The sequence below is a fragment of the Nerophis lumbriciformis genome, linkage group LG14 (genome assembly GCF_033978685.3).
Source record: "Nerophis lumbriciformis linkage group LG14, RoL_Nlum_v2.1, whole genome shotgun sequence".
NCBI lineage: Eukaryota > Metazoa > Chordata > Actinopteri > Syngnathiformes > Syngnathidae > Nerophis > Nerophis lumbriciformis.
Window position 1 is genome coordinate 5524963 of NC_084561.2, and position 63861 is coordinate 5588823.

At 37.5% G+C, this 63861-nt stretch overlaps 2 protein-coding genes across 2 annotated transcripts in view; one reads left to right on the top strand and one right to left on the bottom strand.

The window, feature by feature from the left end:
• hnrnpm (heterogeneous nuclear ribonucleoprotein M) overlaps positions 1 to 5229 on the bottom strand; it is an 18280-nt gene extending 13051 nt beyond the window's left edge. The window contains exons 1-2 of the mRNA XM_061976183.2: positions 5018 to 5229; positions 1221 to 1390 (exon numbers count right to left, since the gene is read on the bottom strand). Coding sequence (XP_061832167.1) covers positions 1221 to 1390; positions 5018 to 5100 — 253 coding nt within the window. The 5' untranslated portion in view covers positions 5101 to 5229. The remainder of the gene's footprint in view (positions 1 to 1220; positions 1391 to 5017) is intronic.
• A 17719-nt stretch (positions 5230 to 22948) lies between these two features.
• Positions 22949 to 60637, top strand: dmap1 (DNA methyltransferase 1 associated protein 1). Its single transcript, XM_061976200.2, has 10 exons — positions 22949 to 23348; positions 27257 to 27348; positions 32514 to 32709; positions 32805 to 32963; positions 34361 to 34528; positions 34726 to 34911; positions 40338 to 40409; positions 45105 to 45177; positions 52480 to 52802; positions 60082 to 60637. The coding sequence occupies exons 1-10, from the start codon at positions 23253 to 23255 to the stop codon at positions 60139 to 60141; spliced, it is 1425 nt and encodes a 474-aa protein (XP_061832184.2). The 5' UTR covers positions 22949 to 23252; the 3' UTR covers positions 60142 to 60637.
• The last annotated feature ends 3224 nt before the right edge of the window (positions 60638 to 63861 follow it).

Below are 63861 nucleotides of genomic sequence, written 5' to 3' on the forward strand. Positions count from 1 at the left end.
AAAAGCAAACAAAATGTACTTCTTACTAAGTCCTTTTTTAGGATTCCCTCAAAAACACCAAAAGCAATGGACTAAGGCCATACACCTTTTCCATAGGCCTTCCCATTTGGAAAAAACACCTTCCACTTGCTAATTGACAAAATTGATTTTAAGTTTGCAAACCTTTAAAAAACCCCATTGCTCACTTCAGTGCAAACCTGTGTGCACTTTGACACCAACGCCGCAATCCCTTTGTCCAACTGCCGAGTCGTCGTGAACACGATGACTACACGGACCACAGCGTAAATAATGTTGTGGGGAAGAGCAAATTAGTCTTTTCCAAACGTGTTGTCTTTGAACTGTTTAAAGTACACAATAATAGGAAGGAATTTAGATAAAAACCACATCTCACTCCTGTTCAGCAAATGGACCAAACCTCTAGAGACAAGGACAATGAGTAGTAAGAAGCAGTTTCATTTTGTAGACCTGTACCCCAGACAACCCCAACACACATCTTTGCTTGGCACAACATGGAGATCTGCTGAGAAAAACAGTTTGCTTGTCAAGGGCACACCTAAAAGAAGAAAATAACATTTAACTCCACAGTCAGATAGCACAAACAAATACCAGACAGACCCTCTAATGTAGTACTCTATGACTGCTTCAGAACATGCTTGTATGAGCTCCAGGAGTTGATCATTACAAAAACATACATATTTTGGAAAAACCCACATTTGGGGAACCCTGCAATCCAATTGATACATTTGAGAGGGGACGTTAAACATAGTCCCAGGCTCTTTCTTTAGTTTCTTCATATTTCTAAAAGTTTTTAAAATGAATTCATGAAAAGTTGAGCAAAAATTGCACGTGTGAGGGAGCAAGACAGATATTCTGTCACAAAACTGTAGAAATCATCGCATTAACACAAACCACTGGGTATTTACTCCTTCGTCAAAAACTTTGACTTCTTCAACACCATGGGCGCTTTAAGCAAAAAACGTGATCGTTCTTCTCTCCGACATCCAAGGCCACAGTCTGCGTGCAAGCCTCCAAATCTTTGGCTGACCAAAAAAGTATGAGGACCCTCCTTTCACTACCACACAAGCTCTCCAACGATGTAAAAATACATCTCAATCGCTCTTTTAAAAGCTGTAGCGATCCAATAAAAAGACTCCGAGGTACCATTGTCTGCTTCAACAATGTGGACTGGGTGAATGAGCCCGCCGATCTAGAAACCTTACCTTTCTCCTTCATCAGGTCTTTAAGGGATTGCCATTTGACATCGTAAGGGATGTTGCTGACAAAAACCCGGTATCGCTTGTTCACGTTTCCATAGGGCTCGAAGCGGCCGCCTCCGCCTCTCTTCTGGGGCCTCTCCTTACGGCTGATGTTGCCCTTGCCGTTCAGTTCTCTGTGTAGGAAAAAACACAACTTTAAAAACACAAGATCCACTATTCTACATTGGTCGCTAGCTGGATATCGGCAGTGGTCAGTCCATCTTACCGGTCTGGTCGCTGATGACCTCAAACAGGTTATCCAGGGTAAAACCCACCTAACCATATCCTTGTCCACACACAATGGTCGTTTAAGACCCCACATACCTGAGCCATCATAAATTAATCAAATCTTTATTGGACATGATAAAAGTAAACAATGTAACAAAGAACACTTGACAACAATCAATCTAGAGATGTAGCTATCTGGTCAGGACACTCCTCACTGTTTTGCCTTCACCTTCATTGTCCATTCCTTTTTGGTGACTTTATATAGTCTGGACCTAGACGTTGAGTCCACGACATACATGGTGGACAATAACCGATAGTCTGCTTTGCCAGTCCAAGACATTGGTCTTAGTGTTTTTTAAATGTAAAGTGTTTTTTAAACTTAAATATAACAAAAAATATATACTTATCGCTGGAATCGTCTTTACACGACCAGTCTGATTATCGTGGCTTCAATTAAATCATTTAATTTTTTAAATTCTACACACATACCTCTTCCAAGTCAGTTATTTTGCACAAGATTACCGTAATCGTTGCGTAACGTTAACCACAAACCTCTTTCAAGTCAGTTATTTTACACACGATTACTGTAATCATTTCGTATAACGTTAACCACAAACCTCTTTCAAGTCAGTTATTTTACACACGATTACTGTAATCATTTCGTATAACGTTAACCACAAACCTCTTTCAAGTCAGTTATTTTACACACGATTGCTGTTATCGTTACGTAACGTTAACCACGAACCTCTTTCAAGTCAGTTATTTTACACACGAGTACCGTAATCGTTACGTAACGTTAACCACAAACCTCTATCAAGTCAGTTACTTTTACACACGATTACCATAATCGTTGCGTAACGTTAACCACAAACCTCTATCAAGTCAGTTATTTTACACACGATTACTGTAATCGTTACGTAACGTTAACCACAAACCTCTTTCAAGTCGGTTACTTTTTTACACACGACTACCGTAATCGTTACGTAACGTTAACCACAAACCTCTTTCAAGTCAGTTATTTTACACATGATTACTGTTATCGTTACGTAACGTTAACCACAAACCTCTTTCAAGTCAGTTACTTTTACACACGATTACCATAATCGTTGCGTAACGTTAACCACAAACCTCTTTCAAGTCAGTTATTTTACACACGATTACTGTAATCATTTCGTATAACGTTAACCACAAACCTCTTTCAAGTCAATTATTTTACACACGATTACTGTTATCGTTACGTAATGTTAACCACAAACCTCTTTCAAGTCAGTTATTTTACACACGATTACTGTAATCGTTACGTAACATTAACCACAAACCTCTTTCAAGTCAGTTATTTTACACACGATTATTGTAATCATTTCGTATAAGGTTAACCACAAACCTCTTTCAAGTCAGTTATTTTACACACGATTACTGTAATCGTTACGTAACGTTAACCACAAACCTCTTTCAAGTCGGTTACTTTTTTACACACGACTACCGTAATTGTTACGTAACGTTAACCACAAACCTCTTTCAAGTCAGTTATTTTACACACGATTACTGTTATCGTTACGTAACGTTAACCACAAACCTCTTTCAAGTCAGTTACTTTTACACACGATTACCATAATCGTTGCGTAACGTTAACCACAAACCTCTTTCAAGTCAGTTATTTTACACACGATTACTGTTATCGTTACGTAACGTTAACCACAAACCTCTTTCAAGTCAGTTATTTTACACACGATTACTGTAATCATTTCGTATAACGTTAACCACAAACCTCTTTCAAGTCAGTTATTTTACACACGATTACTGTAATCATTTCGTATAACGTTAACCACAAACCTCTTTCAAGTCAGTTATTTTACACCCGATTACCATAATTGTTACGTAACGTTAACCGCAAACCTCTATCAAGTCAGTTATTTTACACACGATTACTGTAATCGTTACGTAACGTTAACCACAAACCTCTTTCAAGTCAGTTATATTACACATGATTACCATAATCGTTACGTAACGTTAACCACAAACCTCTTTTAAGTCAGTTATTTTACACACGATTACTGTAATCATTTCGTATAACGTTAACCACAAACCTCTTTCAAGTCAGTTACTTTTACACACGATTACCATAATCGTTGCGTAACGTTAACCACAAACCTCTATCAAGTCAGTTATTTTACACACGATTACCGTAATAGTTACGTAACGTTAACCACAAACCTCTTTTAAGTCAGTTATTTTACACACGATTACTGTAATCGTTACGTAACGTTAACCACAAACCTCTTTCAAGTCAGATATTTTACACACGATTACCGTAATCGTTACGTAACGTTAACCACAAACCTCTATCAAGTCAGTTATTTTACACACGATTATTGTAATCATTTCGTATAACGTTAACCACAAACCTCTTTCAAGTCAGTTATTTTACACACGATTACCATAATCGTTACGTAACGTTAACCACAAACCTCTTTCAAGTCAGTTATTTTACACACGATTACCATAATCGTTACGTAACGTTAACCACAAACCTCTTTCAAGTCAGTTATTTTACACACGATTACTGTTATCGTTACGTAACGTTAACCACAAACCTCTTTCAAGTCAGTTATTTTACACACGATTACTGTAATCGTTACGTATCCTTAACCACAAACCTCTTTCAAGTCAGTTATATTACACATGATTACCATAATCGTTACGTAACGTTAACCACAAACCTCTTTTAAGTCAGTTATTTTACACACGATTACTGTTATCGTTACGTAACGTTAACCACAAACCTCTTTCAAGTCAGATATTTTACACAAGATTACCGTAATCGTAACGTAAACCACAAATCTCTTTCAAGTCAGATATTACACACGATTACCGTAATCGTTGCGTAACGTTAACCACAAACCTCTATCAAGTCAGTTATTTTACACACGATTACGTAATCACTACATAACATTAACCACAAACCTCTATCAAGTCAGATATTTTACACACCATTACTGTAATCGTTGCGTAACGTTAACCACGAACCTCTTTCAAGTCAGTTATTTTACACACGATTACCGTAATCGTTACGTAACGTTAACCACAAACCTCTTTCAAGTCGGTTACTTTTGCACACGATTACCGTAATCGTCACGTGACCTTAACCAAACGCGGCCTGGTATCCGCCTGAGCGTTTAAGGAAAAACACCAGGAAGCTTTAAGTCGTGTAAGAACGTAATAGACGGTGTCTTAATGGAATTGTACACTTAATTGAGGATTACTTATCGGTTTGGCGATAATTACTTACGCAGGGCCAAGTAGCCCCCAAAATGGCGGCGCGACTTTTCTAACGTTAAACGACGACACACAAAGTGAACGAATGTACATTACGTTCATTACAAATGCAGAATTATTGCAAAATGTCACTAAGCACACGAGTAACATTCGTTTTTATAATGTTTAAAACTGCCGCCAAATGGTCACAAGCCCTAGCCGTTAGCTGTTAGCTGCTAACTAGGCTAACAAAGGAAGGTTAATGAATGGACTTTCACCCTTGCAGCTTCGGCTGTTGAACCGGTGCCTGCTGCTCCTCCGATGCCTTCTCGGAGACATGCTCGCTCTGGTCGTTGGACATCTTCTGTTCAAAGTGTTTTAATAACAAGATAATGCGTTTAACGTGTCTTCAAGTAAGCTAATGACCAAACGCTAATAACGAGTGCGCACCACCTCTTGAAAATGGCGGAGGGGAATTCCTTTCTAGACAGGGCGGAAGTAGGGTTTTTGAATGGGGTTTACTTCCGGTTCTTTAAAACAATAAGAGTGTGGCTGCTTGGTCAATTAATTTTCTTGTCATGAATGGAAATCCGAAAAAAATATTTATTTGAATTTGCTCCGTGTACGTTCATTCTATTTCCAATTCTGAAACGCAAATCAAAAAACAAAACTAGGGCCGTTTTCGATTTAAAAAAAAAATATATATGGCAGATTTTAAAACAAACAAAAAAGGGTTGATTTTCATTAAAATATTGCCATAAAATTGGATTTTGTGCGTTTTAATTTTTCCAGATACACACAAAAATCGAAAAAAATGTTCATCCAAAATGCAAAAATGCATGGTTATCTGTGCATACTTGCCAACACTCCCGAATTTTCCGGGAGACTCCCGAAATTCAGTGCCTCTCCCGAAAACCTCCCGGGACAAATATTCTCCCGAAAATCTCCCGATTTTCAGCCGGAGCTGGAGGCCACGCCCCCTACAGCTCCATGCGGACCTGAGTGAGGAGGGAAGTCAACTGGGTGACAAGAAATAAATCATCCAGACTACAGATAAATTGTATTATTATGTTTATCTTACCTACAAATAAATATATTTATTAATAATTTTAAAAAAAAACTAAATACATTTTTACTATATTTTGCTAAAAACATCAAAATTAATTGTATTTTTTCTGACTCCTTATTACATCCAGGCATTAGAATTATACATTAAAATAAACATATTTGAAATAATTAATTTTAAATTATCCTAATAATTCATTTAAAATGACCATATTTAAATATTAAAATAATTGCTTGTTTATCAAAGACTTTATCATTTTATTCATTACATTTTGAAGCTCTCAGAAGCCAAGTTATGTTATATTCCTTAATATTTATTTATGCAAGTTTGAAGTATCAGTTATCTAAGCACAGTTTTGTTTGCATATTTTCAGTATGTAGATATATATATATATATATATATATATATATATATATATATATATATATATATATATATATATATATATATATATATATATATATATATATATATATATATATATATATATATGTGTGTGTGTATATATATATGTATGAAATACTTGACTTGGTGAATTCTAGCTGTCAATATACTCCTCCCCTCTTAACCACGCCCTCAACCACGCCCTGCCCCACCCGCGACCACGCCCCCACCCCCCACCTCCCAAAATCGGAGGTTTCAAGGTTGGCAAGTATGTCTGTGCGATGACAAATTGAACCAAAAGCAGTATTTTAACTTTTCTTTTGCGTTTAGCATGGTTTTAGCATAACGGTAACATATTCGTTTAGCAGGCATCCTATTGTCGTTTAAAAAAAAAGTGTCATTAAATAAATTTTGTTTCAGAAATGAAAATAGAAAAAATGGTCCGAATTTGTTTTTTGGTTTGGATTTTGACTAAACGGAAATTCCTTTCTGGGTAAGGCGGGTTTTTGAAGGATTTTACTTCCGTTTTTTCAAAACAATAAGAGTGTGGCTGCTTGGGTCAATTAATTTTCTTTTCATGAATGGAAATCCGAAAACATTTTTTGTCTGAATTTGGTCCGTGTACTTTCCCTTCATTCTATTTCCAATTCTGAAACGCAAATCAAAAAACAAAACTAAGGCCGTTTTTCGATTTTTATATATATATATATATATATATATATATATATATATATATATATATATATATATATATATATATATATATATATATATATATATATATATATATATATATATATATGTATGACAGATTTTAAAACAAACAAAAAATGGTCGTTTTTCATTAAAATATTGCCATAAAATTGGATTTTGTGCGTTTTAATTTTTCCAGATAAACACAAAAATCGAAAAAAATGTTCGCAGTGCGCACCACTTCTTGAAAATGGCGGAGGGAAATTCCTTTATTGGATAAGGCGGAAGTAGGGTTTTTGAAAGGGGTTTACTTCCGGTTCTTTAAAACAATAAGAGTGTGGCTGCGTGGTCAATGAATTTTCTTTTCATGAATGGAAATCCGAAAAAAACAACCCGATTGGTTTATTTGAAATTGGTCCGTGTACTTTCCGTTCATTTTATTTCCAATTCTGAAAGGGAAATCAACAACAAAATTAGGGGCGTTTCCGTTCTTATATATATATATATATATATATATATATATATATATATATATATATATATATATATATATATATATATATATATATATGTATGTGTGGGAAAAAAATCACAAGACTACTTCATCTCTACAGGCCTGTTTCATGAGGGGGTTCCCTCAATCATCAGGAGATTTTAATGGGAGCATTCACATACCATGGTTTATATAGGGCACAGAGTGGGTGGGTACAGGCTGGTGTATTTTTTGGATAACCTTATTAAGACATATATATATATATATATATATATATATATATATATATATATATATATATATATATATATATATATATATATATATATATATATATATATATATTTATATATATATATATATATATATATATATATATATATATGTTAGATTTTAAGGGTTGATTTTCATTAAAATATTGCCATAAAATTTGATTTTGTGCGTTTTAATTTTTCCAGATAAACACAAAAATTGAAAAAAAATTTCATCCAAAATGCAAAAATGCCTGGTTATCTGTGCGATGACAAATTGAACCAAAACCAGTATTTTAACTTTTCTTTTGCGTTTCGCATGTTTTTAGCATAACGGTAACATATTCGTTTAGCAGGCATCCTATTGTCGCTTTTTTTTTTAAAAAGTGTCATTAAATAAATTTTGTTTCAGAAATGAAAATAGAAAAAAATGGTCCGAATTTGTTTTTTGGTTTAGATTTTGACTAAACTGAAATTCCTTTCTGGGTAAGGCGGAAGTAGGGTTTTTGAAAGGGTTTTACTTCCGTTTCTTTAAAACAATAAGAGTGTGGCTGCTTGTGTCAATTAATTTTCTTTTCATGAATAGAAATCCGAAAACATTTCTTGTCTGAATTTGGTCCGTGTACTTTCCGTTCATTCTATTTCCAATTCTGAAATGCAAATCAAAAAACAAAACTACGGCCGTTTTTCGATTATTTTTTTTTTATATATATATGGCAGATTTTAAAACAAACAAAAAATGGTTGATTTTCATTCAAATATTGCCATAAAATTGGATTTTGTGCGTTTCAATTTTTCCAGATAAACACAAAAATCGAAAAAAATGTTCGCAGTGCGCACCACTTCTTGAAAATGGCGGAGGGAAATTCCTTTCTGGATAAGGCGGAAGTAGGGTTTTTGAAAGGGGTTTACTTCCGGTTCTTTAAAACAATAAGAGTGTGGCTGCTTGGGCAATGAATTTTCTTTTCATGAATGGAAATCCGAAAAAAACAACCCGATTGGTTTATTTGAATTTGGTCCGTGTACTTTCCGTTCATTTTATTTCCAATTCTGAAAGGGAAATCAACAACAAAATTAGGGGCGTTTCCGTTCTTATATATATATATATATATATATATATATATATATATATATATATATATATATATATATATATATATATATATATATGTATGTGTGGGAAAAAAATCACAAGACTACTTCATCTCTACAGGCCTGTTTCATGAGGGGGTTCCCTCAATCATCAGGAGATTTTAATGGGAGCATTCACATACCATGGTTTATATAGGGCACAGAGTGGGTGGGTACAGGCTGGTGTATTTTTTGGATAACCTTATTAAGACATATATATATATATATATATATATATATATATATATATATATATATATATATATATATATATATATATATATATATATGTTAGATTTTAAGGGTTGATTTTCATTAAAATATTGCCATAAAATTTGATTTTGTGCGTTTTAATTTTTCCAGATAAACACAAAAATTGAAAAAAAATTTCATCCAAAATGCAAAAATGCCTGGTTATCTGTGCGATGACAAATTGAACCAAAACCAGTATTTTAACTTTTCTTTTGCGTTTCGCATGTTTTTAGCATAACGGTAACATATTTGTTTAGCAGGCGTCCTATTGTCGTTTTTAAAAAAAAGTGTCATTAAATAAATTTTGTTTCAGAAATGAAAATAGAAAAAATGGTCCGAATTTGTTTTTTGGTTTGGATTTTGACTAAACGGAAATTCCTTTCTGGGTAAGGCGGAAGTAGGGTTTTTGAAAGGGATTTACTTCCGTTTCTTTAAAACAATAAGAGTGTGGCTGCTTGGGTCAATACATTTTCTTTTCATGAATGGAAATCCGAAAACATTTTTTGTCTGAATTTGGTCCGTGTACTTTCCGTTCATTCTATTTCCAATTCTGAAACGCAAATCAAAAAACAAAACTAAGGCCGTTTTTCGATTTTTTTTAAATATATATATATATATATATATATATATATATATATATATATATATATATATATATATATATATATATATATATATATATATGTATATATATATATATATATATATATATATATATATATATATATCAGATTTTAAAACAAACAAAAAATGGTTGATTTTCATTAAAATATTGCCATAAAATTGGATTTTGTGCGTTTTAATTTTTCCAGATAAACACAAAAATCGAAAAAAATGTTCGCAGTGCGCACCACTTCTTGAAAATGGCGGAGGGAAATTCCTTTCTGGATAGGGCGGAAGTAGGGTTTTTGAATGGGGTTTACTTCCGGTTCTTTAAAACAATAAGAGTGTGGCTGCTTGGTCAATTAATTTTCTTGTCATGAATGGAAATCCGAAAAAAATATTTATTTGAATTTGGTCCGTGTACGTTCATTCTATTTCCAATTCTGAAACGCAAATCAAAAAACAAAACTAGGGCCGTTTTCGATTTAAAAAAATATATATATGGCAGATTTTAAAACAAACAAAAAAGGGTTGATTTTCATTAAAATATTGCCATAAAATTGGATTTTGTGCGTTTTAATTTTTCCAGATACACACAAAAATCGAAAAAAATGTTCATCCAAAATGCAAAAATGCGTGGTTATCTGTGCGATGACAAATTGAACCAAAAGCAGTATTTTAACTTTTCTTTTGCGTTCAGCATGTTTTTAGCATAACGGTAACAAATTCGTTTAGCAGGCGTCCTATTGTCGTTTTTAAAAAAAAAAGTGTCATTAAATAAATTTTGTTTCAGAAATGAAAATAGAAAAAATGGTCCGAATTTGTTTTTTGGTTTGGATTTTGACTAAACTGAAATTCCTTTCTGGGTAAGGCGGGATTTTGAAAGGATTTTACTTCCGTTTTTTTTTTAAACAATAAGAGTGTGGCTGCGGGGATCAATGAATTTTCTTTTCATGAATGGAAATCCGAAAACATTTTTTGTCTGAATTTGGTCCGTGTACTTTCCCTTCATTTCCAATTCTGAAACGCAAATCAAAAAACAAAACTAAGGCCGTTTTTCGATTTTTTTTATATATATATATATATATATATATATATATATATATATATGACAGATTTTAAAACAAACAAAAAATGGTTGATTTTCACTAAAATTTTGCCATAAAATTGGATTTTGTGCGTTTAAATTTTTCCAGATAAACACAAAAATCGAAAAAAATGTTCGCAGTGCGCACCACTTCTTGAAAATGGCGGAGGGAAATTCCTTTCTGGATAGATAAATAATGATAAATGGGTTGTACTTGTATAGCGCTTTTCTACCTTCAAGGTACTCAAAGCGCTTTGACACTACTTCCACATTTACCCATTCACACACACATTCACACACTGATGGAGGGAGCTGCCATGCAAGGCGCTAACCAGCACCCATCAGGAGCAAGGGTGAAGTGTCTTGCTCAGGACACAACGGACATGACGAGGTTGGTACTAGGTGGGGATTGAACCAGGGACCCTCGGGTCGCGCACGGCCACTCTTCCACTGCGCCACGCCAGGGCGGAAGTAGGGTTTTTGAAAGGGGTTTACTTCCGATTCTTTAAAACAATAAGAGTGTGGCTGCTTGGTCAATGAATTTTCTTTTCATGAATGGAAATCCGAAAAAAACAACCCGATTGGTTCATTTGAATTTGGTCCGTGTACTTTCCGTTCATTTTATTTCCAATTCTGAAAGGGAAATCAAAAACAAAATATGGGACGTTTCCGGTTTTTATATATATATATATATATATATATATATATATATATATATATATATATATATATATATATATATATATATATATATATATATATATATATATATCAGTGACGTGCGGTGAGGTTGATGGCTGGTGAGGCACTGACTTCATCACAGTCAGATTTACAAACATATGAACCCTAAAGAGTATCTTATTCACCATTTGATTGGCAGCAGTTAACGGGTTATGTTTAAAAGCTCATACCAGCATTCTTCCCTGCTTGGCACTCAGCATCAAGGGTTGGAATTGGGGGTTAAATCACCAAAAATTATTCCCGGGCGCGGCGCCGCTGCTGCCCACTGCTCCCCTCACCTCCCAGGGGGTGAACAAGGGGATGGGTCAAATGCAGAGGACAAATTACATTACACCTAGTGTGTGTGTGACAATCATTGGTACTTTAACTTAACTTTAACTTTACACATACAAACTGTAGCACACAAAAAAGCACATTTAATAAAAAAAACGTTATTATGGTCTTACCTTTACTTATAAATTAAGTCCATTCGCCGCTGTTGTGCTGGATTAATGCACCCCTTGACGGGTGTGTTATATCAACTAAAGCCCTCACTTAAACTTTCCACGTGCAAGATTGAATCTATTTTAAAAAGTGTAACCGAGGGTTTATAAATGTCGCCTATACTGTATGAAACTACAAAATAACAAACACGGAGGCTCCAGGTTACACGAGGACCACTTTATTTACGTTCTTTCAAAAACTTCCGCTCCACCCCAACGTGTCATCACTTCCGCTCTCAGCGCCTTCAAAATAAGAGCTCAATGCATATACTGTATAACAGCGCATAACAGGAACTTAACATCACAAAGAGGAAAGCCCATAAAAATTGGTTACAAAAGTTATTTAATAAGAAGCCAAAAAGTGCAAAAACAATAATGTTCGTGTTGGAGGAGTTGTGAATTAGATACACCTGCAGTCTGCAGGTGTACCTAATGTTGTGGCCCTGCAGTCATTCACAACTCCTCCAACACGAACATTATTGTTTTTCCACTTTTTGGCTTCTTATGAAATAACTTTTTTAAATAGATTCAATCTCGCACGTGGAAAGTTTAAGTGTGGGCTTTAGTTGATATAACAATTCTACGGCGGGGGTGCAGGAGGCGGGGTTACTGGAGCCTCAGCCAGTGCGTCTTTTGCAGCCGTTTTATGATCGCTCAGCACAAGAAATACTTTACACACATACAGTTGTTGACAAAATACACTGTACATTATATACCTCAGCTAACTAAACTATGGAAATGTATAATATAATTCATATAGCAATACAGTCTCACTGCACAGCAGGCCAGCAGTTAGCCGAGTCCGGAATCCATGTTGAGGCACTGAGTGACATGCCTCAACTGGCTGCTGTTCACCGCACCGTCTCTTCTCAGTATTTGAATGGCAAATGTGAAAATTCAGCGATTTTGAATAAAAATAATCTAAAACTGGTGAAGTTAAATGGAAAATAACTTTATAGTATAATCACTGGATACATATAACAATTGAATTATTTTTTTTTTCTTTCCATGATGGCAGGTGAGGCCCTGCCTCACCTGCCTCTAGTGACTGCACGTCACTGATATATATATATATATATATATATATATATATATATATATATATATATATATATATATATATATATATATATATATATATATATATATATATATATATATATATATGTTAGATTTTAAGGGTTGATTTTCATTAAAATATTGCCATAAAATTGGATTTTGTGCGTTTTAATCTTTCCAGATAAACACAAAAATGGAAAAAAATGTTCATCCAAAATGCAAAAATGCGTGGTTATCTGTGCGATGACAAATTGAACCAAAAGCAGTATTTTAACTTTTCCTTCGCGTTTAGCATGTTTTTAGCATAACGGTAACACATTTGTTTAGCAGGCGTCCTATTGTCGTTTAAAAAAAAATTTCATTAAATAAATTTTCTTTTAGAAATTAAAATAGAAAAAATGGTCCGAATTTGTTTTTTGATTTGGATTTTGACTAAACGCTAATAATGAGTGCGCACCACCTCTTGAAAATGGCGGAGGGACATTCCTTTCTGGGTAGGGCGGAAGTAGGGTTTTTGAACCTTCCGTTCATTTTATTTCCAATTCTGAAACGCAAATCAAAAAACAAAATTAGGGCCGTTTTTCGAATTTTTTAAATGCATGTTAGATTTGAATGGTTGATTTTCATTAAGATATTGCTATAAAATTTAATTTTGTGCGTTTTAATGTTTCCATATAAACACAAAAATCGAAAAAAATGTTCATCCCAAAATGCAAAAATGCGTGGTTATCTGTGCGATGACAAATTGAACCGGAAGCAGTATTTTAACTTTTCCTTTGTGTTTAGCGTATTTTTAGCATAATGGTAACATATTTGTTTAGCAGGCGTCCTATTGTCGTTTAAAAAAAAGTGTAATTCAATAACTTTTGTTTCAGAAATGAAAATAGAAAAAAATGGTCCGAATTTGTTTTGGCAGTATTATAATAAAAGTCGTAATTTTACTCAATGCAAGTCAAAATCTTACAAGAAAAATAGAACAATTGTGCAATATTATGATAAAAGTTGGAATTTCACTCAATAACAGTCGCAATTTTACAAGAAAAGCTTAAAATTTTGGCAATTTTATGAAAAGAGGCTTAACTTTACACAACAAAAGTCAAAATTTTATAACAAAACTTTCAAATTTTGGCAATAATATATTAATAATCGGAATCTTACTTGGCAAAATGATGACAAAAGGCATAATTTTACTCAAAAAATGTCACTGTTTTACAAGAACAACAAAAAAATGGGCTATAATGTGATAAAAGTCAGAATTTTACAAGACAAATATCACCATTTTGCATTAAAAAGTAATAATTTTACATATAAAGGTAATCATTTTACAAGAAAATATTGCAATGTTACAGAAACAGAAAGAATATGAGGAATTGTTCCCAATTTTATAAGAAACAAATCGACACATTGTGAGAAAAGGACTGCTTTTAGTAAAAAAATTATTTTTTGAATTTTTTGTGGGTAATTTGTTTAAATCTTCATTATTTACTTCAAGTTATTACAGTATGTCTTTATGTATATATTTATTGTATTAGTTTTTACAAATGTTGGCCAAAAGGGGCTCATTTCAATTTCTTACACACACTTGTTATTTCATATGTTGGCCAGAGAGGGAGCACTTTTAAAAGCGACACAGTCAATTTGAAAAATCCTTTTTTTTTGGGACCACCCTCATTTTGAAAAGAGACATTCAATGAGACATTGTCTATTAGATGCAATGTTATTGGGACCATCATTTATGTCATCACTTGTTCACACCTCCTCATATGGAAGATACTTTTCCTTCATGTCTCAAGAAGGGTAGAAACACACATTTGTTTGAATTGTCCTTGTTATTTTGTCGTGTTTTCGAATGTTTGTAAATGTTGAACGTCATCAATCAATCAATCAATCAAAGTTTACGTATATAGCCCTAAATCACGAGTGTCTTATTATTAGCCTTTATTTAACCAGGTAAAATCCCATTGAGATCAAAGATCTCTTTTCCAAGGGAGACCTGGCCAAGAGGGCAGCAGCAAGGTTACATTAAAAACAGTAAACAAATACATAAAACATCACATTTACAACATTAAAACTTGCTCACATGACACATGTGCATACAGACAAGGTAGACTGCAGTCCTTTCACAGGAGCTTTAAACTCATTCAACGTAACTAGGGTTTGAAGTTTAATGTTCGATTGTAGGTTATTCCAAGCCTTCGGTGCTGAAAACCTAAATGCTTTCTTGCCCAGTTCAGTTCTTACTTTGGGGACGACAAATTGCAGAACATTCATTGAACGAAGATTGTGACTTCCTTGTTTCTTTGTTAAAAGACAAGACAGTACGTCCGAGGAGGAACCTTCTATCTGAACAGCCTGAGTTCTACTTGTGAGGTAATTTGCAAACCATCCAACTGCTTGCTGAGAAAAACCAATAGCTGAAAGACGTTTGATTAAAATTACATGATCAACAGTATCAAATGCCTTTGAAAAGTCAATAAAGAGGGACAGACAGCACTGCTTCTTGTCAAGAGCTTCAGTTACATCATTTATAAACTTCATAGCAGCAGTAACAGTACTGTGATTTCTACGAAAACCTGACTGAAATGGTGACAGAATAAAATTGGTGTCCAAAAAGTCTTTTATCTGTTCACTGATAAGGGATTCAAGCACTTTTGCCAGAACAGAGAGTTTAGAGATCGGTCTGTAATTATTTAGATTACTAGGGTCACCTCCTTTTAATAGGGGGATTACAAGGGCAGATTTCCAATCCAAAGGGATTTCATTTGAAATTAGAGTAAGGTTAAAAATGTGAGTCAGTGGTTCAGCTATAATTTCAGCTGCTAACTTTAAAAAGAGCGGCTCCAACTTATCTGAGCCAGCTGGCTTTCTAGGTTTAAGTTGTTTCAGAGCCCTCGTGACCTCTGTTGTGGTAAAGGGCGTAAAGTTAAAAACCTGGGTATTTTCAACGTCTCAAAGGGCTGCACAAGCCACAACGACATCCTCGGCTCAGATCCCACATCAGGGCAAGGAAAAACTCAACCCAATGGGATGACAATGAGAAACCTTGGAGTTTCTCATAAATAAAGGTATAGAAAAGGGGGAGAAAAAAAAACCAAGGTGACTTTTGTAAATGTTTGATTTTATATGTTGTGTCAAGTATTAGTTATGACTTTTATTTGAGTTTTGACTTTTTATTTCATAATTATGACGTTTTTTTTCTTATAATTTTGACTTTCCTATGTCATAATTTCAACCATTTTTATCTCATAATTTAGACCATTTTATCCCGCAATTATAACTTTTTAAATCTCATAATTATTAGATTATATTCAAATTTGTATTGTCCGCCATGTTAGCAAGGGAACCACGTGACCTGTTTAATTCGCTGGTCACCACTAGAGCGTGCCAGAAGTCCATCCATCCATCCATCCATCTTCTTCCGCTTATCCGAGGTCGGGTCGCGGGGGCAGCAGCCTAAGCAGGGAAGCCCAGACTTCCCTCTCCCCAGCCACTTCGTCCAGCTCTTCCTGTGGGACCCCGAGGCGTTCCCAGGCCAGCCGGGAGACATAGTCTTCCCAACGTGTCCTGGGTCTTCCCCGCGGCCTCCTACCGGTCGGACGTGCCCTAAACACCTCCCTAGGGAGGCGTTCGGGTGGCATCCTGACCAGATGCCCGAACCACCTCATCTGGCTCCTCTCGATGTGGAGGAGCAGCGGCTTTACTTTGAGCTCCCCCCGGATGGCAGAGCTTCTCACCCTATCTCTAAGGGAGAGCCCCGCCACCCGGCGGAGGAAACTCATTTCGGCTGCTTGTACCCGTGATCTTGTCCTTTCGGTCATAACCCAAAGCTCATGACCATAGGTGAGGATGGGAACGTAGATCGACCGGTAAATTGAGAGCTTTGCCTTCCGGCTCAACTCCTTCTTCACCACAACGGATCGATACAGCGTCCACATTACTGAAGACGCCGCACCGATCCGCCTGTCGATCTCACCATCCACTCTTCCCTCACTCGTGAACAAGACTCCGAGGTACTTGAACTCCTCCACTTGGGGCAAGATCTCCTCCCCAACCCGGAGATGGCACTCCACCCTTTTCCGGGCGAGAACCATGGACTCGGACTTGGAGGTGCTGATTCCCATCCCAGTCCCTTCACACTCGGCTGCGAACCGATCCAGTGAGAGCTGAAGATCCTGGCCGGATGAAGCCATCAGGACCACATCATCTGCAAAAAGCAGAGACCTAATCCTGCAGCCACCAAACCAGATCCCCTCAACGCCTTGACTGCGCCTAGAAATTCTGTCCATAAAGGTTATGAACAGAATGGGTGACAAAGGGCAGCCTTGGCGGAGTCCAACCCTCACTGGAAACGTGTCCGACTTACTGCCGGCAATGCGGACCAAGCTCTGGCACTGAGCATACAGGGAGCGGACTGCCACAATCAGACAGTCCGTTACCCCATACTCTCTGAGCACTCCCCACAGGACTTCCCGAGGGACACGGTCGAATGCCTTCTCTAAGTCCACAAAACACATGTAGACTGGTTGGGCAAACTCCCATGCACCCTCAAGGACCCTGCCGAGAGTATAGAGCTGGTCCACAGTTCCACGACCAGGACGACAACCACACTGTTCCTCCTGAATCCGAGGTTCGACTATCCGGCGTAGCCTCCTCTCCATAGTACACCTGAATAGACCTTACCGGGAAGGCTGAGGTGTGTGATCCCACGATAGTTAGAGCACACCCTCCGGTTCCCCTTCTTAAAGAGGGGAACCGGAGGGTGGTGCCAGAAGTCAATTTGATTATTTGTTTCATGTTGTGTACAGTTCTAATAATGGGTACATTCGCACTCACCTGCACAAATGTACTTCAAAATGTAACAATCAAAATAAATATGCCTTTTTTTTTGTTTACTAGGGCATGCATATGTAACATGCATTAGTTTGACCATTTAAAATCAACGATAATTAAAAGGAGATGCTTGGAAATAGCATAAAAATGCCCCAAAAACTTGGAAAAACGTTATTCATAAGTTACTTTTTGGTGTAACCATCATGAGCGTTCTGTTCAGGTATATTTCTTTTATATTTTGATAAATCATCATATTTATGTATTACTAAATTTAAATAGGTATTGATCAATCTTTAAGATGTCTGTATTTGATTTCAGTTTGCTTTGACATCTTATTAGGGCCCGCATGGCCCATTGTATAAGGACTCCCACAGGGAGTCCTTATGCAATGGGACATAAGGACCTATTGAATTTGTAAGGTTTTATTCTTTCTTTATTATTATTCTTCCGCCGCCTCTTTGAGCACTAATTTGACCCACTTAACATGCTTCAAAACTCACCATATTTGACCCACACATCAGGACCTGCGAAAATTATCTTTTAATACAAAAACCGAACCCCAAAACTCAAAATTGCGCTCTAGCGCCCCCTAGGGAAAAAAAAAATAGACTGCCTGTAACTCCCACTAGGAAGGTCGGAGAGACATGAAACAAAAACCTCTATGTAGGTTTGACTTAGACCTAGTTTTCATAATTGTATATCCTCGGGCAAAAATCAACAGGAAGTTGGCAATTCCCCCTTCAAGACAAAAAAGTACTAAAAACAGTCACTTTTGCCTTTTTGAGCTTTAATTTGACCCCCTTAACACGCTTCAAAGCTCACCAAACTGAACGCACACATCAGGACTGGCAAAAATTGTGATCTAATAAAAAAACCTAACCCCAAATTTAAAAATTGCGCTCTAGAGCAATTTTTGAATAAAACGGAGAAAAAACTGCTCCTCGGAAGAAAAAAAATGACAAAACTACCTGTAACTCCCACTGGGAAGGTCGGAGAGACATGAAACAAAAACCTTTATGTAGGTTTGACTTAGACCTAGTTTTCATAATTGTATATCCTCGGGCAAAAATCAACAGGAAGTTGGCAATTCCCCCTTCAAGACAAAAAAGTACTAAAAACAGTCACTTTTGCCTTTTTGAGCTGTAATTTGACCCCCTTAACACGCTTCAAAACTCACCAAACTGAACGCACACATCAGGACTGGCGAAAATTGTGATCTAATAAAAAAACCTAACCCCAAATGTAAAAATTGCGCTCTAGAGCAATTTTTGAATAAAACGGAGAAAAAACTGCTCCTCGGAAGAAAAAAATGACAAAACTACCTGTAACTCCCACTGGGAAGGTCGGAGAGACATGAAACAAAATCCTCTCCGTAGGGCTCACTTAGACCTACATTTCATAAATTGACAACCCCCAGCAAAAATCTACAAGAAGCTTGCTATTCCCCCTTCAACACAACATTTTTGTAAAAACCGGTCACCTTTCTTCAAACATTATCTCCTCTGAGCGTGTTTGTTGTTTCGGCTTCAAACTAACACAGGAGAGAGATTGAACCCTTTTGATTAAAAGTTATCGAAAGAGTTTTAATACCGGCTCCGGTTTTGATTTTATGACCCTTCAAAGAGCCGCTGCGCTGATGCTGCTGTTTTTTCAAGAAGGCTGCTTAAAAGCAGGAAGCACCAACGTGCCCACACAATGCAGACAAGGTAGGTACACTAGACAAAAGTATTGGGACAAGTCGGACTAAAAGTAGACAAAAGTATTGGGACACTTATGACGAAAACTGAACAAAAGTATTGGGACACTTAGGACTAGCACCTGCCAAATATGCGGGCCCGACCAACGCTGCTTGCAGCTTTAATTTAGAATTGTAGTTGAAACTTTTACAATCTTGTAAAGAAAAAAAGCATAAAACACCACCAGATTTAGAGATATTACAAGTCAAAGTGATGAAGCTTAGTGTTACGCTCATGATGGCGTAACCAAACTAGATTTCATTTAATGATCTTATTTGGAATATTTATTCCCTTTTTTACATTTAGTATATTTAAATACTCATTTGCAACATCGCGTGGACATCGGGGGCGGTACCTCTGGATTGGCAGACCGGGGTGGTGGTTCCTCTCTTTAAGAAGGGGAACCGGAGGGTGTGTTCCAACTATCGTGGGATCACACTCCTCAGCCTTCCCGGTAAGGTCTATTCAGGTGTACTGGAGAGGAGGCTACGCCGGATAGTCGAACCTCGGATTCAGGAGGAACAGTGTGGTTTTCGTCCTGGTCGTGGAACTGTGGACCAGCTCTATACTCTCGGCAGGGTCCTTGAGGGTGCATGGGAGTTTGCCCAACCAGTCTACATGTGCTTTGTGGACTTGGAGAAGGCATTCGACCGTGTACCCCGGGAAGTCCTGTGGGGAGTGCTCAGAGAGTATGGGGTAACGGACTGTCTTATTGTGGCAGTTCGCTCCCTGTATGATCAGTGCCAGAGCTTGGTCCGCATTGCCGGCAGTAAGTCGGACACGTTTCCAGTGAGGGTTGGACTCCGCCAAGGCTGCCCTTTGTCACCCATTCTGTTCATAACCTTTATGGACAGAATTTCTAGGCGCAGTCAAGGCGTTGAGGAGATCTGGTTTGGTGGCTGCAGGATTAGGTCTCTGCTATTTGCAGATGATGTGGTCCTGATGGCTTCATCTGGCCAAGATCTTCAGCTCTCACTGGATCGGTTCGCAGCCGAGTGTGAAGCGACTGGGATGAGAATCGGCACCTCCAAGTCCGAGTCCATGGTTCTCGCCCGGAAAAGGGTGGAGTGCCATCTCCGGGTTGGGGAGGAGATCTTGCCCCAAGTGGAGGAGTTCAAGTACCTCGGAGTCTTGTTCACGAGTGAGGGAAGAGTGGATCGTGAGATCGACAGGCGGATCGGTGCGGCGTCTTCAGTAATGCGGACGCTGTATCGATCCGTTGTGGTGAAGAAGGAGCTGAGCCGGAAGGCAAAGCTCTCGATTTACCGGTCGATCTACCGTATTTTCCGCACCATAAGCCGCCCTGGGTTATAAGCCGCGCCTTCAATGAACGGCATATTTCAAAACTTTGTCCACCTATAAGCCGCCCCGTGTTATCAGCCGCATCTAACTGCGCTAAAGGGAATGTCAAAAAAACAGTCAGATAGGTCAGTCAAACTTTAATAATATATTAAAAACCAGCGTGATGTGGGCGCGCATGGAGTCGTATATCAACATGGACGGAGCTGCGTGAAAAAAGCCACCCGGCCTCTTCGCGTAAACTTCCCTTAACCACTCGCTCATCTTTTCTTCATCCATCCATCCCTTCGAGTTAGCTTTTATGATGACGCCGGCTGGAAAGGTCTCTTTTGGCAAGGTCTTCCTTTTGAATATCACCATGGGTGGAAGTTTCTGGCCATTAGGATGGCAAGCTAGAACCACAGTGAAGGATGACTTCTCATTCCCTGTGGTGCGAATATTCACCATACGTGCTCCCGTTGTATCCACAGTGCGGTTCACAGGAATATCAAAAGTCAGTGGAACCTCGTCCATGTTGATAATGTTCTCTGGCCGGATCTTTTTTTCAGCTATCTTGTTTTTACAATATGCACGGAAAGTAGCCAGCTTTTCTTGAAAGTCTTTAGGCAGTTGCTGTGAAATAGTAGTCCGTGTGCGGTTGGAGAGATTGCGTCTTTTCATGAACCGGAAACACCAAGAAGCACCACCTTTAAAATCATCCAGGTGAAGTTCGCTTGCTAGCGCTGTTGCGTTATACGCGTGTCGCTTAGTAGGAGCCATTTTGTGGTCTTTACAGATGTAAACACACAAAGGAAATGAAACGTTATACCCGCGCGCTTCTTCTTCTACGGGGGCGGGTGGTTGCTTACCGTAGAAGAAGAAGCGCTTCCTCTTCTACGGGGGCGGGTGCTTACCTTGGCGGTTGCTTACCATAGAAGAAGAAGCGCTTCCTCTTCTACGGGGAAAAAAGATGGCGGCTGTTTACCGTAGTTGCGAGACCGAAACTTTATGAAAATAAATATTCATATTAATCCATATATAAGGCGCACCGGGTTATAAGCCGCACTGTCAGCTTTTGTGAAAATTTGTGGTTTTTAGGTGCGGCTTATAGTGCGGAAAATACGGTACGTTCCCATCCTCACCTATGGTCATGAGCTGTGGGTCATGACCGAAAGGACAAGATCACGGGTCCAAGCGGCCGAAATGAGTTTCCTCCGCCGAGTGGCGGGGCTCTCCCTTAGAGATAGGGTGAGAAGCTCTGTCATTCGGGGGGAGCTCAAAGTAAAGCCGCTGCTCCTCCACATCGAGAGGAGCCAGATGAGGTGGTTCGGGCATCTGGTCAGGATGCCACCCGAACGCCTCCCTAGGAAGGTGTTTCGGGCACGTCCGACCGGTAGGAGGCCACGGGGAAGACCCAGGACACGCTGGGAAGACTATGTCTCCCGGCTGGCCTGGGAACGCCTCGGGATCCCCCCGGGAGGAGCTGGACGAAGTGGCTGGGGAGAGGGAAGTCTGGGCTTCCCTGCTTAAGCTGCTGCCCCCGCGACCCGACCTCGGATAAGCGGAAGAAGATGGATGGATGGAAATACTCATTTATAAACATTGAATACATTTCAAATATCAATAAAATGCAATTGCCTTCATCTTATAGGGTAATGTTTAGTTACACCAAGTCAAGCTTCATCACTTTGACTTGTAATATCTCTAATTCTGCTGGTGTTTTATGCTTTTTTTTCTTTTTGGAACATGTACTATACATATAATACAATAAAGTCCCATATAAAATTATGTTCCTAGCAATACTTTAATTTTGCCTTTGAAAGTAACACTCCAATGTCCATTAGTGGAGCTGTATACTGTTACGTCTAGTTTTCTATTTTCTATTTCATAAATATATAAAAAAGGATGATGTTGGTAAAAAAACAAAACAAGTTATGAATACCATTCGGTTTTGTTTTTTTTCAGTGCATAAACGGGCAATTCATACAGATTATCATCAATATTTCCACAGCTCGCTACTAAATATATGATTTAAAACAGTAATGTAATTGTTAACCTAGCCTCCGTCCATCTGGTGGCGCTATTTCGTATGTGTAACCATTTGTAATCTTCCCCCCACAGAAAACAAACTACATCCGGGGCTTAACCGGAAGTGCTTGTTAGCATTGTGACGAACCGGAACAATAGCAGTGGATATTAAAACAGATATTTGTGTACCTTAGACAATTCTTTAAATGTAAATTCAACTTAAACTTAAACCTTAAAAAAATAACAAAAAACCGTCGTCGGGTCCTGCTCTTCCACGGTTGTGTTTTGAATGTGCTTCCGTAAGGATTTTAGCGTTAGCATGTTGCTAACGACAGCACGGAATGAATGATTGTTTACACGCGAGTTTTTCTTTCAAACTTGTTATAAAGCAGAGAAGTCATGACTACCGGGGCTGATGTGAGGGATATTCTGGAGCTGACAGGAGGGGACAATGACGGGCCAATCAGTAAGAAGGACCTCATCAACTCGGACAAGGTGAGAAACATCCATCCATTTCCTACCGCTTGTCCCTTGCAGGGTCTTGTTTTTTTATGTTGCTCCAAAAATCACATTTACAGGAGCAAAACATATTCATTCCCCAGTGTTCTAGTTAGAGATCGACCAATATGTTATTTCCCAGGGCCATCTATCCAGAGGTGGGTAGAGTAGCCAGAAATTGTACTCAAGTAAGAGTACTGTTACTTTAGAGATGTATTACTCAAGTAAAAGTAAGGAGTAGTCACCCAAATATTTACTTGAGTAAAAGTAAAAAGTATGTTGTGAAAAAACTACTCAAGTACTGAGTAACTGATGAGTAACATATACACACACACACACACACACACACATATATATATATATATATATATATATATATATATATATATATATATATATATATATATATACACACACACACATATATATATATATATATATATATATATATATATACACACACACATATATATATATATATATACACATATATATACATACATTGATATATACAGTATATAATTTATATTTATTTATTTTGCCGTTTTTGTTTACATGTTAAAGGTGTTTTAATGAATATACATGCATGTTTAACACATATAGATTCCTTTCTTTCATGTTGACAAGAATATAAGTTGGTGTATTACCTGATTCTGATGACTTGCATTGATTGTAATCAGACAGTAGTGATGATAACGTCCACGTTTTCAAACGGAGGAGAAAAAAAGTTCCTCCTTTCTGTCTAATACCACATGAAAGTGGTTGGTTTTTGGCTTCTTATTTGTCCAGCTTCCATATTCGTTTTTATACACTTTACAAGAAATACATTGGCGGCAAACTCCGTAGCTTGCTTGCTTGCTAGCTTGTTTGCACTGGCTTTCGGAGACTCTTATTTTGAAAGCGCAGGCGCGATGGAGCGGCACTTTTATTGTGAAGACAGGAACTGTGCAGTCAGTCTTTAGGCTTTTGACGGGATGTACGGTTGAAATAAAAAAGGGTCTTTTTTCCTTCACACTTTTGATTGATTGATTGGAACTTTTATTAGTAGATTGCACAGTACAGTATATATTCCGTACGATTGACCACTAAATGGTAACACCCGAATACGTTTTTCAACTTGTTTAAGTCGGTCATGTGACCCCTGGCTCTGTTTGATTGGTCCAACGTCACCAGTGACTGCATCTGATTGGTGGAACGGAGTGAACGTCACCAGTGACTGTATTTGTTGAAACGCAAGCACTATGAAGGTCTGTCTGACAGACCAAAACAAACAAAGCATGCATTAACAGATCGATAAAAATTAGTAGCGAGTAGCGAGCTGAATGTAGATAAAAGTAGCGGAGTAGAAGTAGCGTTTCTTCTCTATAAATATACTCAAGTAAAAGTAAAAGTATGTTGCATTAAAACTACTCTTAGAAGTACAATTTATCCCAAAAGTTACTCAAGTAGATGTAACGGAGTAAATGTAGCGCGTTACTACCCACCTCTGCATCTATCCATTCATTTTCTACCGCTTGTCCCTTTAAATCAAAATTTTAACTAATACTATTACACTTAACTTTGTTTTTGATGCATGGGTGATTCAAAAAGTAGTTAAAAACAAACCATAAAAAATAAAAAATGGAGGGAGTCTCTTTGACACAATAATAGCTCTTATGGAGTTGAATAAAATAAAAGTATAAATAAAATAGCAACCTGAAGTTTTGTATCTCTGCCAAACAACCTGAAATAATATATATTCCTTACAAACCTCAGCTGTGATTAATGAAATTATTCCAAATTCAGTGTTGACATTATTAGACTGTTTGCAGGCTCATCACCTAGCAATTTTTTTGCAAAATAGAAAAAGTTATTAAGACATACTTGCCAACCCTCCCGGGAGACTCCCGAAATTCAGCGCCTCTCCCGAAAACCTCCCGGGACAAATATTCTCCCGAAAATCTCCCGATTTTCAGCCTGAGAACAGTGGACCTGAGTGAGGACAGCCTTTTTTTCCACTCCGCTTTCCCACGATATAAACAGCGTGCCTGCCCAATCACGTTGAGCATGGTGCAGATGGAGAAGATCTTCTCGGCGTCCGTGTTGGCGCACACGTTACCAAAGCCGACGCTGGTCAGGCTGCTGAGGGCGAAGTAGAGGGCGGCGATGTACGAGCTGCGCACCGACGGGCCGCCGACCGTGTTGTTGACGTAGGGCATCTCCAGGCGTTTGCCCAGCTCGTGGAGCCATCGTTGGGGAAGAGACGGGAGGACAACAGGGTGACGAGAACTAAATCATCCAGACTAGAGATAAATTGTATTATTATGTTTATCTTACCTAAAAATAATATATTTATTAATTTAAAAAAAAAAAACTAAATACATTTTTACTATATTTTGCTAAAAACATCAACATTAATTGTATTTTTATTTGTATTTTTTCTGACTCCTTATTACATCCAGCCATAGAATTATACATTAAAATAAACATATTTGAAATAATTAGTTTTAAATGATCATAATAATTCATTTAAAATGACCATATTTAATCATTAAAATAATTGCTTGTTTATCAACAACTTTAGCATTTTATTCATTACATTTTGAAGCTCTCAGAAGCCAAGTTATGTTATATTCCTTAAGATTTATTTGTGCAAGTTTGAAGTATCAATTATCTAAACACAGTTTTGTTTGCATATTTTCAGGATGTAGAATATATATATATATATATATATATATATATATATATATATATATATATATATATATATATATATATATGAAATACTTAACTTGGTGAATTCTAGCTGTAAATATACTCCTCCCCTCTTAACCCCGGCCCTAACCACCAGTTACTTGCTAGCGTCATTTATTGAACAGGCGTCAACCTGCAGTCCACACGTAACTCTTATGTGTGACTGCCATCTACCGGTCATTATACCATGTACCAAAATACATTTGTTTCAAGGTCGGTAAGCACAACCAGAATTATTCTGTACATTAGGCGCACCGGGTTATAAGACGCACTGTCAATTGTAGTCCAATACATACAGTATGTACTGTATATATATATATATATATATATATATATATATATATATATATATATATATATACATATATATATATATATATATATATATATATATACTGTGTAAATACGTCGGGAAATGAATGATTTAAACTGAAATATTTAGTAAATGTTTATTTACCTTAATCGTTTACAAACATTGTCTGTAACACGGCAGTAAAACGGGTGATCAAACAAAACAGAAGTCATCGTCTGCGGAAGCTAGCTCTCCAATCAGCTAAACAGACTCAATAACGCCACAGTAACATTTTGGTGAATTTACATTAAAAAATTAACACAAAAATAATGCCTTTGTAAGTTAATACTGCTAACACAGGCACTCGCAAATGTTCATTACATTACGATAGCACGTACAAATATGCATGAAAACACTCCTACAGACATCACACATGGGACGGTTTTGTAAGTATGAATTGTTTTAGTTACATTGTAAAATTTACAAACATTGCTTGGAGTGATGAATGAAGAATCCATACGAGTAGAAACGCTATGGACGGCTAGAAGATGGAACGGCACTTCTATTTCCGGTTGAAAGTGCTAAAAAAATGAGTACTGCAGCACCTGCACTAAGTGAACTCATCCAAAAGATGGCGCCATGGCATAAACCATAACATACCTTTTCAGTGTCTTTGCTTGTATTTTTTTGTCTTTTTTTTTTTTAACTATTTGCATTATTATGGTTGTCAGCAAAAATTAACCACACCGTTTTACTAGCCACAGGTTTCAAAATGTAGTAGCTTATAGTCCGGAATTTACGGCATTTATAATATGTACACAAATATGTTATTAGAAATGCATTTTGGATAATCTGTTTACATTTTTTCCCCCTATCCTAGAAAAAATCCAAGAAGACAACCGAAACGCTGACCTTCAAGAGGCCGGAGGGAATGCACAGAGAAGTCTACGCTCTGCTGTACTCCGATAAAAAGTATGGATTTTTCCTCCGCTTAATTGTGCATTCAAATTGTGTTTTCATCAGTGGCTTGTTGAGTGGGACTGGATCTTACCAATGAGTGCACTTTCCACCCAGACCAGTGTTTGGTGGTTTGTCATTCTTTAAAACGCAGGCACAAAAATCACACTCATTGCAACCCAGCAGACACAAGACCTTGATACAACGTTGATTATACGTACATGTCCTTTAAAACGGACTTTGAAACAACGTTGCAAAATAGTTGTATTTGTCAATTGAGACAACGTCGGTGTCTAACGTTGGATCCACATTGTTTGTTGGGAAATGACCAACATTCAATGGTCAAATCAACATCAGAACTCGACATTGATTGAACGTCAGCAAAAAGCATGTATTTGCAACGTTGTATTTGTGTTGTAGAATATTGGTTGGGAAATGACCAATTTCAATTACCTTCTATGTAACTTATTTTCCCTTTTAGTTACCTTTAATTTACCTTTTCTGATTGTCTCTTACATTGTTGTACATTCTATATTCCCTTTTACCATTTTTTACTTACTTTTTTTCCTTTCTAGTTACCTTCTTTGGCCATTACCTTGTTTTACCGTCTATATCAGGGGTACTCACACTTTTTCTGCAGGCGAGCTACTTTTCAATTGATCAAGTCGTGGGGATCTACCTCATTCATATATATCATTTATATTTACTTATTTATGAAATATCTGTTTTTGTTAACAAGTTAAAGGTGTTTAATGATAATGCAAGCATGTTTAACACATATAGTTAATATTGTTAATACATTAAAGGTGTTTAATGATAATACAAGTACCGTATTTTCCGCACCATAAGCCGCCCTGGGTTATAAGCCGCGCCTTCAATGAACGGCATATTTCAAAACTTTGTCCACCTATAAACCGCCCCGTGTTATAAGCCGCATCTAACTGCGCTAAAGGAATGTCAAAAAAACAGTCAGATAGGTCAGTCAAACTTGAATAATATATTAAAAACCAGCGTGATGTGGGCGCGCATGGAGTCGTATATCAACATGGACGGAGCTGCGTGAAAAAAGCCACCCGGCCTCTTCGCGTAAACTTACCTTAACCACTCGCTCATCTTTTCTTCATCCATCCATCCCTTCGAGTTAGCTTTTATGATGACGCCGGCTAGAAAGGTCTCTTTTGGCAAGGTCTTCCTTTTGAATATCACCATGGGTGGAAGTTTCTGGCCATTAGCATGGCAAGCTAGAACCACAGTGAAGGATGACTTCTCATTCCCTGTGGTGCGAATATTCACCGTACGTGCTCCCGTTGTATCCACAGTGCGGTTCACAGGAATATCAAAAGTCAGTGGAACCTCGTCCATGTTGATAATGTTCTCTGGCCGGATCTTTTTTTCAGCTATCTTGTTTTTACAATATGCACGGAAAGTAGCCAGCTTTTCTTGAAAGTCTTTAGGCAGTTGCTGTGAAATAGTAGTCCGTGTGCGGATGGAGAGATTGCGTCTTTTCATGAACCGGAAACCTGTCGCTTAGTAGGAGCCATTTTGTGGTCTTTACAGATGTAAACACACAAAGGAAATGAAACGTAATATCCGCGCGCTTCTTCTTCTTCTACGCGGGCGGGTGGTTGCTTACAGTAGAAGAAGAAGCGCTTCCTGTTCTATGGGGGCGGGTGCTTACCTTGGCGGTTGCTTGCGTAGAAGAAGAAGCACTTCCTCTTCTACGGGGAAAAAAGATGGCGGCTGTTTACCGTAGTTGCGAGACCGAAACTTTATGAAAATGAATCTTAATATTAATCCATATATAAAGCGCACCGGGTTATAAGCCGCACTGTCAGCTTTTGAGTAAATTTGTGGTTTTTAGGTGCGGCTAATAGTGCGGAAAATACGGTATGTTTAAAACATATAGTTAATATTGTTAACAAGTTAAAGGTGTTTAAAGATAATGCAAGCATGTTTAACACATATAGTTAATATTGTTAACAAGTTAAAGGTGGTTAAAAATAATACAAGCATGTTTAACATATATAGTTAATATTGTTAACAACTTAAAGGTGGTTAAAGATAATACAAGCATGTTTAACACATATAGTTAATATTGTTAACAACTTAAAGGTGGTTAAAGATAATACAAGCATGTTTAACACATATAGTTAATATTGTTAACAACTTAAAGGTGGTTAAAGATAATACAAGCATGTTTAACACATATAGTTAATATTGTTAACAACTTAAAGGTGGTTAAAGATAATACAAGCATGTTTAACACATATGGATTCCTTTCTTTCATGAAGACAAGAATATAAGTTGGTGTATTACCTGATTGTGATGACTTGCATTGATTGGAATCAGACAGTGGTGATGATAACGTCCGCATTTTCGAATGGAGGAGAAAAAAAATTCCTCCTTTCTGTCCAATACCACATGAAAGTGATTGGATTTTGGCATCTTATTTGTCCAGCTTCCGTACTCCTTTGTATACACTTTACAAGAAATACATTGTCGGCAAACTCCGTAGCTTGCTAGCTTGTGCACGCCAGCTTTCTGAGACTCTTATTTTGGTAGCGCAGGCAGGATGAAGCAGAGCTTTTATTGTGCAACTGTGCAGTCGGTCTTTGGAGTTTTGACGACAGGTGCGGCGCCAGAGTCTGTTGAAATAAAGTGTTTCTCGCCTTCCTGTCGGTCATTTTAATGAGCTGGCAGCAGCCAGCGTCATCTCAGAAGACCCTCGGGTGCCGTGAATGTCAGTCAAGTGACGAAAGTGACGTCATAGTGAAGACTTATGATCGCTCATTTTTAGGACTATTTTTTTAATGCCTGGCTGGTGATCGACTGACACACCCTCCGAGATCGACCGGTAGATCGCGATCGACGTAATGAGCACCCCTGGTCTATATTCTCTTTTTGCCTTTTATTTACCTTTTTATTCTACCTTATTTTACCTTCTGTTTAACTTTTTTGACTGTATTTCACTTTGTTTTATCCTCTTCTTCTACTTTCTATATAATATTTACCTCATAATTACTGTTATATTTTCTGTTTACCTTTTTTTAAACTTTTTATTTACCTTCTGTTTTACCTATTTTTCCCGATATATTCCTTCTTTGACATTTTTATTTGACTTTTATTTACATTTATTTACCTTCTTTTAACAATTATGTATCTTATTTGACTTTTTATTTACTTCTTTTAATCTATTATATTTTTTACTACCTTTGCCTTCATTTATCTTTTTTATTTTATTTTTAAAACATTTGTATCTTTTTATACTATATATATATTTTTATATATCTTTCTATACTCTCGGCAGGGTCCTTGAGGGTGCATGGGAGTTTGCCCAACCAGTCTACATGTGTTTTGTGGACTTGGAGAAGGCATTCGACCGTGTCCCTCGGGAAGTCCTGTGGGGAGTGCTCAGAGAGTATGGGGTATCGGACTGTCTGATTGTGGCAGTCCGCTCCCTGTATGATCAGTGCCAGAGCTTGGTCCGCATTGCCGGCAGTAAGTCGGACACGTTTCCAGTGAGGGTTGGACTCCGCCAAGGCTGCCCTTTGTCACCGATTCTGTTCATAACTTTTATGGACAGAATTTCTAGGCGCAGTCAAGGCGTTGAGGGGATCTGGTTTGGTGGCTGCAGGATTAGGTCTCTGCTTTTTGCAGATGATGTGGTCCTGATGGCTTCATCTGGCCAGGATCTTCAGCTCTCACTGGATCGGTTCGCAGCTGAGTGTGAAGCGACTGGGATGAGAATCAGCACCTCCAAGTCCGAGTCCATGGTTCTCGCCCGGAAAAGGGTGGAGTGCCATCTCCGGGTTGGGGAGGAGATCTTGCCCCAAGTGGAGGAGTTCAAGTACCTCGGAGTCTTGTTCACGAGTGAGGGAAGAGTGAATCGTGAGATCGACAGGCGGATCGGTGCGGCGTCTTCAGTAATGCGGACGCTGTATCGATCCGTTGTGGTGAAGAAGGAGCTGAGCCGGAAGGCAAAGCTCTCAATTTACCGGTCGATCTACGTTCCCATCCTCACCTATGGTCATGAGCTTTGGGTTGTGACCGAAAGGACAAGATCACGGGTACAAGCGGCCGAAATGAGTTTCCTCCGCCGGGTGGCGGGGCTCTCCCTTAAAGATAGGGTGAGAAGCTCTGCCATCCGGGAGGAGCTCAAAGTAAAGCCGCTGCTCCTCCACATGGAGAGGAGCCAGATGAGGTGGTTCGGGCATCTGGTCAGGATGCCACCCGAACGCCTCCCTAGGGAGGTGTTTAGGGCACATCCGACCGGTAGGAGGCCGCGAGGAAGACCCAGGACACGTTGGGAAGACTATGTCTCCCGGCTGGCCTGGGAACGCCTCGGGGTCCCACAGGAAGAGCTGGACGAAGTGGCTGGGGAGAGGGAAGTCTGGGCTTCCCTGCTTAGGCTGCTGCCCCCGCGACCCGACCTCGGATAAGCGGAAGAAGATGGATGGATGGATGGATTGTATCTTTTTATTTACCTTCTATCTAACTTACTTTACCCTCTCTATTCCTTCCTTTACCTCTTATTTACCTTCTATTTACCATATTTGACCTTTTCTTTACTATATTTACATTTTTCTACCTTCTATTTATCATTTTTACATTCTGTTTAATTTATTTTAACCTCTATATTCCTTCTTTTACCTTTTTATTGACTTATCATTTGCCTTTATTTACATAATTTTACCTTGTATTTGCCATATTTAACCTTTTATTTACTACCTTTACATTCCAGTTACCTTTTTGTATAACCCTTTTACCATGTTTTTGCATTTCTTTACTTTATTGTATCTATTATTTACGTTTTTTCACCTTTTATTTACTTCTTTTACCTTTTATATTCCTTCTTCAACCTTGTTCTTTGCTTTATTTTACCTTACATTTACCTTTTTTCCACCTTTTATTACCTTCTATCTACCTTCTTTTACATTTTATTCAACTTCCTTTATGCGGTCTGGATTTTTATACATTTCCATTAGTGTAGTCTTGAGTGTACAGTATATTCATCAGTGTACTCCTGAGAGTGTACAGTATATCCATCAGTGTACTCTTGAGAGTGTACAGTATATTCATCAGTGTACTCCTGAGAGTGTACAGTATATTCATCAGTGTACTCCTGAGAGTGTATATTCACCATTCAGGTGTTTTGAACCTTGGCTTCTGTCGCCCCGTAGAGATGCGCCCCCACTGCTGCCAAGCGACACCACCCAGGGCTACAGGACGGTCAAAGCCAAGCTGGGCTGTAAAAAGGTCCGTCCCTGGAAGTGGATGCCCTTCACCAATCCAGCTCGAAGAGACGGCGCCATATTCCACCATTGGCGGCGGGCGGCAGAGGAGGGCAAAGACTACCCTTTTGCCCGCTTCAACAAGGTGGACTTGACTTGTTGTCCACAGCCAGAAGATGTCGCTGTTTCCCTCCATGACATAAGCAGTTATTCTCCCCTTCCTCCTTCTTCCCCGGACAGACGGTGCAGGTGCCCGTGTACTCGGAGCAGGAGTACCAAGTGCATCTCCATGACGACGGCTGGACTAAAGCGGAGACGGACCACCTCTTTGATCTGTGCAAGCGCTTTGACCTGCGCTTTGTTGTAGTACATGACCGATACGACCACCAGCAGTACAGAGTAATCACCCTCCTAACATTATGCATGATATCTGGTTTTAGGCCGATACAGATCATGACCGATAAGCAATAACTAGAACCTTTTGATGTAGATTTAAGTGCACTTGGAGGTGAGGGTCAAACAAAGATGGATTTGATTTGAAAGAGTACTTTCAAACTTTTTGCACTTTTTCAAACTTTTCAAAAATTTGCGGCTGGCTTTGGCGTTTCAGGTAGCTGATAAAAACTGATGTGTTGGAGCACAATTTTCCTTTTGTATTCGGGTTGCAGCCATCGATTATTTCAGTAATCGAGTAATATGTCAATTTTTTGTTTGATTAATCGAATAATCCGATAAAACACACTTTATAGTCTCAATGGGTATTTTAGGGAAAATAGTTGCAATAAGCAAATATTTTTCTACTTAGCATTACTTTTAATACCTTTTTTGTACCTTATTTTACCTTCTACTAGTCTTATTTTAACTTCTATTTGTCTTTTGGCCTCTATTTATCTTTTTTTAAATGATCTTTTCTCTTTTTTTACCTTCTATTTATCTTATTTTACCTTTTTATTTACATTTAAATTTTCCCTTTACCTTATTTTACCATCTTTTACCTATTTACATTCTAATCACCATCTTTTAGCATTTTTTTTACCTTCTATTTAACTTGTCTTACTTTCTAATCACCTCCTTTTACCTTTGTTTACTTTCTTTTACCTTCTGTTTAGCATCTTTTACCTTGTATTTAATTAATTTTACCTTATTTTACCCTTTATTTACTTTATAATCATCTAATTTTACCTATTTAGCTTATCTTCTTTTATTTTCATTTCACCTTATTCTACCTTAGATTTACGTCTTTTGTCTTTTATTTAACTTTTTTTTAACCTTTTATCGTTTATCTAACTTTTTTAACCTTCTTTTGCTTTTTATTTACCTCCTATTTTACCTTATGTACCATTTATTTACTTTGTAATCACCTTCTTTGAACTTTTATTTGCCTTCTATTTATCTTCTTTTATTTATTTACATTTTATCTTTGTATTCCTTTACATTATTTTATTATCTATTTAACTTGTTTTACCTTTGTTTACTTTCTATTTACGGTACCTTTTTTTACCTTTGTTTGCCTATTTTTTTACATTTTACCTTTACTTTCTTTTACCTTCTATTTACCCTTTACTGTATTTTACCTTCTATTTAACTGGTTTTAACTTCTTTTATGTGGTCCGGACTTCAGAAATATTTATTTGTTCCACTCATTAAAATTTTATTTGAATTGAAGCTTTTTCCTAATCAAACTAATCAATTTAATCGATTAATCGTCAATATTACGTAATAATTCCTCATATAATTATAATAATGACATTGGTTATGAATAATTGCAGTCAGTCAGCTTCTGTTTGAACTTTCAGAAACGATCCATAGAGGACCTCAAAGAACGCTACTATGGTATTTGTGGGAAGCTGACCAAGGTTCGTGCGGCTTCAGGGGCCGAGCCCAAGATCTACATCTTTGACGCCGGTCATGAAAGGCGGCGCAAAGAACAACTGGACAAGCTCTTCAATCGTACACCAGAGCAAGTAAGAGTTCTTTTTTGACACTTAAAGGAAGAGCATTTCTGATGATTGAAAGATTTCCTGGTAAAGAAGGCACAGGTCTGGAAAAAGACCCCAAACACCAGAAAATGGCGTTGACCTGCTGTTAGTAATGTAAGCCAGCTATATTTGTTGAATTCAGCAGTTACACCCAGGTTGCACTTCTGTTGTCTGGCCTGTAGGTGGCAGAAGAAGAATATCTCATCCAAGAACTGAGGAAGATTGAAACAAGAAAGAAGGACCGAGAGAAGAAAGCCCAGGACCTGCAGAAGCTCATAAAAGCAGCCGACACCACCACAGAGTTGAGACGAGCGGAAAAGAGAGTTTCCAAGAAGAAACTTCCACAAAAAAGAGAAACGGAGAAGCCGGTAAGCGCTCGCGGTGTCAATTCACACCAGTCTTTGTTGAACATACTTGCCAACCTTGAGACCTTCAATTTCGGGAGGTGGGGGGTGGGGGGAGGAGGGCGGGGAGGGGGCGTGGTTGGGGGAGGGGCGTGGTCAAGAGGGAAGGAGTATATTTACAGCTAGGATTCACCAAGTCAAGTATTTCATATATATATATATATATATATATATATATATATATATATATATATATATATTAGAGATGCGCGGTTTGCGGGCACAACCACGGATTATCCGCGGATCGGGCAGATGAAATTAAAAAAAATAAGATTTTATCCGCGCGCGGGTCGGGTCGGGCGGATTAATTAGATTTTTTATTTTTATTTTTTTATTTTTTTGCGGGTGGCAGTTAAACCAATTGGTAAATATATATACATAGTTAAATGTTGTTACCCACATACGAAAAACGAGCAGGCACCTGCTGCATATGCCACAACAGAAGAAAAAAAAAGAAAAGAGATGGACACTTTTACGGAGCGGAGAAGGGACGCCTCGCCGGGGTCCGGGACCGAGGCCCCTTCCCCCGAGAGGGCCCCACCGGGAGCCGTAGCTGAGGCGATCCGCGAGAAGGGCCTGACGCACGTCCATGGTCACTACCGCGCCCACCGCACCGACACCCCGCCTCGTCCGCCTTCGCCGCGGCCGGCGTCACGCGCAGCAGGTAAGAAGCTTACCTGCCCGCCACCCCCGTGGCCGGGGGCTCGTAACATGGGTCACTCCGCGCGCTCCGCCCGCGCAGCTTACCTGCCCGCCACCCCCGTTGCCGGGGGCGCGTAACAGGGGTCACTCCGCGCGCAGTGCGCTCACGAAAGGGGTGGGGCTCACCCTGGTTGATATAGACAGCAGGACGGTGGCCATGGAAGTTGGAACCCGCTAAGGAGTGTGTAACAACCCACCTGCCGAATCAACTAGCCCTGAAAATGGATGGCGCTGGAGCGTGGGCCCATACCTGGCCGTCGCCGGCAGCGAGACGCGCTTGGAGGTACGCTCAGCGCGGCTCCCATATGATTGCGCACTGGTGTGCGTCTGGGTCGTGACAGCGTGGCACGCGAAAGTCTGTGCTGCATTGGATCAGTCTCCTTTCTTTAACAGGCAAAAGCTTTATAACCTCACCATACCTGCCAACTTTTGAAATCAGAAAAACCTAGTAGCCAGGGTCCAAGGGCCGCAGGCCCCGGTAGGTCCAGGACAAAGTCCTGGTGGAGGGTTCAGGGCTTCGCCCCCCGACGCAAAATGATTATTAGCATTCAGACAGGTTAAAATGTTGCTAAAACCATCACTTTTCTATCAGTCACAGTGACTTTTCAAAACAAAAATATTACAGCAAAAATCATATGGGTTGATTGACATGTTTATTCTGTAAGCTAACTTCAATAGTTTGAAATTATTTTGACAGTTAATGCCAGTTATCCTGTCAACCTTTCACAAGACTTCAATTTGTTAATTGAAAGTATAAACACTTTTTACAGTAAACAAATGGTAAAACAGTACTAAACAATTCCATTAAAAAAAAAATTGGTGTCATTTTTAACTTTCTGTCCAAGCTTGTATAATCTACTGCCTTGTTCAATTGTAAAAAATATTCTGTGCCTAAAATTCACATTTCTATCACAATTATCATACTGTAAACATGGTAAGCTAACTTCATTAAAATTAATAGTCCTGTCAATAGCATGGAATTACAATTCAAATGTAGTTTTTTTGTAAGCCTTTCAAAAGAATTCAAAATATGAAAAATTAATGAAAATTAATTTAAGCCATCAGACACTTGAAAAGTGGCACATCACATCTCTAATGTAATCATTTGAACTTTTCAACAGAAATAGCACTGCAAAAATATTAAGGACATACTTCTGTATTTTGGTAGTTATGCTGTCAACATTTAACAAGATTTCTTCAACTTGGACTTGAAAGCATAAATAGTATAAACACTTTTAACAGTATGTCGTGCTGTGAAATACAGCCGACAGGATTACGCACCAAACACGAAGCAAGGCCAAAGCGCTGCATGGTGCAGGAGAACAACGGACTTCTTTCATTTAAGGTTTGTGATAAACCATCAAACTCATTCGTTAAAAGGACTCTATAGTAATATAAAGCGAATTTGTCTGGACATTATCATGCAAGAAAAGTTTATTTTTGGGACCGCGATCACCGCGTAATGATTTTTAAAGGTTGCATTACAAACATTTAACTGTCCCATGTGATCAGCCAGTGCGATTGGAAATCCATGCTCAATTATTGCCTCCGTAAATAAAACTTCGGGCGGGTGCGGGCGGATGGCGGGCGGGTGCGGTTCTGATCAAACGTTACATCGGGTGGATGGCGGATGGTTGAGGACTTTCTGACGCGGTTGCGGATGAAATAAATTGCCTATCCGCGCATCTCTAATATATATATATATATATATATATATATATATATATATATATATATATATATATATATATATATATATATAAATAAAAGAAATACTTGAATTTATACACACACATAACACTCATCTACTCATTGTTGAGTTAAGGGTGGAATTGTCCATCCTTGTTCTATTTGTCACTATTTTTCTAACCATGCTGAACGCCCTCTCTGATGATGCATTGCTGTGTGACACGCAAAAAGTGCTTTCATCAAATGCACTAGATGGCAGTATTGTCCTGTTTAAGAGTGTCACAACATTGCTGTTTACGGCAGACGAACTGCTTTACAGTAGACAAAAACGTGACTGCTGTTGTTGTGTGTTGTTACCGCGCTGGGAGGACGTTAATGAAACTGCCTAACAATAAACCCACATAAGAAACCAAGAACTCGCCCTCGATCATTCTACAGTTATAACGTCATTGGGCAGATACGCTGTTTATATTGTGTGCCTGAATTTCGGGAGATTTTCGGGAGAAAATTTGTCCCGGGAGGTTTTCGGGAGAGGCGCTGAATTTCGGGAGTCTCCCGGAAAATCCGGGAGGGTTGGCAAGTATGTTGTTGAACTTGATTACCAGTACAGTAATATTCATACCATGGTATTATTACAAAAGCCAAAACCAGTGTAGTTGTCACGTTGTGTAAATGGTAAATAAAAAGAGAATACAACAAATCCTTTTCAACTTATATTCAATTGAATAGACTGCAAAGACAAGATATTTCATGTTCACACTGAGAAACTTCCTTTTTTTTTGTACAAATAATCATTAACTTAGAATTTAATGGCAGCAACACATTGCAAACAAGTTGTCACAGGGGCATGTTCACCACTGTGTTACATGGCCTTTCCTTTTAACAACACTCAGTAAACGTTTGGGAACTGAGGAGACACATTTTTGAAGTGGAATTCTTTCCCATTCTTGCTTGATGTACAGCTTAAGTTGTTCAACAGTCCGGGGTCTCCGTTGTGGTATTTTATGCTTCATGTTGCGCCACACATTTTCAAAGGGAGACAGATCTGGTACCCGCACTCTTTTACTATGAAGCCACACTGTTGTAACATGTGGCTTGGCATTGTCTTGCTAAAATAAGCAGGGGCGTCCATGATAACGTTGCTTAGGTGGGGCGGTATAGCTCGGTTGGTAGAGCGACCGTGCCAGCAACTTGAGGGTTGCAGGTTCAATCCCCGCTTCCGCCATCCTAGTCACTGCCGTTGTGTCCTTGGGCAAGACACTTTACCCACCTGCTCCCAGTGCCACCCGCACTGGTTTAAATGTAACTTAGATATTGGGTTTCACTATGTAACGCGTTTTGAGTCACTAGAGAAAAGAGTTATATAAATATAATTCACTTCACTTCACATATGTTGCTCCAAAACCTGTATGTACCTTTCAGCATTAATGGTGCCTTTACAGATGTGTAAGTTACCCATACCTTGGGCACTAATACACCCCCACACCATCACAGATGCTTGCTTTCCTTTTCCTCTTTTGTCCGGAAGACACGACGTCCACAGTTTCCAAAAACAATTTGAAAAGTGGACTCGTCAGACCACCGAACACTTCTACACTTTGCATCAGTCCATCTTAGATGAGCTCGGGCCCAGCGTAGCCGGCGGCGTTTCTGGGTGTTGTTGATAAATGGCGTTCGCTTTGCATAGTAGAGTTTTAACTTGCACTTACAGATATATATATATATAACTGGGATTTATATAGCGCTTTTCTAAGTACCCAAAGTCGCTTTACATGTAGAACCCATCATTTGTTCACACCTGGTGGTGGTAAGCTACTTTCATAGCCACAGCTGCCCTGGGGTAGACTGACGGAAGCGTGGCTGCAATTTGCGCCAACGGCCCCTCCGACCACCACCTATCATTCAATTCACCGGTGTGAGTGGCACCGGGGGAAAAGGGTGAAGGACACAACGGAAGCGATTTTTTGATGGTAAGAGGCGGGGAGCGAACCTGCAACCCTCAGGTTTCTGACACGGTTGCTCTACCCACTACGCCATGCCGCCCCCAAGATGTAGCGACCAACTGTAGTTACTGACAGTGGTTTTCTGAATTGTTCCTGAGCCCATGTGGTGATATCCATTACACACTGATGTCACTTTTTGATGCAGTACCGCCTGAGGGATCGAAGGTCTGTAATATCATCGCTTACGTGCAGGGATTTCTACAGATTCTCTGAACATTTAGATGATATTACAGACCGTCGATGGTGAAATCCCCAAATTTCTTTGGTTGAGAAATGTTCTTAAACTGTTCGACAATTTGCTGACGCATTTGTTGACAAAGTGGTGAGCCTCGCCCCGTCCTTGTTTGTGAATGACTGAGCATTTCATGGAAGCTGCTTTTATACCCAATCATGGCACCCACCTGTTCCCAATTAGCCTGTTCACCTGTGGGATGTTCCAAATAAGTGTTTGATGAGCATTCCTCAACTTTATCAGGCTTTTTTTGCCACTTGTGCCAGCTTTTGTGACACATGTTGGAGGCATCAAATTCCAAATGAGCTAATATTTGCAAATTATAACAAAGTATTCCAGTTCTATTGTTAAATATCTTGTCTTTGCAGTCTATTCAATTGAATGTAGGTTGAAAAGGATTTGCTAATCACTGTATTCTGCTTTTATTTACCATTTACACCGTTTTGGGGTTTGTAAATACTCACTGGCAAGAACAGGGGTCTTCAGCAGGGGGTCGCAGGAACTGTAGAAGTGTCTTTAAACGTTTGGTTGTGCCTTTAAAATATATATTTTTTCTATATTCCCCCCACATTTTTTCAACAAATAAAGCTAAGCCTCCAATCCACCTGAGAACTCTCAGGTAAACAAGACCTTTAGGACACATTTCTATAAGTAAGGAGTGGGTCAGTCTGCGGGTCCTTGGCCTGGAGAACATTGAAGAGAACTTGTGGTATTATTTTGTTTGAAGTTTATTCCTGTATGTTGAAGTTTGTCTACCTTTTCAGGCCCTGCCAGAGACCACAGGCATCAAATTTCCAGATTTTAAATCTTCTGGAGTTACACTGCGGAGCCAGAGGGTGAGTACTGCTGCTCCACGTGTTTATTATTCCCTCTCAAATAGTATCAACGCTCTTGTTTCTGCTCTAAAACATGCAACTTATTGTCATTATGTAACACATGGCATGAGAAAATACTAACATACTAGAGATCCACCGATTATCGGCGCCAATATTTGGCATTTTGACATACAGTATATAGGTATCTCTTTTTTTTTATCCTTCTATTTACCTTCTTTTTCCTTTTATTTACATTTGATTTTCCCTTTACCTTGTTTTACCATCTTTTACCTATCTACCTTCTAATCACCATCTTTTAACATTTGTTTTACCTTCTATTTAACATGTTTTACCTTCTATTATCTATTATTTTTTTCTAATCACCTTTTTTTTTACCTTTGTTTACTTTCTTTTATCTTCTGTTGACCATCTTCTACCTTCTATTTCATTAGTTTTACATTATTTTACCTTTTATTTACCTTTTAATCATCTCGTTTTACCTATTTAGCTTATTTTCATTTTGCCTTTGATTTACCCTTTACCTTATTTTACATCCTTTGCTTTTTTTAACCTCTTATCTTTGATTTATAAATTTTTTTATACCTAATTTTACTTTTCATTTACATACTATTTTACCTGCTATTTAACCTGTTTTACCGTATTTTACCATTTATTTTCTTTCTTTCTTTTAGTTTATTTCGAACATGAACACACTTACCGTATTTTCCGCACCATAAGGCGCCCTGGGTTATAAGCCGCGCCTTCAATGAACGGCATATATCAAAACTTTGTCCACCTATAAGCCGCCCCGTGTTATAAGCCGCATCTAACTGCGCTAAAGGAATGTCAAAAAAACAGTCAGATAGGTCAGTCAAACTTTAATAATATATTAAAAACCAGCGTGATGTGGGCGCGCATGGAGTCGTATATCAACATGGACGGAGCTGCGTGAAAAAAGCCACCCGGCCTCTTCGTGTAAACTTACCTTAACCACTCGCTCATCTTTTCTTCATCCATCCATCCCTTCGAGTTAGCTTTTATGATGACGCCGGCTGGAAAGGTCTCTTTTGGCAAGGTCTTCCTTTTGAATATCACCATGGGTGGAAGTTTCTGGCCATTAGCATGGCAAGCTAGAACCACAGTGAAGGATGACTTCTCATTCCCTGTGGTGCGAATATTCACCGTACGTTCTCCCGTTGTATCCACAGTGCGGTTCACAGGAATATCAAAAGTCAGTGGAACCTCGTCCATGTTGATAATGTTCTCTGGCCGGATCTTTTTTTCAGCTATCTTGTTTTTACAATATGCACGGAAAGTAGCCAGCTTTTCTTGAAAGTCTTTAGGCAGTTGCTGTGAAATAGTAGTCCGTGTGCGGATGGAGAGATTGCGTCTTTTCATGAACCGGAAACCTGTCGCTTAGTAGGAGCCATTTTGTGGTCTTTACAGATGTAAACACACAAAGGAAATGAAACGTAATATCCGCGCGCTTCTTCTTCTTCTACGCGGCGGGTGGTTGCTTACAGTAGAAGAAGAAGCGCTTCCTCTTCTATGGGGGCGGGTGCTTACCTTGGCGGTTGCTTGCGTAGAAGAAGAAGCACTTCCTCTTCTACGGGGAAAAAAGATGGCGGCTGTTTACCGTAGTTGCGAGACCGAAACTTTATGAAAATGAATCTTAATATTAATCCATATATAAAGCGCACCGGGTTATAAGCCGCACTGTCAGCTTTTGAGTAAATTTGTGGTTTTTAGGTGCGGCTAATAGTGCAGAAAATACGGTACATCATAATACATCACACAATTTCATATCATTTCATTTTACATCATGCCCGAAAAGGAGTAGGAAGAAGCAAAGCTTATTTAATCCTACCCCTTTCCCACTTCAAAGCGTTTACAAATATATAGAATCATTTACTGACCTTTTTATATAATAAAATAACATCTATGAATTAGTATACAACAGTTTTGTAATATGTAATTAATTAATTAATTCAGTCATTATTAACATACTGAGATGAAGAATATGTTATTTTCAATAAGGTTGAAAGTATTTCTCATAATTCTTCTATTTTGTACTCTGTAAGCACTATTATTTTGAACAACCTCTTAAACTGGATCATATCAGTACAATTTCTAACTTCTTTACTTATTAATCCATTCCATAATTTAATTCCACATACTGATATGCTAAAAGTTCTAAGTGTTGTACGTGCATATAAATGTTTTAAATGATTTTTTCCTCTAAGGTTATATTTCTCCTCTTTAGTTGAGAAGAATTGTTGTACATTCTTTGGTAGCAGGTTATAGTTTGCTTTGTACATCATTTTAGCTGTTTGCAATTTTACCAAATCACCAAACTTTAATATTTCTGACTTAATAAATAAAGGGTTTGTGTGTTCTCTATATCCAACATTATGTATTATTCTAACTGATCTTTTTTTTGTATTTACCTTAGACCTTTTATTTGCCTTCAATTTATCTTATTTTATTTATTCACATTTGACATTTTATTTGCCTTATTTACCTTCTATCTATACCCTTTACATTATTTTATGATCTATTTAACTTGTTTTATCTTTGTTTACTTTCTATTTACCTTTTTTGTTACCTTTCTCTGCTTTCTTTTGACCTTCTTTTCAACCTTTTAGCTTTACTTTCTTTTACCTTCTAATTATCCTTTACCTTACGTCTAAACTGTATACTATTCATGTTTAGCCAACTTTTACTGCAAATGAGTTTCGGCACCAAATATCGGCAAAGGTGGGTAGTAACGCGCTACATTTACTCCGTTACATCTACTTGAGTAACTTTTGGGATAAATTGTACTTCTAAGAGTAGTTTTAATGCAACATACTTTTACTTTTACTTGAGTATATTTATAGAGAAGAAACGCTACTTTTACTCCGCTACTTTTATCTACATTCAGCTCGCTACTCGCTACTAATTTTTATCGATCTGTTAATGCACGCTTTGTTTGTTTTGGTCTGTCAGACAGACCTTCATAGTGCTTGCGTTTCAACAAATACAGTCACTGGTGACGTTCACTCCGTTCCACCAATCAGATGCAGTCACTGGTGACGTTGGACCAATCAAACAGAGCCAGGCGGTCACATGACCTGACTTAAACAAGTTGAAAAACTTATTGGGGTGTTACCATTTAGTGGTCAATTGTACGGAATATATACTGTACTGTGCAATCTACTAATAAAAGTTTCAATCAATCAATCAAAAGTGCGAAGGATAAAAGACCCTTTTTTATTTCAACCGTACATCCCGTCAAAAGCCTAAAGACTGACTGCACAGTTCCTGTCTTCACAATAAAAGTGCCGCTCCATCGCGCGTGCACTTTCAAAACAAGAGTCTCCGAAAGCCAGCGCCAACAAGCTAGCAAGCTACGGAGTTTGCCGCCAATGTATTTCTTGTAAAGTGTATAAAAACGAATATGGAAGCTGGACAAATAAGATGCCAAAAACCAACCACTTTCATGTGGTATTAGACAGAAAGGAGGAACTTTTTTTCTCCTCCATTTGAAAACGTGGACGCTATCAGCACTACTGTCTGATTACAATCAATGCAAGTCATCAGAATCAGGTAATACACCAACTTATATTCTTGTCTTTATGAAAGAAAGGATTCTATATGTGTTAAACATGCATGTATATTCATTAAAACACCTTTAACATGTAAACAAAAACGGCAAAATAAATAAATATAAATTATATACTTTATATATATATATATATGTGTATATATATATATATATATATATATATATGTATATATATATATACATGTGTGTATATATATATATATATATATATATATATATATATATATATATATATATATATATGTATATGTGTGTATATATATATATATGTGTATATATATATATATGTGTGTATGTATATATATATATATGTGTATGTGTGTGTATATATATATATATATATATATATATATATATATATATATATGATATGTGTGTGTATGTTACTCATCAGTTACTCAGTACTTGAGTAGTTTTTTCACAACATACTTTTTACTTTTACTCAAGTAAATATTTGGGTGACTACTCCTTACTTTTACTTGAGTAATAAATCTCTAAAGTAACAGTACTCTTACTTGAGTACAATTTCTGGCTACTCTACCCACCTCTGAATATCGGTTATCGGCCTCCTTAATTACGAATAGTCGTATCTGTATCGGCCTCGAACAAGCCATATCGGTCGATCTCTAAGAAATACGTACATACGACCAAAATGTATTTCTGTATGTAAGTGTTGTCATTTAGAAAGCAGGAGTGATGCAGACTTTTCAATATTTGATTTTGTCATCCCACTGAGCATCTCGAGAGTTTCATCATGACGTGACAGCGCAGCCAGAACGTTTGACTTCCACTTGCTCCGCCTCATTAACACGGCCATGATTAATTCTGCCGCGGACGTGCTCGTATTTGTCAGAGCCAGCAATGGGGTCCCTTATTCATCTCCAAGACTGATGAGCAGCCTCCGCTCTCTATGGGAAATGCATTAGGGCCAACTAAGGAGCGGACTTCCCCTGCAGCTAATCAGTCAGACAGAGCTCCGTGAAGAACCACGTCTGGATCTGGCCCGCTGAAGTGCATTTCATGCCAGTTAACAGTGCTTGTTTACCCACATGTCCGACCGGAAACTGCGTCCCTTGTCGCGCTCACTCTGTCTTTTCGTGGCATTGCAGATGAAACTGCCGAGCTCGGTGGGCCAGAAGAAGATCAAAGCAATTGAGCAGATCCTCGCCGAGCAAGGAGTGGGTGAGTGACACGCGTCATATGTAGATGTACCACAACACTCTTAATTATTGACCTTTTACTGGTATTGAGCACTTATGTACAAAACCCAAAGCCAGTGAAGTTGTCACGTTGTCCATCCATCTATTCTCTACCGCTTATTCCCTTTGGGGTCGCGGGGGGCGCTGGAGCCTATCTCAGCTACAATCGGGCGGAAGGCGGGGTACACCCTGGACAAGTCGCCAACTCATCGCAGGGCCAACACAGATAGACAGACAACATTCACACTCACATCCACACACTAGGGACCATTTAGTGTTGCCAATCAACCTACAATTCCCATATATTCCCATTAATTTCCATTCATTCCCATATATTCCCATAAATTCCCATCAATTCCCATATATTCCCATTTATTCCCATTAATTCCCATATATTCCCATATATTCCCATTATTTCCCATATATTCCCATTAATTCCCATATATTCCCATTAATTCCCATATATTCCCATAAATTCCCATATATCCCCATTAATTCCCATATAATTCCATTAGTTCCCATATATTCCCATATATCCCCATCAATTCCCATATATTCCCATTAATTTCCATTCATTCCCATATATTCCCATAAATTCCCATCAATTCCCATATATTCCCATTAATTCCCATATATTCCCATTAATTCCCATATATTCCCATATATCCCCATATATTCAAATTAATTCCCATATATTCCCATTAATTCCCATTAATTGACATATATTCCCAATAATTCCCATATATTCCCATTAATTCCCATTAATTCCCATATATTCCCATTAATTCCCATATATTCCCATTATTTCCCATGTATTCCCATTAATTCCCATATATTCCCATTAATTCCCATATATTCCCATAAATTCCCATATATCCCCATTAATTCCCATATAATTCCATTAGTTCCCATATATTCCCATTTATTCCCATATATCCCCATCAATTCCCATATATTCCCATTAATTTCCATTCATTCCCATATATTCCCATAAATTCCCATCAATTCCCATCAATTCCCATATATTCCCATTAATTCCCATATATTCCCATTAATTCCCATATATTCCCATTAATTCCCATATATTCCCATATATCCCCATATATTCAAATTAATTCCCATATATTCCCATTAATTCCCATTAATTGACATATATTCCCAATAATTCCCATATATTCCCATTAATTCCCATTAATTCCCATATATTCCCATTAATTCCCATATATTCCCATTATTTCCCATGTATTCCCATTAATTCCCATATATTCCCATTAATTCCCATATATTCCCATAAATTCCCATATATCCCCATTAATTCCCATATAATTCCATTAGTTCCCATATATTCCCATTTATTCCCATATATCCCCATCAATTCCCATATATTCCCATTAATTTCCATTCATTCCCATATATTCCCATAAATTCCCATCAATTCCCATCAATTCCCATATATTCCCATTAATTCCCATATATTCCCATTAATTCCCATATATCCCCATATATTCCAATTAATTCCAATATATTCCCATTAATTTCCATTAATTGACATATACTCCCAATAATTCCCATATATTCCCATTAATTCCCATTAATTCCCATATATTCCCATATATTCCCATTATTTCCCATATATTCCCATTAATTCCCATATATTCCCATTAATTCCCATATATTCCCATAAATTCCCATATATCCCCATTAATTCCCATATAATTCCATTAGTTCCCATATATTCCCATATATCCCCATCAATTCCTATATATTCCCATTAATTTCCATTCATTCCCATATATTCCCATAAATTCCCATCAATTCCCATATATTCCCATTAATTCCCATATATTCCCATATATTCCCATTAATTCCCATATATCCCCATATATTCCAATTAATTCCCATATATTCCCATTAATTCCCATTAATTGACATATATTCCCAATAATTCCCATATATTCCCATTAATTCCCATATATTCCCATTAATTCCCATATATTCCCATTAATTCCCATGGACGTTGTGCAACTTTGAATAATCTAAAAATGGTCAATATTTTCAAACATCTCGAGCTTAACTTCCCGCGGTAAATTTCCGGAAATTTCCACCCCTTTGCAACCCTACTTCCTACACAATCTCTGGTATATATTTGTATTTTTATATGTGTAAAAAAGCTCAACTTTTTCCAATGCTAATAGCATGCGAGCACATTTTGACATAGGAAAGGTAAACAAAGGAAACTAAGAAGATTGTAAAACATGTCTATTCATGACTTCCTGTCATGTGACTTCAGAGGAGTTCATCTATAGGCTTCAGCTGGTTCTAGGAACCCCAAACAAAGGTGTGTGTGTACCTGGTGGACAGGAACTCGATGAGTTTGTTGGTCTTCTCGTCCGTCTCGTTGGTCGTGTCCGTTGTGTAAATGGTAAATAAAAAGAGAATACAATGATTAGCAAATCCTTTTCAACTTGTATTCAATTGAATAGACTGCAAAGACAAGATATTTCATGTTCACACTGGAAAACTTTATTTTTTGCAAATATTAACTCATTTGGATTTTGATGCCTGCAACATGTTTCAAAAAAGCTGGCACAAAAGACTGAGGAAGTTGAGGAATGCTCATCAAACACTTATTTGGAACATCCCACAGGTGAACAGGCTAATTGGGAACAGGTGGGTGCCATGATTGGGTATGAAAGCAGCTTCCATGAAATGCTCAGTCATTCACAAACAAGGATGGGGCGAGGGTCACCGCTTTGTCAACAAATGCCTGAGCAAATTGTCCCAACAGTTTTAAGAACAACGTTTCTCAACGAGCTATTGCCAGGAATTTAGGGATTTCACCATCCACAGCCCGTAATATCATTAAAACGTTGCACATTAATGGGCAATGCCCGTGACCTTCGATCCTTCAGGCGTTACTGCATCAAAAAGCGACATCAGTGTGTAAAGGATATCACCACATGGGCTCAGGAACACTTCAGAAAACCACTGTCAGTAACTACAGTTGGTCGCTACATCTGTAAGTGCAAGTTAAAACTCTACTATGCAAAACCAAAACCATTTTATCAACAACACCCAGAAACGCCGCCGGCTTCGCTGGGCCCGAGCTCATCTAAGATGGACTGATGCAAAGTGGAAAAGGGTTCTGTGGTCTGACGAGTCCACATTTCAAATTGTTTTTGGGAACTGTGGCCGTTGTGTTCCTCCGGACCAAAGCCAATGCCAAGCCACATTCTGCACGTGTTACAACAGCGTGGCTTCATAGTAAAAGAGTGCGGGTACTAGACTGGCCTGCCTGTAGTCCAGACCTGTCTCCCATTGAAAATGTGTGGTGCAATATGAAGCCTAAAATACCACAACATAAGTAAGAATGGGAAATAATTCCACCTGAAAAGCTTCAAAAATGTGTCTCCTCAGTTCCCAAACGTTTACTGAGTGTTGTTAAAAGGAAAGGCCATGTAACACAGTGGTAAAAATGCCCCCTGTTGCTGCCATTAAATTCTAAGTTCATGATTATTTGGCAAAAAAAAAATTAGGTTTCTCAGTGTGAACATGAAATATCTTGTCTTTGCAGTCTATTCAATTGAATATAAGTTGAAAAGGATTTGTTGTATTCTCTTTTTATTTACCATTTACACAACGTGACAACTTCACTGCTTTTGGGTTTTGTAAATGCTCCAATAAACGCCTCTACTGATTTAATTGTCTCCAAAAACGAGAATGAATGCAGTTCTACCATATTTTCCGGACTATACAGTGCAAATTTTCAGGGGGGAAAAAACAGTTTTTCCATATATTAGCCGCACCTGATTATAAGTCGCAGATATACAGTACCGTATTTTCCGCACTATTAGCCGCACCTAAAAACCACAAATTTACTTAAAAGCTGACAGTGCGGCTTATAACCCGGTGCGCTTTATATATGGATTAATATTAAGATTCATTTTCATACAGTTTAGGTCTCGCAACTACGGTAAACAGCCGCCATCTTTTTTCCCCGTAGAAGAGGAAGCGCTTCTTCTTCTACGGCAAGCAACCGCCAAGGTAAGCACCCGCCCCCATAGAACAGGAAGCGCTCCTTCTTCTACTGTAAGCAACCACCCGCCCCCGTAGAAGAAGAAGAAGCGCGCGGATATTACGTTTCATTTCCTTTGTGTGTTTACATCTGTAAAGACCACAAAATGGCTCCTACTAAGCGACAGGTTTCCGGTTCATGAAAAGACGCAATCTCTCCATCCGCACACGGACTACTATTTCACAGCAACTGCCTAAAGACTTTCAAGAAAAGCTGGCTACTTTCCGTGCATATTGTAAAAACAAGATAGCTGAAAAAAAGATCCGGCCAGAGAACATTATCAACATGGACGAGGTTCCACTGACTTTTGATATTCCTGTGAACCGCACTGTGGATACAACGGGAGCACGTACGGTGAATATTCGCACCACAGGGAATGAGAAGTCATCCTTCACTGTGGTTCTAGCTTGCCATGCTAATGGCCAGAAACTTCCACCCATGGTGATATTCAAAAGGAAGACCTTGCCAAAAGAGACCTTTCCAGCCGGCGTCATCATAAAAGCTAACTCGAAGGGATGGATGGATGAAGAAAAGATGAGCGAGTGGTTAAGGGAAGTTTACGCGAAGAGGCCGGGTGGCTTTTTTCACGCAGCTCCGTCCATGTTGATATACGACTCCATGCGCGCCCACATCACGCTGGTTTTTAATATATTATTAAAGTTTGACTGACCTATCTGACTGTTTTTTTGACATTCCCTTTAGCGCAGTTAGATGCGGCTTATAACACGGGGCGGCTTATAGGTGAACAAAGTTTTGAAATATGCCGTTCATTGAAGGCGCGGCTTATAACCCAGGGCGGCTTATGGTGCGGAAAATACGGGTATGTTGTGAAATGAGTTATTTACACAGAAATATTTTATAAATGTTTATTTACATACTTAAATCAAACTCAGGATATATGTCCCTGGACATATGAGGACTTTGAATATGACCAATGTATGATCCTGTAACTACTTGGTATCGGATCCATACCTAAATGTGTGGTATCATCCAAAAATAATGTTAAGTATCCAACAACGGTAGAATAAGTGATTATTACATTTTAACAGAAGTGTAGATAGAACATGTTAAAACAGAAAATAAGCAGATATTAACAGTAAATGAACAAGTGCATTAATAATCAATTTTTACAGTTTGTCCGCTCATAATGTGTACAAAATAATAGGTGTATAAATGACACAATATGTTACTGCATACGTCAGCAGACTAATTAGGAGTCTTTGTGTGTTTACTTACTACTAAAAGACAAGTTGTCTAGTATGTTCTAGGGATGTCGCGATCCGATATTTGGATCGGATCGGCCGCCGATATTTGCAAAAAAATGCGTATCGGCAAGGCATGGGAAAATGCCGATCCAGTTAAAAAAAAACTCTGCTCCGTGTTTTCCAACGCACCTATTTAAATAATAAATAATAATCCCTATAATTTCCGTTCCGCATTTTCCAGCACACCTTCAACACATCCACAGGTCTGTGGATTCTCACGCAGTTGCTTTTAGCTGCTGGCATTACACGACAGGCTCTTCTCACTCTTTCCTGTGTCTCCCTCTCACAGACAGCAAGCGCACCTTCTTACACACGTCACATACTGTCACGACACACGTCACATACTGTCACCTCATACGTCACATACTGTCACATCATACGTCACATACGTATAAACCCTCCCCGAGCAGAGAGGTAGCAGCATGGCTAACGTTAGCTGTGATGCTAGCGCAGCCGTGTGACCAACGTTCTCTCTAAGGTGCGCGCTTGTGCAATTGCGTCCTCTGCGCATAGCAATTATATGCCACGCACAAAATCAAATAAAAAAATAAGCGCATAACAATTTTCGACACACCGACACGACAGAGAAAACAGTTTTCGTCATCATTGTTCAAATATTGTGACGTCTGTCGAGACGCTTATCTCCATTCGGTGCCACACGTCCACACCATCAAAATGCCGAGGCAAAAATGTCCACATCAACACCGTATGAAAAAAATAGTGATTTATTTTAGTTGTGATTTCCTTCTCTGCATGAAAGTTTAAAAGTAGCATATATTAATGCAGTATGAAGAAGAATGTTTTAATGTAGACATGCAAGCCTTGAAAGAAAAATTTGAAAATCAAGACTACATTTCCTGCAAATGGGTGCATTTCTACGCTATATTTTAACTTTAGATTTATTCTCATATCAAACTCTTTTGGCTGTCTTTTTGACACTTACCCTCCACACCCTGGATTATAAATAATGTAAATAATTCAATGTGATTATCTTGTGTGATGACTGTATTATGATGATAGTATATATCTGATAGTATATATCTGTATCATGAATCAATTTAAGTGGACCCCGACTTAAACAAGTTGAAAAACTTATTGGGGTGTTACCATTTAGTGGTCAATTGTACAGAATATGTACTTCACTGTGCAACCTACTAATAAAAGTCTCAATCAATCAATCAAAACACATAGAATCATCATACTGCTGTGATTATATGCATCAAGTGTTCATTCAAGGCTAAGGCAAAATATCGAGATATATATCGTGTATCACAATATGGCCTTAAAATATGGCAATATTAAAAAAAGGCCATATCGCCCAGCCCTAGTTCAATGATGCCATTTCTGTTTGTCATGTATAATTTTGTCTATTTTGTGTTTATCCTTGAATAAACAGGTCAGTTTCTTGTTACCAACCATTGTGTATTATTCAAACTCCCCTAATTCAGCTGGCTAGTTGTTATCAAGAGTACTAAAACCCCTTTCAACATGATTCTGACAACTAAGTAGGCTAAATAACTTTAAACTTCAATACATGCTCGGATAGGCCAGTATCGGTCAGTATCGGTATCGGATCGGAAGTGCAAAAACAATATCGGTATCGGATCGGAAGTGCAAAAACCTGGATCGGGACATCCCTAGTATGTTCACTACTTTATTTAAGGACACAATTACAATAATAAACATATGTTTCATGTACACTAAGATTTTTTTGTTCAAATAAAGACAATAATGAAATTTTTTTGTGGTGCCCTTTTATTTAGAAAAGTGCCGCAAACTATCGAAATACATTTTGGTACCGGTACCAAAATATTGTTACCCTAGTTCAAAGCGTAGAAAAAAGTATAGTCCATTTTCTTTGAGAGCCACGTTTTTTTCCCTTACTTATTAGGGTAAAAAAATATAGTTGTTAGTGTTGAAATGATTGTCATTTTTTTTGGCACAGACCTCAACCCGATGCCCACAGAAGAGATCGTGCAGATGTTCAACGAGCTGCGCAGCGACCTGGTGCTGCTCTACGAGCTGAAGCAGGCCCACAGCAACTGCGAGTACGAGCAGCAGATGCTGCGTCACCGCTACGAAGCCCTGCTGAAGGCCGGCGGCGGCGGCGGGATGACCACGGCTTTGCCGCAGGCCGGCGACGGCGGCACCAACAGCACGACGGCGTCCACTCCGCTGGGTGAGGCGTGGCCCAACACGGATGACATCAAGGTGGAGGCAAAGGAGCAGATCATCGACGTGGTGGGAGCGCCCCTGACCCCCAACTCGGTGAGTCACTGGTTCTGTCACCAGGGATGGGTACCGGATCCGGTACTTCTTTGGCTCCATTTCACCTCAAATCCAAGGGCGCCATGTTTCATTGCCTGGGTTGCATTTTTCATCCGATTCAAACCATTCCACCTTCAACATATTCCACTCATCCTGCACATTCAAACTATAATATTTCCAAGTTCAAAAAAATTCCAGGAATTCCCGTTTTTTTCACCTTTTTTTCTGTCGACTACTTCCACATTTTTCAACCCATTTGAACCGTTCCACCATCAAATCATTCCTCTTAATCAGGACAAAAAAACCAAGTTGTTTTTTGAACTAGAAACATTTCCGGTTTCAGAACATTCAACATTTTTTATCATTTTCCAAAAATTCCGTCTTTTCCATAAATTCTGAAATTTCCATGAAATTCCCATTGAAAAGAATGGGACATTTTCCAAAGTTCCACTACTCTGCATCCAATTCTCACGGTTCCAATTTCATTGCATGCTCCCTTTCAACAATTATATAAAAAAATTCTCAGATTTCCGAGAATTCCCAGTTTTTAGGGACATTTTCTCCATTCAAAATGAATGATCCATTTTTCAAACTTCCACAAATTCCCACATTTTTCGTCCCATTCAAACCATTCCACCTTCAACATATTCCACTCATCCTGCACATTCAAACTATAATATATCCAAGTTAAAAAAAATTCCAGGAATTCCCGTTTTTTCACCTTTTTTTTCTGTCGACTACTTCCACATTTTTCAACCCATTTCAACCGTTCCACCATCAAATCATTCCTCTTAATCAGGACAAAAAAAACAAGTTGTTTTTTGAACTAGAAAAATTCTCGGTTTTCTTGAAATTCCAGGAATTCCGTAATACCATTTTTCAATTAAAAATGTTACTACTTTAACATTTCTGGACTGATTAAAAAAATTCCAGCACCAACCATTCAGAACATTTTTTAGCATTTTCCAAAAAAATTTGTCTTTTCCCGAAATTCTCAAATTTCCATGAAATTCCCATTGAAAAGAATGGGACATTTTCCAAAGTTCCACTACTCATATAGTTTTCATCCAATTCTCACGGTTCCAATTTCATTGCATGCTCCCTTTCAACAATTACCGTATTTTCCGCACTATAAGGCGCACCTAAAAACCACAAATTTTCTCAAAAGCTAACAGTGCGCCTTATAACCCGGTGCGCTTTATTACGATTCATTTTCATAAAGTTTAGGTCTCGCAACTACGGTAAACAGCCGCCATCTTTTTTCCCCGTAGAAGAAGCGCGCGGTGCATGCTGGGATATGTGACGTTTCATTTCCATTTGTGTGTTTATGTAAAGACCCCAAATGGCTCCTATTAAGTGTGTTGTCTGTCTAATTATAAATAATGCAGACGAGGCGTGTTAACCGAGTTCTCAACGTTTACTCACAGCGTGCTCATAACCACATTCTAACTCCCAGCATACAACGCTTCTCAGGGCTACCGCGCATGCTCATAACTATCGTTGCATGCTGGGTAGTGTAGTTGTTATATTTGCTAGCTCATAACAGCACATTGAGAGACACGCTTACGCGCTTAATTCAATACTCGCCGTCATTCCGGGTGGATTGACAAAAGACCTCCAGCCGCTAGATATTGGTGTCAACAGGGCATTCGAAGCTAGACTGCTAACTGCGTGGGAACTTCTCAGGGCTACCGCGCATGCTCGTAACTATTGTTGCATGCTGGGTAGTGTAGTTGTTATATTTGCTAGCTCATAACAGCACATTGAGAGACACGCTGACGCGCTTAATTCAATACTCGCCGTCATTCCGGGTGGATTGACAAAAGACCTCCAGCCGCTAGATATTGGTGTCAACAGGGCATTCGAAGCTAGACTGCTAACTGCGTGGGAACAATGGAAGACAGAAGGCGAACACACCTTCACTAAGACGAGGAGGCAGCGCCAGACGACGCCAACATCTGCCAGTGGATCGTAAATTTGCCCAACTTTTCACTTCGGACACCGAAGACGAAGGATTTACGAATGAAGAATAACTTCAGAAAGTAAGCGCTATGTTTATTTTGTGTGTTGTGACATTAACGTTCGAGCAACATTATGTTGCTATTGCTCTGCACTATTTTGAATTTTACTATGTTTGTGATTGCACATTTGCGTACATTTTGGGAGTGAACAGAGTTGTTAGAACGCTGGTTTTTAATATATTATTAAAGTTTGACTGACCTATCTGACTGTTTTTTTGACATTCCCTTTAGCGCAGCGTAGGCGCGGCTTATAGTCCGGGGCGGCTTATTGGTGGACAAAATTATGAAATATGTAATTCATAGAAGGTGCGGCTAATAATACGGTGCGCCTTATAGTGCGGAAAATACGGTATATAAAAAAATTCCCGGATTTCCGAGAATTCACAGTTTTTAGGGACATTTTCTCCATTCAAAATGAATGATCCATTTTTCAAACTTCCACAAATTCCCACATTTTTCATCCGATTCAAACCATTCCACCTTCAACATATTCCACTCATCCTCCACATTCAAACTATAATATTTCCAAGTTAAAAAAAAATTCCAGGAATTCCCGTTTTTTCACCCTTTTTTCTGTCAACTACTCCTTCCACATTTTTCAATCCATTTGAACCGTTCCACCGTCAAATCATTCCTCTTAATCAGGACAAAAAAAACAAGTTGTTTTTTGAACTAGAAAAATTCCCGGTTTTCTTGAAATTCCAGGAATTCCGTAATACTATTTCTCAATTAGAAATGTTACTATTTCAACATTTCTCGACTGCTTTGAAAAATTCCAACACCAACCATTTAGAACATTCAACATTTTTTGTAATTTTCCCCAAAATTTCGTCTTTTCCCGAAATTCTCACATTTCCATGAAATTCCCATTGAAAAGAATGGGTCATTTTCCAAAGTTCCACTACTCATATAGTTTTCATCCAATTCTCACGGTTCTAATTTCATTTCATGCTCCCTTTCAACAATTATATAAAAAAATTCCCGGATTTCCGAGAATTCACAGTTTTTAGGGACATTTTCTCCATTCAAAATGAATGATCCATTTTTCAAACTTCCACAAATTCCCACATTTGTCATCCCATTCAAACCATTCCACCTTCAACATATTCCACTCATCCTCCACATTCAAACTATAGTATTTCCAAGTTAAAAAAAAATTCCAGGAATTCACATTTTTTCACCCTTTTTTCTGTCGACTACTCCTCCCACATTTTTCAACCCATTTGAACCGTTCCACCGTCAAATCATTCCTCTTAATCAGGACAAAAAAACCAAGTTGTTTTTTAAACTAGAAAAATTCCCGGTTTTCTTGAAATTCCAGGAATTCCGTAATACCATTTTTCAATTAAAAATGTTATTACTTCAACATTTCTGGACTGATGTGAAAAATTCCAACACCAACCATTCAGAACATTCAACATTTTTTAGCATTTTCCCAAAAATTCCGTCTTTTCCCGAAATTCTCCAATTTCCATGAAATTCCCATTGAAAAGAATGGGACATTTTCCAAAGTTCCACTACTCATATAGTTTTCATCCAATTCTTACGGTTCCAATTTCATTTCATGCTCCCTTTCAACAAGTACCGTATATAAAAAAAATTCCCGGATTTCCGAGAATTCACAGTTTTTAGGGACATTTTCTCCATTCAAAATGAATGATCCATTTTTCAAACTTCCACAAATTCCCACATTTTTCAAACCATTCCACCTTCAACATATTCCACTCATCCTGCACATTCAAACTATAGTATTTCCAAGTTTTAAAAAAATTCCAGGAATTCCCATTTTTTCACCCTTTTTTCTGTCGACTACTTCCACATTTTTCAACCCATTTCAACCGTTCCACCATCAAATCATTCCTCTTAATCAGGACAAAAAAAACAAGTTGTTTTTTGAACTAGAAACATTTCCGGTTTTCTTGAAATTCCAGGAATTCCGTAATACCATTTTTCAATTAAAAATGTTACTACTTCAACATTTATGGACTGATTTGAAAAATTCCAGCAACAACCATTCAGAACATTCAAACATTTTTCAGCATTTTCCAAAAAATTCTGTCTTTTCCCAAATTTCTGAAATGTCCATGAAATTCCCATTGAAAAGAATGGGACATTTTCCAAAGTTCCACTACTCATATAGTTTTCATCCAATTCTCACAGTTCCAATTTCATTGCATGCTCCCTTTCAACAATTATATAAAAAAATTCCCGGATTTCCGAGAATTCCCAGTTTTTAGGGACATTTTCTCCATTCAAAATGAATGATCCATTTTTCAAACTTCCACAAATTCCCACATTTTTCTTCCCATTCAAACCATTCCACTTTCAACATATTCCACTCATCCTCCACATTCAAATTATAATATTTCCAAGTTAAAAAGAATTCCAGGAATTCCCGTTTTTTCACCCTTTTTTCTGTCGACTACTCCTTCCACATTTTTCAACCCATTTCAACCGTTCCACCATCAAATCATTCCTCTTAATCAGGACAAAAAAAACAAGTTGTTTTTTTAACTAGAAACATTTCCGGTTTTCTTGAAATTCCAGGAATTCCGTAATACCATTTCTCAATTAGAAATGTTACTATTTCAACATTTCTCGACTGATTTGAAAAATTCCAGCACCAACCATTCAGAACATTCAACATTTTTTATAATTTTCCCAAAAATTCCGTCTTTTCCCGAAATTCTCAAATTTCCATGAAATTCCCATTGAAAAGAATGGGACATTTTCCAAAGTTCCACTACTCATATAGTTTTCATCCAATTCTCACGGTTCCAATTTCATTGCATGCTCCCTTTCAACAATTATATAAATAAAATCCCGGATTTCCGAGAATTCCCAGTTTTTAGGGACATTTTCTCCATTCAAAATGAATGATCCATTTTTCAAACTTCCACAAATTCCCACATTTTTCATCCGATTCAAACCATTCCACCTTCAACATATTCCACTCATCCTCCACATTCAAACTATAGTATTTCCAAGTTTTAAAAAAATTCCAGGAATTCCCGTTTTTTCACACTTTTTTCTGTCTACTACTCCTTCCACATTTTTCAACCCGTTTCAACCGTTCCACCGTCAAATCATTCCTCTTAATCAGGACAAAAAAACCAAGTTGTTTTTTGAACTAGAAAAATTCCCGATTTTCTTGAAATTCCAGGAATTACGTAATACCATTTTTCAATTAAAAATGTTATTACTTCAACATTTCTGGACTGATTTGAAAAATTCCAACACCAACCATTCAGAACATTCAACATTTTTTATAATTTTCCCAAAAATTCCGTCTTTTCCCGAAATTCTCAAACTTCCATGAAATTCACATTGAAAAGAATAGGACATTTTCCAAAGTTCCACTACTCATATAGTTTTCATCCAATTCTCACGGTTCCAATTTCATTGCATGCTCCCTTTCAACAATTATATAAAAAAATTCCCGGATTTCCGAGAATTCACAGTTTTTAGGGACATTTTCTCCATTCAAAATGAATGATGCATTTTTTTAACTTCCACAAATTCCCACATTTTTCATCCCATTCAAACCATTCCACCTTCAACATATTCCACTCATCCTCCACATTCAAACTATAATATTTCCAAGTTAAATTTTTTTTCCAGGAATTCCCATTTTTTCACCCTTTTTTCTGTCGACTACTCCTTCCACATTTTTCAACCCATTTCAACCGTTCCACCGTCAAATCATTCCTCTTAATCAGGACAAAAAAACCAAATTGTTTTTTGAACTAGAAAAATTCCCGGTTTTCTTGAAATTCCAGGAATTCCGTAATACCATTTTTCAATTAAAAATGTTACTACTTCAATATTACTGGACTGATTTCAAAAATTCCAGCACCAACCATTCAGAACATTCAAACATTTTTTAGCATTTTCCAAAAAATTCCGTCTTTTCCCAAATTTCTGAAATGTCCATGAAATTCCCATTGAAAAGAATGAGACATTTTCAAAAGTTCCACTACTCATATAGTTTTCATCCAATTCTCACGGTTCCAATTTCATTGCATGCTCCCTTTCAACAATTATATAAAAAAATTCCCGGATTTCCGAGAATTCACAGTTTTTAGGGACATTTTCTCCATTCAAAATGAATGATCCTTTTTTCAAACTTCCACAAATTCCCACATTTTTGAACCGATTCAAACCATTCCACCTTCAACATATTCCACTCATCCTCCACATTCAAACTATAGTATTTCCAAGTTTTAAAAAAATTCCAGGAATTCCCATTTTTTCACCCTTTTTTCTGTCGACTACTCCTTCCACATTTTTCAACCCATTTCAACCGTTCCACCATCAAATCATTCCTCTTAATCAGGACAAAAAAAACAAGTTGTTTTTTGAACTAGAAACATTTCCGGTTTTCTTGAAATTCCAGGAATTTCGTAATGCCATTTCTCAATTAGAAATGTTACTATTTTAATATTTCTGGACCGATTTGAAAAATTCCAGCACCAACCATTCAGAACATTTAAATTTTTTTTATAATTTTCCCCAAAATTCCGTCTTTTCCCGAAATTCTCCAATTTCCATGAAATTCCCATTGAAAAGAATGGGACATTTTCCAAAGTTCCACAAATTCACAGTTTTTAGGGACATTTTCTCCATTCAAAATGAATGATCCATTTTTCAAACTTCCACAAATTCCCACATTTTTTAACCGATTCAAACCAATTTACCTTCAACACATACAACTCATCCTGGAAATTCAAACAAGCATTTTTCCGTGTTCAACACAAAGTAAAGTGATTTTTGTTGGAGTTAATTGGTTTTGGGCGTGACTGTGGTAAATGAATTTATGCGAAATAGAAAAAAAAAAAAAAAAAAAAAAAAAAAAAAATTATTTATTTGATTCATTGTAATTTATTAATTGAATAAAAAAATATTGTCCAAAAAAAAAATAAAAAAAAAATAAATAAATGATAAATCATTTATTTGATTAATTTTAATTTATTAATTGAATAAAAAATTATTGTCCAAAAATAAATAAAAAATAAATAAATAAAATAAATGATAAATCATTTATTTGATTAATTTTAATTTATTAATTGAATAAAAAATGATTGTCCAAAAAATAGAATCCGGTCCCCGGGCCTTGAGTTAGACCACCTGCGTTTTAGCTGATCAGAAGCCAGAGGTGGGGGAACTGGGACTGGCACGTGTTGCAGTGTGCACTGCGAGTGAAGTGGACTTACTCCCAGTCCAACCTTGACCAGATTGTGTCATTTATCACCTTCCAGCGCAAGCGCAGAGAATCAGCATCCAGCTCTTCCTCGGTGAAGAAGGTGAAGAAGCCCTGATGAGGACTGATGCAAGGTGTGGGAGGGCCAAGGAAATGTGAGGCCTGAACAGGAGCGACACGGCACAGGCGTCTCACACACACACACACACACACACACACACACACACACACACACACACACACACACAACTTCTCCGCCGCTAATGGCAACTAGCAGACCGCCCAGCCCGCTCACCACGGTGGGGACAAAAGGCGACGACTGAGTGACATTTCATTCCATTACCGCTCTTCTCCCGGCTCCGGCCAATGTTGGCCGTTAGATGAGGCCACATCAAGTGCGAATTGCTAATGGCGACGCGGGGGAAGAAGATGGGCACGGCGCAAGTAATTGAAATGAATTGGAAGGAAAGCGGCGTCTCCAGGAGCGGGAAGATTATAATCCACCACGCTCCTGAGGGAAGTTTTTTTTGTTGCCTAATAATGTTGTTTAGTCCATCTGCGTCAGGTCACATGACCACGTTTCAATAAACCTGCCTTTGTTTAACATCCCACAATAGCACTGTCACTTTTTATTTGAAGGTAGAATCACGACTCCCTCGCCTTATGTGTCAAGCTACTAAAGACTTCATTACTATGATAATTAAGCAGCCGTCAGTGTTGCTTGGCACCATCGTGGGAACGTAATTACTCCCCCCCCCCCCCACCCCGATAATTCTGCTAATTGCGTGTCAATGATGTCGTTGAGCCTATGTTGACATTATTTCTATGCAAATTACAAACGTCTTGACCCAGAAGAAGAGGTCAACTGTGAATACAGTTCCAATCAGACGTTTACGTACGCTCATGGTGGGAAAAAACGCCATATCCATTTTGCCTTCTTAATGATATACACCGCATCCCAAAAGTATTCACAGCGCTTCACACTTTCCACATTTTGTTATGTTACAGCCTTTATACAAAAATACATTTTTGTCCTCAAAATTCTATACACAATAGCCCACAATGACATTGTGAAGATTATTTTTTATTTTGCAAATTTATTGAAAATAAAAAAATCACATGTACATTGCACCCAAAAAGCACTCACAACTTGTTCTACATTTTGTTGTTAGTCTTATCCCAAAATTAAATAAATTCATTTTTGCCCTCAAAATTCTACACACAATACACAAATTACATTGTGAAGATTTTTATTTTATTTTGCAAATTTATTGAAAATTCATACTATACATTACATTTTGCACTATATTAATTTATATTATGTATGTATTATATATAACTTTTTACTTTTTTTTAATTATTATTATTTTTTTATGTCATTGCCTGAAATAAATAAATAAATAAATGAAAAATAAAAAGCAAACCTGTACAGTGCGCCCGGAAAGCATTTACAACTTTTCCCACATTTTGTTATATTAGTCTAATCCCAAAATTAAATAAATCAATTTTTGCCCTCAAAATTCTACACACAATAATATCCCATAATGAAATTGTGAAGATTTTTTTATTCTATTTAAAAAAAGTATTGAAAATAAAAAAGCCTCTACAATGCACAACTTTTTCCACATTTTGTTTTTAGTCTTATCCCAAAATGAAATCAATAAAATTTTACCCTCAAAATTTTACGCTCAATATACCCCATAAGGACAATGTGGAAATGTTTTTTTCTACTAAATTTTGCAAATTTATTAGAAATAAAAAACTAAACAAATTGCATGTAGAGTGCATCCGAAATTTTTCCACATTTTGTTATGTTAGTCTTATTCCAAAATGAAATAATTTCATTTTTGCCCTCAAAATTCTACATACAATACCCCATAATAACATTGTGAAGATTTTTTTATTTTATTTTAAATTACAAATCGGCTGTACACTGCACCCAGAAAGCAACAACTTTTATTTTCCAAATTTGATTCTGTTACAGCCTTATTCCAAAATAGAAGAAATTATTTTTTGTCCTCAAAATTCTACACACAATACCTCATAATGACATTGTGAAGATTTGTATTTTATTTTACAAATGTATTGGAAATAAAAAAAAACAAGCCTGTACAGTGCACCCGGAAAGCATTCACAACTTTTCCCACATTTTGTTATGTTAGTCTTATCCCAAAATTAAATAAATTCACTTTTGCCCTCAAAATTCTACACACAATACCCCGAAATGACATTGTGAAGATTTTTATTTTATTTGACAAATTTATTGAAAATTCATACTACACATTAACTTTTGCACTATATTAATTTATATTATGTGTTGTCAACTTTGTACTTTTTTTTTATTATAAGTTTTTTATGTCATTGTCTGCAATAAATAAATAAATGAAAAATAAAAAACAAGCCTGTACAGTGCACCCGGAAAGCACTCACAACTTTTTCCACATTTTGTTATGTTAGTCTAATCCCAGAATTAAATAAATACATTTTTGCCCTCAAAATTCTACACACAATATCCCATAATGACATTGTGAAGATTTTTTTATTCTATTTTAAAAATGTATTGAAAATAAAAAAAAGCCTCTACAATGCACCCGGAAAGCATTCACAACTTTTTCCACATTTTGTTTTTAGTCTTATCCCAAAATGAAATCAATAAAATTTTACCCTCAAAAATTTACGCTCAATATACCCCATAAGGACAATGTGGAAATGTTTTTTTCTACAAAATTTTGCAAATTTATTAGAAATAAAAAACTAAACAAATTGCATGTAGAGTGCATCCGAAATGTTTCCGCATTTTGTTATGTTAGTCTTATTCCAAAATGAAATAATTTCATTTTTGCCCTCAAAATTCTACATACAATACCCCATAATAACATTGTGAAGATTTTTTATTTTATTTTAAATTACAAATCGGCTGTACACTGCACCCAGAAAGCAACAACTTTTATTTTCCAAATTTGATTCTGTTACAGCCTTATTCCAAAATAGAAGAAATTATTTTTTGTCCTCAAAATTCTACACACAATACCTCATAATGACATTGTGAAGATGTTTTATTTTATTCTACAAATGTATTGAAAATAAAAAACAAGCCTCTACAATGCACCCGGAAAGCATTCACAACTTTTTCCACATTTTGTTATGTTAGTCTTATCCCAAAATTAAATAAATTCATTTTTGCCCTCAAAATTCTACACACAATACCCCGAAATGACATTGTGAAGATTTTTATTTTATTTGACAAATTTATTGAAAATTCATACTACACATTACCTTTTGCACTATATTAATTTATATTATGTGTTGTCAACTTTGTACTTTTTTTTTTATTATTATTTTTTATGTCATTGCCTGAAATAAATAAATAAATGAAAAATTAAAAAATTAAAAAAACAAGCCTGTACAGTGCACCCAGAAAGCACTCACAACTTTTTCCACATTTTGTTATGTTAGTCTTATCCCAAAATTAAATAAATTCATTTTTGCCCTCAAAATTCTACACACAATACCCCGAAATGACATTGTGAAGATTTTTATTTTATTTGACAAATTTATTGAAAATTCATACTATACATTACCTTTTGCACTATATTAATTTATATTATGTGTTGTCAACTTTTTACTTTTTTTTAATTATTATTATTTTTTTATGTCATTGCCTGAAATAAATAAATAAATAAATGAAAAATAAAAAACAAACCTGTACAGTGCGCCCGGAAAGCATTTACAACTTTTCCCACATTTTGTTATATTTGTCTAATCCCAAAATTAAATAAATACATTTTTGCCCTCAAAATTCTACACACAATATCCCATAATGACATTGTGAAGATTT

Coding starts and splice junctions, on each gene's coding strand:
- dmap1 (XM_061976200.2), top strand. CDS start 23,253: ATGACTACCGGGGCTGATGTGAGGGATATTCTGGAGCTGACAGGAGGG. Junction 23,349..27,256: donor ACCTCATCAACTCGGACAAG/GTGAGAAACATC, acceptor CCCCTATCCTAG/AAAAAATCCAAGAAGACAAC. Junction 40,410..45,104: donor TTACACTGCGGAGCCAGAGG/GTGAGTACTGCT, acceptor GTGGCATTGCAG/ATGAAACTGCCGAGCTCGGT.